Source organism: Rana temporaria, chromosome 9 (assembly GCF_905171775.1).
Source record: "Rana temporaria chromosome 9, aRanTem1.1, whole genome shotgun sequence".
In the NCBI taxonomy this organism is placed as follows: Eukaryota; Metazoa; Chordata; class Amphibia; order Anura; family Ranidae; genus Rana; species Rana temporaria.
In genome coordinates this window covers 21,038,245-21,110,333 of record NC_053497.1, presented here as the reverse complement: position 1 = coordinate 21,110,333, position 72,089 = coordinate 21,038,245, and the positions used below count along the sequence as shown (strand labels likewise).

General features: G+C 44.3%; 2 long non-coding RNA genes across 2 annotated transcripts; both read right to left on the bottom strand.

The window, feature by feature from the left end:
* Window positions 1–37,996: 37,996 nt before the first annotated feature.
* Window positions 37,997–39,597, bottom strand: LOC120914410. Its single transcript, XR_005743666.1, has 3 exons — window positions 39,061–39,597; window positions 38,292–38,492; window positions 37,997–38,208 (listed from the first exon to the last, which is right to left on the bottom strand). It is a non-coding gene; the product is annotated as an uncharacterized LOC120914410 (long non-coding RNA).
* Window positions 39,598–40,351: 754 nt separating this feature from the next.
* LOC120913167 lies at window positions 40,352–41,952 on the bottom strand. The gene is made up of 3 exons (XR_005743481.1): window positions 41,416–41,952; window positions 40,647–40,847; window positions 40,352–40,563 (listed from the first exon to the last, which is right to left on the bottom strand). It is a non-coding gene; the product is annotated as an uncharacterized LOC120913167 (long non-coding RNA).
* Window positions 41,953–72,089: the final 30,137 nt, after the last annotated feature.

The window sequence follows — 72,089 nt, the reverse complement described above, 5'->3', positions numbered from 1 at the left end:
GTGCCAAATGCTCTAGGTACGCCCCTGCCCAGATCTCCTTCAGGTAGTTTTGCACAATTAGCAGCTGACAGGCGACCAACATCCAGCCTGTCAGAACTTGGGTTGTCCCCCGCTGAATGGACAGGCCCCTCCTGGAACACCAGCCTCGTGCTTGGTATCCTTCGGACAGACTCCTCACCGGTCAGCTTCCTCCAAGTGGACGGACAGCTCGGGACCCCCTTTGGTTTGGGAACCCAGTCGATCACTGGGTTCACACAGTGGATCAATTGCTCCGTGCCAACGTGGTCCCGGAACCAGGAACACTGTTGCCCACGCACACCCCGGCCAGGAAGGCCATATGCGGGGGTGTAGTGGAATGGCTACCCCAATGGTGGGCGCCACGTGAGGAAGAACCTTGAGGTAATGGCGTCTGCCCCCTTTATACCCCTCCCCAGCATGCACATTGGGACGACCAACTCCACTGGCTGCCAAGGAGTGGCACTCAGTCACACTTGACCAAACTGCTGCCACCTGCCGTCCGGGGGTGACAGGAGTCCACAGCACAGCCAAGCTAGAGCAGAGACCCAAATTTAACCATCAAACCAACTCAGAGCCAACTACTTCTCTGAATTCTCCCCTAAATTTAACATAGCACCGGCCCTCAAAGTGGCCAGGCGCTACACACAATAACACCCCCCCCCCTCAAAAAAAAAAAGGTCGACACTGCCTCTAAATTCGAAAAAATAGGAAGAGCTCAGTAAAAGCAACATTTTTGTAAAATTGGTAAATTCAATGCTGAATCATTTTTGCTGAATTTGCTCATCCCTAATATAAAGTTTTGGCCTGTTAAATTTCTAGTAATATTTGACTTTCATCATTTGGTCATTATGCTCATTATTGTTTCCATTTTCATAGCATATGCTATTTTGTGACCATTTACTTTGTGAGCTCTCCATTGCTTTTTTTTTTTTTTAACCAGCAAGTCGTGACCCACCCATGGTACAGCTTGGATTGCTCCCTGCAGTTTAAAACCGGACATATTGAAAAGATTGACATTTAATTATGCGTATTCCTATTTGGAGAAAATTATAGGAATATTAATCTTCATTAGGATAATTAGTGTATTTTTGCAATCAGGCTGTCTGCCATCCCAGTTACACACTCTGCTGTCGAAGTGTGAAACCGAAATGATCGCTTGATTTTTATTTATTTTTTCTCATCATCCTTTTGTGCGTAAGGGATGGATTAAGTGCTGATTGCTACTGTGATTTGTGAGAAATAATCATCCAATTTTAACAACTGCAGATAACACCTTGCTGAATACATTTGTGTTCTGGCATTGTTTATTTGGTAGCAAGTTGGTCTATTTAAGTAGTTTATAGATTATAAAATGCTTAACCCTTTCACTGCCGGTGCTAATCTTATGCATAGAAGTGATCAGGCGGCAGTTTCACTACATGAAAGAGTACATCCATCACTGAAAATTCGGAATTACATTTTTTTTTTAATTTAATTGAAAATACTTTTTTTTCACCTTTTCCATCCTTTGTTTGACTGCTGAGTTCTTGTATCCCCCCTGCAGCCACACGCTCTCTCTCTCTTTGATCTTGTACCTGCCCACTGTTTAGCATTAGCTTTAGTTTGCATGTATACAGAGAATTCAAATGAGCATCAAGGGGTGTACCCAACATAGGGGGGTCCTGGCTGTACCTAACATAGGGGGGTCCTGGCTGTACCTAATATTGAGGGATCCTGGCTATACTTGCTGTCATTGAGAAATCTTGGCTGTACTTTGTGTTGGGGGTCCTTCCTGTACATACTATGGGGTACTGTCTGCACATGGTGTTGGGGGTCCTTCCTGTACATAATATGGGGTACTGTCTGCACATGGTGTTGGGGGTCCTTCCTGTACATAATATGGGGTACTGTCTGCACATTGTGTTGGTGGGTCCTTGCTGTACCATTATATTGGGGGATCCTAGCTGCACCTAATATGGGGAAGGGGGGGTGGTATGAAATACTGGGGTTTTCTGACTGTTCCTGGTTTTGGGTAGTCCTTGTTGTACCTCATATTGGGAAAACCTGGCTGTACCTAATATTGAGGGTCTTGGCTCTACTGAGTATTGAGAAATCTCGGGTGTACCCGGTGTTGGGGGTCCTTCCTGTATGTGATATTATGGGGTTTTGGCTGTACAATGATATTAGGGAATCCTAGCTGTACTTAATATGGGGGGGGGGGGTGATGCATGTATGAAATACTGGGGTTTCCTGACTGCTCCTGGTGTTGGGTGGTCCTTGATGTACCTTATATTGGGGGCCCTAGATGTAGCTGATATTGGGGGACCTTGCTGTTTGGAAAATGACTGCAAAGAGGCTGCAGGAGGTCAACAGTGCTGAGATCAAGCAAGGTGCGTGTGTACCTGATTGTGGGGTCTTTGCTGTAGCTGATATTGAGAAATCCTGGCTATACCTAATATTGAGGGGTCCTCCTACTTGATATTGGGAAATCTTGGTTGTATCTGGTGTTGGGGGTCCTTCCTATATGTGAATATTATACGCTCATGACTGTTCAAAGGTGTTGGTGGGTCCTGGTTGTACCATGACATTAGGAGATCCCAGCTGTACCTAATATTGGGGAGGGGGGGGGTCTGCATGTATGTAATACTGGGGTGTCCTGACTGTTCTTGGTATTGGGTGGTCCTTGATGTACCTTATATTGGAGGCCCTAGATGTACCTGATATTGAGAAATCCTGTCTGTACCTGATATTGAGAAAACCTGGCTGTATTTAATATTAAGAGGACCTTGTTGTACTTATATTAAAAGAACTTGGCTGTATCTGGTTTTGGGGGTCCTGGCTGTACTCAAAATTGGGGGATCTTGGCTGTACCTGATATTGGGAAATCTTGGCTGCACCTGATATTGAGAAATCTTGTCTATATCCGCTGTTGGGGGTCCTGGCTGAACTTGATATTGAGAAATCTTGTCTATATCTGGTTTTGGGGGTCCTGGTTGTACTCAATATTGGGGGATCTTGGCTGTACCCGATAGTGGGAAATCCTGGCTGCACCTGATATTGAGAAATCTTGGGCCAGATTCAGGTAGCCCTGCGTATTATTGTGCGTATTATACGTTACGCTGCCATAAATTAGGGCGCAAGTTCCGTATTCAGAAAGAACTTGCGCCCTAAGTTATGGCGGCGTAACGTATGTGGGCCGGCGTAAGCCCGCCTAATTCAAATGGCGCACCGGTTGTTATCCCTGGAAAGCCGACCGCCTGCTCTAAAAAAAAGGTACTGAGATGATGCCTGCAGCTGCGGGCATCATCCCAGTATAACCCCCTAAAGCCAAGGCTGCATATATGCGTACACTCGGCGGGAAGGGGTTAATTAATCCTAGTTATAGGATACAATTTAACAGATAAGGACATCTTCATGTATGGGGGCTCCCAAGCTTCCTGACACATTCGATAAGACAGAGTTGCACAAATCAATCTTTTTCTTTCTCAGAAAGTCCCTTTTACATTAACATTCATTTATCCGGCAGGAAACACGCCTTCCAGCGACCCTCTCTGTGAGCTGAAAATGTTTAATGCTCACTCCCTGCAGAGGTGATAGATTAAAAATGAGAAATGTTGAAGTGCGATTCTGAGTCGTTTCTGATTAGTTTCCTATCTTGAGATATGAAAGGAACTTATCAAACAAGAATATCATATTGGAAGTAACCTCCTCTCTGCCTATTGTCCTAGACACTTACTGAAACTTTCCATTTCATGGAAGGACTCTTGAACGCTTATTCAATGCCGAGCAAGAACTAAACAGTAAACAGCACAAGGGACTTACATCCTCTGCAGATAAATCGCTCTTTTATTATACGGCAAAGCTTGGCATTGTGACATTGACAGCAGGGTATCATTTTATCTGGAAGTTTATGCAAACCCAAGACCAAAAAAAAATGTATTCAGCTTTCACTGTAAATCCTTAGATGTGATGACTTTTTTTTATATATATCTATATATATATATATATAGAGAGATATACTGTATATAGATTAAATAAAGTGATTTGAGAGGATATAGGATTATTGCGGTGCCAATTATAAAAACCAGACGTATTGTTATATCAAAAATAGAAAAATTGTATTCAATTCATACAAAGTTAAAATCAGCTTTACAACATTCAATGGTGGGAGCTATATGTAGAGACAAATTTCTTGAGCAAGTCTACCCTACTAGTTTCGCCAGACACTGGCTTCCTCAGTGGTTTTAGGACTTGATCGTCTCAAGAGAGGGCTCTAGAATGAAACAAAACGGTTTCAACAATTCATCAAATAAACAACAGACTATTTATAATTAACAGTCAATATCAAACAGTAAAAAGTTTGGCTGGGATAAATGGCCGGGCGTCAGAAACCGTAGTCCCAAGAAGAGAAGGGCGCCAGAGCATGACCCAAGAATCCCCACTGACCCAAATACTGGACCGCCCTACAGAAAAAAGGGGGGAACATGGACATCCGTAGGGGTAGAAAACACCTACCCAAAGTACTGCATGCAACCTGGTGAGGTAACCCCTCAGGGGGATGATGGAGTATCCTGACCCCAATGTGGCAGCTAGGACAAAATATTAAATAAGTATATTAGTATTACCATCAGATAAGGTAGCGTAATAAACATATGATCATTAGTTTAGTGACAGAACCAATGAGTTGAAAAAAACATGGCAGCAAGAAATCCGCAAAAAATCTTTCAACAGCTGAGCCTACCTGAGAACCCGATGATGAGATCAAGTTCGGACCTAGGACAGCTGACAGTAGGTATAGAGACACTGAGTCATCAAAGTGTGTCTAGATAGAAAAATAGGAAAGGCTTATATATACAGCTACTAGATGGTATAAAAATACAATCTATCTGTATCAGCTGAGGAAAAAGTAGTAAACTTACACATACTGAGAGCTCCCTAAGGAGAGAGAGAGGAGAAAACGAGAAAGATATAAATTGGAGCATTACAACGGGTAGGCTCCCTTAGTCAGAGGTTACAGCCTCCGCACTTACCGTGTGCCCGTGGTCAGAGTTGTTGCAGTGTCCCTGGCAGTGACAGGTCTCAGAAACTAATGGCGCCGATTTATAGGCGATCGGCGCATTGGTGATGTCAATACGTCACTTGACGTCACTTGACGACGTGTAGTCGTAGCGCCTACAACCCCCATGGTGCTTAGTAGCCCAGAGGCCGCGTATATAGATATAGAAATGTTTTAATGTTTTTCAGATTGTATTTACTTGTATCTATTTGTAATTATTCCTCAGCAAATGCATTATACAGGGATATGGGAATAGTTAACTTTACCCCCCTCCTGACCAGAGCATTTTTTGCGATTCTGTACTGCGTCGCTTTAGCTGACGTTGTACCCAAACAAAATCGACATCCTTTTTTCCCCACAAATAGAGCTTTCTTTTCATGGTATAAGATCACCTCTGAGGTTTTTATTTTTTGCACTATAAAACAAAAAAGGAGCGACAATTTAAAAAAAATGAAAAAGCAATATTTTTTACTTTTTGCTGTAATGAATATCCCCCAAAAATAAGCGTATATTGATTTGCGCAAAAGTTATAGCGGCTACAAAATAGGTGATAGATTTATGGCATTTTTATTATTATAATTTTTTTTACTAGTAATGGCAGCGTTCTGCGATTTTTATCGGGACTGTGACATTATGGCGGACACATCGGAACACTTTTGGACACTATTTTGGGACCATTGTAATTTATACAGTGATCAGAGCTACAAATAGCCACTGATTACCGTATCAATGTCACTGGCAGGGACAGGGATAAACACTAGGGGGCAATCAAGGGGTTAAGTGTGTTCCCTGGATGTGTGTTCTAACTGAAGGGGGGATGGAACGGACTAGGGGAAGTGACAGATCAGTCATTTCTCCCCTGAGAGAATCAGGATCTGTGTGTTTATGCTTACAGATCCCGGTTCTCGCTGTCACGAGCAATCGCAGGTGCCCGGCAAAAAAAAAGAAAAAAAGAAATCGCAATAAGCGTATATTGATTGGTTTGCGCAAAAGTTATAGCGTCTACAAAATAGGGGATAGAATTTTGGCTTTTGGCATTTATTTTTTTAATAGTAATGGCGGCAATCTACATTTTTATTGTGACTGTGACATTGCGGCGGATATATCGGACACTTTTGAAACTATTTTGGGACCATTGACATTTATACAGCGATCAGTGCTATAAAGATGCACAGATTACTGTGTAAATGTCACTGGCAGGTAAGGGGGTTAAACACTAGGGGGCAATCAAGGGATTAAGTGTGTCCTAGGGAGGTGTTCTAACTGGGGGGGATGGGCTCACTACAACATGACAGATCACTGCTCCCGATGACAGGGAGCAGTAAATCCCTGTCATGTTGCTAGGCAGAACAGAGAAATGCCTTTTTTACATAGGCATCTCCCCATTCTACCTCTCCGTGTCACGATCGCGGGCCACCGGCGGACATAAAGATTGCGGGCCCCACGGGCACGCTCCCGCGGCGGGCACACGTGCTCCCCGCTAGGCAGCAAGTTCCAAGGGAGATACAGGAATGCCATTCTGCCAACGTAAATCAGTGTGCGGCGGTTGGTAAGTGGTTAAGAAATTAAGGGTCTATAAGTTTTATTATAGGTGTATTTTAAATTATAGAGACAGAATATCAACCAAAAATCCAGAAAAAAACGAATGTTATAAACTGAGTTGCAGTTCAATGAGTGAAATAAGTATTTGATCCCCTACCAACCAACAATAATTCTGGCTCCCACAGACTGGCTACAGTAGGTACTCATCTGGTACACAGATTAGTCCTGTCAATTTAAGAAGGTCCTCCTAATGACAACTCGTTATGTGTATAAAAGACACCTGTCCACAGAATCTCTTTCTTCCATTCAAACCTCACCATCATGGGCAAGACCAAAGAGCTGCCAAAGGATGTCGGGGACAAGATTGTAGACCTGCACAAGGCTGGAATGGGCTACAAGACCATCAGCAAGAAGCTTGGTGAGAAGGAGACAACTGTTGGAGCGATTATTCGCATATGGAAAAAAAAATTAAAAATAATCATCAATCGTCCTCAGTCTGGAGCTCCATACAAGATTTTGCCTCATGGGGTGAGGATGATCACGAGAAAAGTGAGGGATCAGCCCAGAACTACACAGGGGGAGATTGTGAATGATCTCAAGGCAGTTGGGACCACAGTCACTAAACAAACCATTGGTAACACAATACACCGCCATGGACTGAAATCCTGCAGCTCCCACAAGGTCCTCATCTTTAAGAAGGCACATGTACAGGCTCGTCTGAAGTTTGGCAACGAACATCTAAATGATTCAGAGAAAAATTGGGAGAAAGTGCTGTGGTCAGATGAGACCAAAATTGAGCTTTTTGGCATTAACTCAACTCACCGTGTTTGGAGGAAGAAAAATGCTGACTATGACTCTAAGAACACCATCGCTACAGTCAAGCATGGAGGTGGAAATATTATGCTTTGAGTTGTTTTTCTGCAAAAAGTAGGGTTTTCCCGATACCTCTTTTTTAGGACCGAGTACAAGTACCGATACTTTTTTTCATGTACTCGCCGATACCGATTACCGATACTTTTTTTAAAATGTGTCCCCACGAATGCAGGCATGTGTCCCCACAAATGCAGGCATGTGTCCCCACAAATGCAGGCATGTGTCCCCACAAATGCAACCATGTCCCCCCATAAATGCAGCCATGTCCCCCCATAAATGCAGCCATGTCCCCCCATAAATGCAGCCATGTCTCCCCATAAATGCAGCCATGTCCCCCCCATAAATGCAGCCATGTCTCCCCATAAATGCAGCCATGTCCCCCCATAAATGCAGCCATGTCTCCCCACAAATGCAGCCATGTCCCCCCACAAATGCAGCCATGACCCCCCATAAATGCAGCCATGTCCCCCCATAAATGCAGCCATGTCTCCCCACAAATGCAGCCATGTCCCCCCACAAATGCAGCCATGTCCCCCCACAAATGCAGCCATGTCCCCCCACAAATGCAGCCATGTCCCCCCATAAATGCAGCCATGTCTCCCCACAAATGCAGCCATGTCTCCCCACAAATGCAGCCATGTCTCCACATAAATGCAGCCATGTCTCCCCATAAATGCAGCCATGTCTCCCCATAAATGCAGCCATGTCTCCCCATAAATGCAGCCATGTCTCCACATAAATGCAGCCATGTCTCCCCATAAATGCAGCCATGTCTACCCATAAATGCAGCCATGTCTACCCATAAATGCAGCAATGTCTCCACATAAATGCAGCCATGTCTCCCCATAAATGCAGCCATGTCTCCCCATAAATGCAGCCATGTCTCCCCATAAATTTCCTTTAATGATATGAAGTTTGCCAGTACCGTATGCTGAAAAACAGCCCCACGCCATGATGTTCCCACCTCCAAACGTCACTGTTGGTATTGGGGGTGATGTGCCATTTAACCTTCAAACATGGTGTGTATTATGGCATCAAAGAGTTCAATTTTGGTCTCATCTGACCAGACTATATTCTTCCAGTATTTCACAGGATTGTCTAAATGTTGTACAGCAAACTTTAAAAGGAGCTTCAACATGCTTTTTCTTCAGCAATGAAGTCTTGCATGGTGAGCGATCATAAGGCCATGGCGGTTGAATACATTACCTATTGTTTTCTATGAAACAATTGTACCTGCTAATTCCGGGTCTTTCTGAAGCTCTCCACAAGTGGTCCTTGGCTCTTGGACAACTCTTCTGATAATTATTTTTACTCCTTTGTCAGAGATCTTGCAAGGAGCACTTGGATGTGGTTGGTTTATGGTGAAATGATGTTCTTTCCACCCCCTGGAATCATCAAGAAGGTGTTGCAGTTGCCAGCTGAACTTTTTTATGAGTCAGCCGGCTGCTCTCTGTCCTGATACATCTGATGTCCTTCCCACCCCCCCGGCCTGATCATCGGATGAGATGGTTCGGCAGCTCGGCTGTTCCGCCGCTCCTCTTCAGTGATTGGCTGCCTGCATGTGTACGTGTTGTGTAGATCCGGCCGATGCCGCCCACTCAGTGCAGTCAGTGACCAAGCCGCAGAGTTATACGCTGCCAGTGCCTACTCATCATCACATCACTGAAACCTGACCTGAAGTGAGTGGCATATACAGTTGCAAGCAACAGAAGAAGAACCACAGGTAACAGCATTTAGGAGGAGCATTTTGATTTATATATTGCTGGAAAAATAGACAGCTATTACTGGAAAGATATGTCTGTGTATGTTAAGAGATATTTCTTCTTCTTCACTTTGTACAGGCTGTTTTCATCAAGATCAAAATATGGCCACAACAGATGTATTGCATTACATTGCAATATAAAAAGATGTACATTCTCTAGGCTATATTTATATGGGCACGGTACGCCTGGCCTGAGTAACTTCCAATACAAGGTGAAGCTGAATTATCTCTTATATAACACATATATCTTGCCACTGGAAAGATATGTGTGTTATACAAGAGATAATTCAGCGTCACTTTGTATTGGAAATTGCTCAGGCCAGGCGTACCGTGCCCATATAAATATAGCCTAGAGAATGTACATCTTTTTATATTGCATGGGTGACCTTAAAATGATGCCCCTCCCTGAAAAAAGTTCTGCAGGCGCCCATGGCTGATTCATAGTACTTAGCATAAACGAAGATCAACCAGGTGTAGGGAGAAGGGAGGTGGGATGGAGAAGGGCGTAGGAAGGTATATTTACCTGTAAACAGTGAAATGACAAAAAAAGCCAGACCATGAAAAACACATGACAAAATGTCACCCCCGTGACAATGCAGCAAACTACAAATCCCTCAGGAGTGGAAGCAACACTTGTTAATTAAATGATCTCAGAAAATCAAACATTAGCAATAGTAATAGGCAAGGCTACCTGTCAGGGATAAGGGTGTTAAAGCTGGTCAGGAGCCCCCTAAGAGCATAGAGGTTTAGGGTAATGAGGTGTTGAAGGGGTCAGATAGATCAGGTCATTTAATTTTCCCCAAGAGTTGGTGAGTTCCCGTTTCAGGTACCAGTCAGTGTAGCGGAAAGTGATTATAACAGACGATAGTGTCTCCTGAGTAAACGTGAGTTCCATATATTTTCGCCATCTGGCAAAAAAGCTTTGCGTAGAGTGAGAGTTCAGCACGATGGTATCCAGCCTTTCTAGGTTGAAAAGTGACAATGTCGTTTTCCAGCCGGTAGGCAAGGTGGTGAGGACTTGATCCAATTGCACATAATCATGCTTTGAGCCACTAGTAGGCATATATGAGTCCGTTGTGTAAGATTAGATGATCCTGTTGATGAGGATGGGGAAGCTGGTACTTCACATCCGGATAAGCACAGTAAAGGATCTTTGGGAAGCTGAACATTGTTAACTTTAAAGATGTAAGTGAGCAGAGAGTCCCAGTAAGCATATATAGCCGAGCATTCCCATAAGTAGTGTAGGACGTGTAGTGAGCACCAAAGGCATTGGGTAGAGTCCGCCATGTTGGTGTATAAAGGGAAGTAAGCCCTGTGGATGATTTTAAACTGTTTCCCAGGTGTCTGACATCGTGAGTTTGTGAATGTAGCGGTAGTTTTTTGAATCTTTTCCAGGAGTTCAGTGTTGTTAAAGATGGAAGACCACTTCTGGAACGAAGGAAGATGATATTTATCCGTCTGAAGTGTAATAAGGTGAGAGTAAAGGCTGGAGATGTAGTGCTCCAGAGAGATATGATATCAAAGGATTTTTGAAGAGGATCAACTTGAGCGCTATAGCAAGTTCATAGGTAGCTGAGTAATTGATGATAATGGAAAAAGTGCGATGGCGGGAAGGAAAATTCTCGTGAGAGGACCTGGAAAGACTTGAACTCCCTAGGTTTGCCATGGTATAATGGAGTTGAGGAGTCCACATGTGCGCCAATAATCGAAGGCCTTCTAGATAGCGGATGGGTGGAACATAGGGTTACCCTGGATAGTTAGATGACAGGATATACTTGAGGGCAACCACATGAGCCTCTGCACTTCCCTCCAAGTAAAGACCATGTCTCTAATAAGAACATTTGATCTAAGGCAGTGGTTCTCAACCTGGGGGTCGGGACCCCCTCAGGGGTCAAATGATGGTTTGCCAGGGGTCACCAAATCCTGGGCTGTTCCTGGCTCGCCCAGCATTTTTTCGGCCGCCCAGCAGGGCTGTTCCCGGAGCCTGCAGAAGCCCACTCGGCCTCTTCACAGCCACCCATTGAGTTCATGGCAAGGCTGGGGGGCAGAGGTTAGAGGTCAGCTGACTGGTGAGGAATGTGAAGTGGGACGGGTTGGAGGAGACCCTATCTCCCGATTTTCGCATAGGTGTCACTGCTACGAGACACCACAAAGTCAGAAACACAGTGAAGCCGGAGACACAGTGAACAACACTACCTGTGATCATAGTTGCCAATAAAAGTCCCCGCTACAGTTCTCAGATCAGCACATGACCTTAATCAAGAGCACCTAAGTTGGCTGATCAGAACTCCCCCCAGCATTGCTACTCATCCCAACTCCCCTCACCAAGGAGTAAGAGATTGAAAAAATTGAGAATACATAGAAAAGAGAGGAAAAGAGGGGGAGGAACAAAGATAAAGGGAGGAAAAGAATAAGAGAAAGAACAAGAAAGATGGCTAGAGAGAGGGATTAGGGGAAACAAAAAATTAGCATAGAGAGCAATAAAAGGGAAAGAAAGAAGAACAAAGAGAAAGAATGGTACATCCTAAAACATACCATAATTGGTTTTAATATTGTACGAGATTAGAGGGACTCAGGGAGTGCTAAATGTCAATGGGTTAGGGGCGCAAATTACTTGTCTTGCCTTGGGTGCCGACAACCCACGCTACAAAAATAATTTTACTGTTTGGGGTCCTCACTACTTGGAAAATTTTATCAAGGGGTCACAGCACTAGCAAGGTTGAGAACCACTGCTCTAAGGTGAGATGCTAGTACCCTAAGATTAAAATGGAGGAAGAATTTCTTAATTTATTTACACCCTTCTTGGGGGCCTGCTACAAAAACAGTTATATTTAAGCTTTTAGATTCCTAAGGAGTCATTCAAACCAGCGGTCGCACGCTGTGTTGTAACACCTAGGTTACTGCACGCATTAACGTAATGCAAGGTAATATTAATGTGTTGGCATATCTCCCAACTTTGGAACTTAGGAAGGAGGGACACTTTGGAAAGCAGAAGGCATGCAGCACTGCATTGAGAATGGGTGTGGCTAAATGGTGCTGAATATTGGGCATGGCCTAAAGGAGCATGGTTTACTAAAGTATGACCCAAAATATTGTATTCACTCTATAAGGTCTGCAGCAGAGCTCAAGGAGCAGTAGTGGGCAACTTGAGCTCAGTAGTGTGTAACAGATTGAGGGGGTCAGTGGTGTGTAATGCAGGGGTCAGTAGTATGTAATCTACTTTTTAATATCTTTATAATTATAATTATATAGGCTCTGGGATTAAAAGTAACGTCCTTAGAGGATGTCTCCAATTTACAAGCCAACCTCAGTGCACTAATTGGGCAACTAAGTGGCAGAAGAGGTTTTATGTTGATAAATGTAAAGTTATACACTTGGGGGCTAAGAATATGCATGCATCATACATACTAGGAGGAGAACAACTGGGGAGATCCGTAGATCCGTAGTGGAGAAGGATCTGAGAGTTTTGGTAGATCATAAGCTCAATAATGGCATGCAAGGAGCTCAGCTGTGAGGAAAGATTAGAGGAACTGAATGTGTTTTTAATTAAGGGGATATGATCAACATGTACAAATATATAAGGGGTCCATATAGTGAACTTGGTGTTGAGTTATTCACTTTACGGTCATCACAGAGGACAGGCGGGCACTACATCTAGAGGAAAGGAGATTTCATCTCCAAATCCGGAAAGGTTTCTTCACAGTAAGAGCTGTGAAAATGTGGAATAGACTCCCTCCAGAGGTGGTTCTGGCCAGCTCAGTAGATTGCTCTAAGAAAGGTCTGGATTCTTTCCTAAATGTACATAATATAATTGGGTACTGGCATTTAGAGCCCATTCACACTGGGGCCGATCTGCGTTAGCGGTAAAGCACTGCTAGTTTGTGCCACTGCCAAAGCGCTTTTCAAGCGCTTCGGCAGTGCTGCCAATTGATTTTAATGGGCAGGGGTGGTGGAGGAGCAGTGTATACACCGCTCCTCCACTGCCCCAAAGATGCTGCTTGCAGGACTTTTTCTAATGTCACAGAGTCTCTAATGCTGACAGGTGACTAGGACCTTTTCCCAAAGAAGCAAAAACTGCACACAGTGAATAACGTCCAGCACCAGGGTCATTTACTCAGGCGGCCACGGGATCATCGGTTACCTCCTTCCAATATCCACCAGACACTCTCCAGTGAGGGAGACACAAAGTCACACTACCATAGGACAGCTGACATCTTTCCCCACCAACTTCCTTTTGGTACTCCAGGATAAAAATTTTGCAAATAGGCCCCCAAGCTGAAGCCTCAGTCGGGACCGCAATGTCTTCTAGATGGCAAACCCAGAAATCCTGCCCCAGGGGCCTCCTACAGCAAGACTGAATGAATGAATGAAAAAAAAAACTTGTATAGCGCTACATATGCGAACTGAATCACCTCAAGGCGCTTGGTATCCATTTCCTTCTAATTTTGGCCTTCAGAAAAGATGGGTCTTGAGTTTCTTTCTGAAGGCCTGGTGATTAATTTCCTTTGGATATCGGTTGGTAATGCGTTCCACAGTCGTGGTCCTTGGACTGCAAAGACTGGTCCCAGGAACTCAGCACATTCTGCCTCAGGTCCCAAACGATTTATGAGCTCTTCCACCACCTTCTGGGCACACCTCCCCAGGAATTGGCTGGATTCCCATAAATATTCAGGCTACTTACTCTGTTCTTCCTCCCACTTTAATTCTAGATTCCTCTAGAATACAGGGAGAAGTCATCAGAGCAGCACCCTGAGGAGCACTAAACCAGATTTGGCCCTCATGGTTTGTGTTTGACACATTTGCTGTAGGGTGAAGATATGGGTTCATGGCCTCTGATCTTCCCTATACATCAAATCCTCAAAATGCAAAAACTCGCTGTTAGATGGAAATTAAAGTGGAGGTTCACCCAAAAACTCAATTTTTAACATTAGATTGAGGCTCATTTTGGGCAGCAGAATCTGTTTTTTTTTTTAAATCGAAGCAGTACTTACCGTTTTAGAGAGCGATGTTGTCCGCCGCTTCCGGGTATGGGCTGCGGGACTGGGCGTTCCTATTTGATTGACAGGCTTCCGACGGTCGCATCCAGCGCGTCACAATTTTCCGAAAGTAGCCGAACGTCGGTGCGCAGGCGCCGTATAGAGCCGCACCGACGTTCTTTCGGATACTCGTGACGCGATGTATGCGACCGTCGGAAGCCTGTCGGAAGCCTGTCAAATAGGAACGCCCAGTCCCGAAGACCATACCCGGAAGCGGCGGAGAAGATCTATCTCTAAAACGGTAAGTACTGCTTCGATTAAAAAAAAAAACTCCCGCTTTAAATACTCTCAGGCCTCGTACACACGATAGGTTAAACAGAGGACAATGGTCTGATGGATCGTTTTCATCAGTCAAAACCGATCGTGTGTAAGCCCCATAGGTTATTTAACTACCGGTTAAAAAAAAAAACAACTTGCTTTAAATTTAATCGATGGATTCCTAACCGATGGGTCAAAACCGATCGTTAGTAGGAATCACCATCGTTTAAAAATCCATGCATGCTCAGAATCAAGTTGACGCATGCTTGGAAGCATTGAACTTCGTTTTTTTCAGCATGTCGTTGTGTTTTACTTCACCGCGTTCTGACACAATCGTTTTTTTAACCGATGGTGTGTAGGTGCGACGGACCATCAGTCAGCTTCATCGGTTAACCGATGAAAACGGTCCATCAGACCGTTCTCATCGGATGGACTGATCGCGTGTACGCGGCTTTAGATTTAGGGAGATCTGTGAAGACGGCAGTATCACCAACTGTTCCCAAAGCTTCAACTCCACAGTCTCCTGTTGAGTGCTAATGCTAGTAATAAATGCTGCTTAGCATACGATTGTAAAATAAATCGGCATGGGTACATTAATATACGTATATAGAATTCTTATGTTAAGACAAATAAAAATAAAAAACATGATTGTATTCCATTTGATGTTATTGCCTGCAGATACCAGTCACTCTCCTGTTTCAGCAATAACATATGGTCATATGTAAGTCCTGTAATATAAAAACAAAGAAGAGATAGAGCTGGTAGGTTTTAAGTGTGAAGTAACCTTGTAGTAAGTAAAGAGTTTATTATTGCAGCATTAGAGGAGGCAATATAGTCTCCCGGGCTCTCACTTATTATTTTCAGTGAGTTGCGGTAAAAGCCATAGAAAAAATAAGAAAACAAACAAGGTCAGCGCTATACACCAGAAGAGAAGCGGAAATTAAAAGCAATATACCTACTCAACCGTCAGTGGTAAAAAAAAAAACATATTTGTAGCGCTTATAAATCAACATTACCATAACAAGATGAATAAATAAAATAATGTGCCAAATTTGATAAAAAATAATTGAAAAAATATAGAAAATTATGTATATGCAGTGAAGGCCCAGATTCACAAAAGAGATACGACGGCGTATCTCCTGATACACCGTCGTATCTCTGTTTTAGGGTCTTCCTAACTATGCGACTGATTCATAGAATCAGTTACGCATAGTTAGCCCTAAGATCCGGCAGGTGTAATTGAATTACACTGTCGGATCTTAGGATGCAATACCTCGGCCGCCGCTGGGGGGAGTTCGCGTCGTAAACCAGCGTCGGGTATGCAAATTAGTAGTTACGGCGATCCACGACGGTTTTTCGCGTTCGCTACGTCGCTGCTAGTCTAGTTTTTGCTGCCCTAACTTTACACAGCCCACGTACTGTATGTGCTGTATAAAGTATGGCCGTCGTTCCCGCATCGAAATTTGAAATTTGTTTGTTCTTGCGTAAGACGTCCGGGAATACGAAAGTACGCTACGCACGTCGCCGTTCGAAAAAATGACGTCACTTCGTGCAAAGCACGGCGGGAATTTCAAAACGGAGCATGCGCAGTAGGTCCGGCGCGGGAGCGCGCCTAATTTAAATGGCACACGCCCCTTTGAATTACGCGGGCTTACGCCGGAGGCCGCCGGCGTAAGTTTTCATGCAAGTGCTTTGTGAATCAGGCACTTGCGATGAAAACTTGCGGCGTTACGATACGTTACGCCGCCGCGATTCTACGTGAATCTGGGCCATAGTTCATAAATTCATAAAGTGAGTGCTCGAAAGGATGATTCCTTAGGCCTCGTACACACGACCGGACATGTCCGCTGAAACTGGTTCGCGGACCAGTTTCAGGGGACAGATCCGATCGTGTGTACAGGCTAGCGGACAGATTTCCAATGGTCAAATGTTTCTTAGCATGTTAAGAAACATGTCCGCTGGAAAGCTGTCCGGCGAACATGTCCGCTGGTTAGTACACCTAACCAGCCGACAGATATCTCCCGCATGCGTCGAATGGATTCGACGAATGCGTGGAAGTATTTTACTTCCTGGTTTGGTGACGTGGCGGCGTCAACGTCACTGCCACGTCACCGCGCTGTCTGTCCGCGGGGATTTCGGTTTGATGGTGTGTACAGCCATCAGACCGAAATCTCCGAGCGGACATGTCCAATGAAAATGGTCCGCGGACCGTTTTCATCGGACATGTTCGATGGTGTGTACGAGGCCTTAGGAGAAACCATACAGTGTAAGGCCTCATGTACACTGCTGCTGGTAAACGGACGTTAAGGAGCAGTTGGGCATTTTTTTTCAACTTCCCCTGAACTTTCCTCTATGTTATCTCATCAGTACATGTACACAGGGTCGTTTATAGTAGTTTAGAGGCTTTTTCTTTGGAACGCAAAAAAATAGGTTCAGAAGCTAAGTTTAGAGGCATTTCAAGCGCCAAACGCTTCTACACGCAGCTAAACGCAGTAACTTGCGTTTAGCCGTGTTTTGTTTACAAGCGTTTTTCATCTTTGGCTATTTTTTTTTTTTTAAACTTCTAAACGCTTCCAAACGCAAATGTGGCTAAACGCGGCAAAACTGAGGTTTTAAATGTGGGTTACTATCTGTCAAGTTAAATCGTTCAGGAGAGGTTGTAAAAACGTCCCGTGTACATAAAGCCCAACACTGTTTGATTGTCAACCAAAAAGTAACGCCCGTGAGTTTAGTGCCACACTGTGCAAAGAAACAGTGACCAACCAATTAATAGCCTTCACCCACATGCAATGCACACTCAGGGCCAGATCCACGTAGCGTGGCGCTTCTTTACGTCCGGCGTAGTGTATCTCAGATACACTAAGCCGCCGTAACTTACAGCGTATTTCCCGTATCCACAAAGAATTTGCGCCGTTACGGTGGCGTAGTGTATCTGTGTAGGCGTAAGGGCGCGCAATTCATGCGCATGCGCCGTCCGTGGGGGTATCCCAGTGCGCATGCTCCAAATGAACCCGCAACAAGCCAATGCTTTTGACGTGAACGTCTTTCTATGCAAAGTCCTATTCGCGAACGTTTTACGCAAACAACGTACACAACGGAAAATTTGACGCTGGCCCAACGTCAATACTTAACATTGGCTACGCCTCATATAGCAGGGGTAACGTTACACCGAAAAAAGCATTACGGAAACTACGTAAAAAAATGCGCCGGACGTACGTTTGTGGATTCGTGTATCTAGCGAATTTGCATACTCAACGCGGAAATCGACGGAAGCGCCACCTAGCGGCCAGCGTAAATATGCACCTTAGATCCGACAGCGTACTAAGACGTACGCCAGTCGGATCTAGCCCAGCTTCAGGCGTATCTTGTTTTGTGGATACAAAACAAAGATATGCCGCCGGAGCAACCTAGCAGTTACGCGGCATATCAATAGATACGCCAGCGTAACTGCTTCGTGGATCTGGCCCTCAGTGTGTAGCAAATAGAGCTCAATGATGGCAAAATTATCCATGACTTCGGGGGGGGGGGGGGGGGGGTAATACTACCACTCGTTCAGATTCACCCAGGGCAGTAAGAACCATATAGTGTAGTACTATTTATTAAGAGCAGCAGCAAGAGTATATAAAGTACATATATTGCAGATGCACAGGGTAATTTTTTTTTAAAAAACTAGCCGCTGACACTTAGATCAATTGCCGCCACTCTGCCTCTGATGTGGCGGCATGACGCCACGCAATAAGCACCGTCCAACGCATTTCACATGCTAGTGGGGCCTCTAGTAATTGTGTCTGTGGCCAAGAGTATGTAGCCTACCACCTACCACCAAATGGGGTTGAGATTTCTCCTTGCTGCAGTGCTTTGTCTACCCCGATTCCTTTCACATGTGTGGTTTGGATGTGCTCAGCTATGCGCCTATGAGACAAATAAAAAACATGTCATACTTACCTGCTCTGTGCAGTTGGTTATGCACAAAGCAGCCCCAATCCTCCTCTTCTTAAGTCCCTCGCTAGCACTCCTGACCCCCCCCCCACCCCTCCCGCTGATTACTGTCCCAATTACAGATTTTGAAAATTTTGGATTGTTGTGGAAACATTTGTTACACTAAATGGCACCCTGCATTGGATTGCAATGCATGTCCATCAGAAAAGCGCCTTTGAAATCACTGCCACCACATTGCACCAATGCAATAGTGTGAATTAGAAATATGCACACTGAAATATTTTGTGTCGGAATTTTGTTTTCATCCGAAAAAAAATAAAATGTAGTTACTCCCGAAACTTCGTTTTTTAATTATTTTGTTACGTTATAAACGGCATTCGTCCAAAAATCCGAATGAATTAAGGTCGAATCTGTCAATTGAAGGCTTATGGTGTCTGTCGAATGTTCCAAGAAGATCCGATGAAGCAGCTAAACTGTACGACGCCGTAATCGTACATTTCCGGACGAATGCTCCGTCTACAAGCTATAGAAGAATTTGAATGTTGTACTAATGTTGTATGACTCTAGTAATAATTATATTTATGAATTATTATTACTAGTTAACCAACATTCAAATTCTTCTATAGCCTATAGCAGGGATATGCAATTAGCGGACCTCCAGCTGTTGCAGAACTACAAGTCCCATGAGGCAAAGCAAGACTGACAGCCACAAGCATGACACCCAGAGGCTGAGGCATGATGGGACTTGTAGTTTTGCAACATCTGGAAGTCCGCTAATTGCATATCTCTGGCCTATAGGCTGAGCATTTGACCGAAAATGTATGATTGAGGCGTCGTACAGTTTAGCTGCTTGTCAAATCTTCTTAGAACTTTCGACAGACAACATCTTCAATGACAGATTCAACGTTTGTATGTTTTTCGCTGCTTTGTTGAATCTTCTTCGTTCATGTCGAATAGTCTAACCCAACACTGTCTCTATAATCAAGGTATTCTATATATACCGTATTTATCGCAGTATAACGCGCTCCCGCGTATACCACGCACCCCTAAAGATGCCCCGAATCCTGTGGAAAAAAAGTTGTTTTGTACTTAGTTTTGGTGTCTTGCGCGGCGTCCATCGGCGGCCTCATCGGGTCTGGCGTCCTTCTGCGGCTTCGGGTGTCCTCTTCGGCGTGTCCGGCGTCCTTCTGCAGCTTCGGGTGTCCTTCTGCGGCTTCGGGTGTCCTTCTGCGGCGGGTCCAGTGTCCTCTTCGGCGGGTCCGGTGTCCTCTTCGGCGGATCCGGTGTTGTCTTCGGCTGATTTTGTATGCCCCAGTATTGGAGGGCCCAGTTCATTTGTTTGTGGTGATGTTGAATGGGGGGCCGTTTATCCAATTTATATACGGACAGAAATAGGGTGTTTTTTACATGTTTTATGTAATTGTTTTATGTATAAAAATTGTGTAATTTACTAGTATTTCTGATGTTCTTTTGTTTATGGTCTAACAGACCATCATGCTCCTGAAGAAGTGTTTCGATACGCGAAACATGTAGCGCAGAGCAAGAAAAATATTCTGCATACTTGACCCATGACTAAGGCTATACACTTCATATACATACTGTTTAATCATCATTATTTGTTGGATATGTATCTCCTGCAATTTGAGTATACTTATACTATTGTAATCTGTTGGAAGCGATATCATAAACTTTGGGCCATATACCGAGGATTACTATACTGTTATTTATGGATGTACTTTTATATAGATTTCTATAATGAAAACCCTTAGATTTTTATATTAACTACTTGTGTGCCGTTTAAAGTCCAATCTCCTAGTCCAAATTAGTGTTCACTGTCTCTATAATGCCGAATCTTTCCTCTCTATGTAGAATAATCTTGGACTAATAGAGTTAAGGTTAGGCACATTCGACCACAGACAGGGCCGGTGCTAGTGCAAGGCAACATGGGCACTTGCCTTACGGCGCCAGCGCTGCCCAGGGCAGAAAAATGACCGGGACAGTCGCCCGCCCGACACAGGCGTTGCTAGGTGGGTGTGGGGGGTTGCTGACCGCACCCGGGTGACATCCGCCAGAGGGGTGACACCCGTGGATAGTGGCACCGCTATCACCGCATGCTGCCCTGTTGATCTGACCTCGCTCTATTTCGGTGGAGCGGACTGAAGCCCGCCGGCGCCTCCTCCTCGCTCTTTACATACAATGAGGAGGAGGAGAAGCCAAGGCACACACACCGCTGTGTGTACTGTACACTTTATTACTCTATTATAAGTAGATGGACATGTGGGGGGGCGCTATGGGAGGGGAGCCCATGCTGATGGTGGGTCTGAACTAAGTGGGGTGTCTATACTGCGGGGGTCTGTACTAAGGGGGGGTGTCTATACTGATGGGGGTGTCTATACTGATGGGGGGAGTCTGCACTATGGGGGCCCGCTGGGCGAATTACATCGCGCACCGTCTCCTCCATAATAGTCATTGGCTGGGCCGGCCATCAGCTAGTGGAGGGGGGCGGACCGTGTGCAGAGTACGGCTTGAGCCGTACGTGCAGGCGCAGGCAGGGAGTTGACCTCACGTTAGATGACGTCAACTCCTTTCCGCGCTCTTGTGAGGAGCGATCAGTGCGGCGTGGTGGATGTGAGCGGGTGACTGGCCCTCCTAGGACGGTGCAGCAAAGTGAAAAATCAGTCATCGGACTTTGCTTTGGATCTGAAGTACAGATTCTGTACTAATGGTGAGTGATGTTTTGTTGCTATGGCTGCTCACAGACCGATATGTATATTCTATACTTCTCCTATCTATTTTCTGTGGTGTCTGTCCCTTGTCATGCTTTGTGCCCATTTTATCTTCTCTTTTTTTAGTTTCTGACATCATCAGCTGGTTTATGTAATTTTAGCAGAAAATGCACCAATATATTGCAAACCATAGCTGCTATGGTTTGCAATATATTGGTGCATTTTCTGCTAAAATTACATAAACCAGCTGATGATGTCAGAAACTAAAAAAAGAGAAGATAAAATGGGCACAAAGCATGACAAGGGACAGACACCACAGAAAATAGATAGAATAATGGATGTTATTCATCAGTCTGAGCAGTCCATGTGCAAGCTTGCAACAATAATCATACAATGAACATCTTCTTACTTTTCAAGACAAAACCGAGAAAATAAACATAAAAGGAAAATAAACAGGGCAAGTCTGCATGGCTGTCTGAAACGAGCCATGATAAATTGCAGAGTTCCTAATCTCTATAGGAGGAGACGCTGTGAGATGTCATTCCCCATCACCTCTCCATCCTTCTGGTGTAATACACAGGTGAGTCCATGCCATGTATATTACAATCCTGTGAGATGTCATTCCCCATCACCTCTCCATCCTTCTGGTGTAATACACAGGTACCATGCCTCAATCCTGTGAGATGTCAACGGTTAGGATTGTAATATACATGGCATGGACTCACCTGTGTATTACACCAGAAGGATGGAGAGGTGATGGGGAATGACATCTCACAGGATTGTAATATACATGGCATGGTACCTGTGTATTACACCAGAAGGATGAAGAGGTGATGGGGAATGACATCTCACAGCGTCTCCTCCTATAGAGATTAGGAACTCTGCAATTTATCATGACTCGTTTCAGACAGCCATGCAGACTTGCCCTGTTATTTTCCTTTTATGTTTATTTTCTCGGTTTTGTCTTGAAAAGTAGGAAGATGTTCATTGTATGATTATTGTTGCAAGCTTGCACATGGACTGCTCAGACTGATGAATAACATCCATTATTCTATCTATTTTCTGTGGTGTCTGTCCCTTGTCATGCTTTGTGCCCATTTTATCTTCTCTTTTTTTAGTTTCTGACATCATCAGCTGGTTTATGTAATTTTAGCAGCAACATCAAATGTTAGGTTTTGTCTAAGAGAGGGTTTGTAATATATATATATATATATATATATATATATATATATATTACTGCTGTACCGTATTGGGGTGTGTGGGTGTGTATATATACATACACACACATTTTTTTTTACTTTTTAATACTGTTATTATAATTTTTATAATTTATTTCATGTACATTTTGTACAACATTTTGTTCAATATCCTTTTGCACATTTTATTTATGTTCAGTAGCTCTTTCTACAGTAGCTCTTTTTCAGGGTACTTTCTAATGGTATTTTCATGTTCAGTATTGGGGGGGGGGGGGGAGCACCGGCGCCTAATAGAGTACCGGCACCTCTTTTGGCCCACTTAAAGCACTGCAAAAGATTCTTCCGCTAATGTACAGATGTGATAATTATGAGTCTCCTTTGCACTAAAAGAAATAAAAAGCAGCATTTTACAGTACATTATAGCAGATGCAGAAACGTGTTTGAAATTTAAAGCAGGTTTATATAATTAGTGTGTAAAGACAAATCCAAGATAACGGCTTTGTGTTCTGTTCTGTATAGCAGATGCGCCCGTGCTATGTGAGAAAATAAAAAATCTTACGCCTTAGTGACAGCTGCGTTGACATGCACACTTCAGCTCTTTTTAAATAGATAAATGAAGAAGGAAAAATGTAATTCAGTAAAAGCGCAGGGCGCTGTAAACAAACAGGAATATTTTTCCGATAGGCTCCTTTCATCACAATATAGCGTGGGTCTTGAAAGGACCCGTGTTTTTGTATAGCATATTATTTTTTGTTGTTTAGGGACTGGTATTTGATTTCCAATTAACCAGTTGAAGACCAGGACTTTTCTGGAACCTTTTGTTTAGATTTGTATTTTAGTTCTAGAAAATGACTTAATACTTATGAAAATTACTTGTATATTGTTTTTAGCAAAGACCCTTATGCCACGTACACATGACGAGAAAAATGCCATTTTATAACCACTTCAGCCGCCTAGCCGCCTGGGAAGGCAGGGACGTCATATGACGTCCACCCAGAGGGATGGAGGGTTCCCGCCGACGTCATTTTACAATGACTCGGTAGGGAAAGTGTTAATGTACAGTTGTGCTCAAAACTTGCATATCCTTGGAACTGGTAATATACAGAATTTATATCTCTTTTGGGATTTATACTCAGTAACTGTAGAAAATAACAGAATGGCACAATCATAAAACAAAACATGGCAACAAGCCAACCAATGAAATGCCCCCTGTTCAAAAGTCTCCATGCCCCGTACACATGATTGGAAATTCCGACAGCAAAAGTTCGATGTGAGCTTTTGAATGGAAATTCCAACCATGTGTAGGCTCCATCTGACTTTTGCTGTCGGAAATTTCCAATCGTGTGTACGGGGCTTGGAAGGATAAAAAATAATAATTGGTTTGTGTGATCACAGACAGATGTGCGCAGATGATCATGTACAGATGTGCGCAGATGATCACGGACATATGTTTGCAGATGATCACTGGGACATGTGATTTTACTGTTATATATGTGGGGACAGGTGTTTTTACTGTGTGGGGACATGTGTTTTAGGGACATTGTGTGCGGACGTTGTGTGTTTACATTGTGTGGGGACCCTAGGCTGATCAGTGTGTAAAAAGCTGTAAAAAACAGCTCATACTCACTGATCGCCGGCTGCAGCGAACCGCTCTTCTCTCCTCACTGACTACTTCTGTGTGAGGAGAGGAGAGCCGATCACCTAGCAACTGGCTCTGTATTTACATCACATGATGGCTGTGATTGGACACAGCTGGCATGTGATCAGGATGGCCAATCACAGAGCCCTCCTGCCGATCGGAGATGCGCAGTGTCCGGGTGACACAAGGGCATCAGGATCGTGGCGCTGCACGGGCACGCGCGTGCGATCCCCCTCCTATTGAGGGACATCCTGAACGTCCACTCAGGAGAGAGCGCCCACTCGGCCGTATATGTACAGTGGCCTGGTGGGATGTGGTTAAAAGCAAAAGATAAGAAAAAAAAAATGACGTCGCTGTTCTCTAAGGTCATCGAGGCGATCAAAGTGGATATACTCTTTGATCACCTGTGTGGCCAGATGGCGGCACCGGATGGTTTCTTGAGCGTACCGGCGGAAATGGTAAACCCGAAAAACTACGGTTTTGGGGAAAACCAAACATGAACTTACAGACCAGTTACAAACTAAAATAGATTTGTTTCAGGAAGAGATGCCTGAGGGCAAAGAGAAAACCAAAAATTGCAAGGAGCAGGACAGATTTTGAAGATGGTAAAGCCTACATATAGTATTATGCCGTGTACAGAACCGTGGATTTTTTTCCAACGGATGTTGGCTCAAACTTGTCTTGCATACACACGGTTGCACAAATGTTATTGGAAATTCCGAACGCCAAGAACGCGTGATGTACAACACGACGGCACTATTAACTACTTGCCGACCAGCCGCCGCAGTTAGGCAGCAGGTCGGCTCCCCTGCGCGAGAGCACGTAGCTCTACGACACCTCGCGAAGCGGCCACTAGGGGCGTGCGCACCCCCGACTCGTCCCTGATCCTGACGCGTGTGCCCGGCAGGTGCGATCACCGCCGGGCACCCGCAATCGCTCATTACAGAGCGAGAACCGGGAGCTGTGTGTGTAGTGAGTCCACCCCCCCCTACAGTTAGAACACACCCAGGGAACATACTTAACCCCTTCCCTGCCAGTGGCATTTTTATAGTAATTCAATGCGTTTTTATAGCACTATATTATCACTATAAAAATGCCAATGGTCCCAAAAATGTGTCAAAAGTGTCTGCCATAATGTCGCAGTACCGAAAAAAAAAATCGCTGATCGCCGCCATTACTAGTAAAAAATAAATATTAAGAAAAATGCCATAAAACTACCCCCTATTTAGTAAACGCTATAACTTTTGCACAAACCAATCAATAAACGTTTATTGTGATTTTTTTTACGAAAAATATGTAGAAGAATACGTATCGGCCTAAACTGAGGGAATTTTTTATTTTTTTTTATATATTTTTGGGGGATATTTATATATATATATTTATGGTCGTTACCCTCTGACCGAGAGAGATGTGGATCACATAAACACGCGACAAGACTTACAACATAAATAGACCTGAAGTGTGCCTTGGTGGTCTGGTCAGTATGCCAAGAAAAGGGGGCATACCCAAGGTAAGTAATGGGTAGTTAATTGAAGAAGGATATGCTGAGAAGTGCCCTGAAAAAGGGAAGGGCGGGAGGGTGTCGAATGCGATTGAATGCGCAGACTCACGGACATGAGGTGAGCTGGAAAGAGTCGGCCCAGTGACGTGTAGTACCGCACACTGAACCGACAAAGAGCATGTGTGAGTGGGCTGCTTAAATACCCTTCGGGCTCCTCCCATAAACTCAGGCCACCATACTGGCCTTCTTAGTTATGGTCGTTACCCTCTGACCGAGAGAGATGTGGATCACATAAACACGCGACAAGACTTACAACATAAATAGACCTGAAGTGTGCCTTGGTGGTCTGGTTAGTATGCCAAGAAAAGGGGGCAAAAAACTCAGATAGGGAAATAGTTTATATTGATTTCTTGTATTTATTGAGCCAGCTTGGTAAAGGCTTGTGCCATTCCTTCATGAGGATTTGGGATGTATGTGGCAAAACAAGGAGACTTCCATCAGCCTGGTATCTTGATTACGTAGTCTGGTACTCCCTGTTGGGAGGCAACTGAGGCTGCTCCAAAGAATGTCCAGAGAACTGACTGGGGTTTGAAGCCCAAGTTACTTAGGAGGATTCTGACATGCTTGACACACTGGCTGACACTCAGGGAGCTGGTTTAGAAAGGGTAGCAACGAGCTACCATCAGATTGGTTGGGTAGATGGAGCAGTAGTGGGTCGAGCACCGTCACTGGGCGTCAGGCGTTGTCAGTCTTTAACAGGTTGATGTCAACCCCAGGGGCTGGTTTGTTGCGTTTGCAGACTGTGAGAGTGTAGTGGTTCGAAAGCGAGTCGGGTGGCGTCGGAGCAGTGTGTGACTGCCAGAGCCGCTGACTAAATTCACTAGGTTGTAGGGAACCGTAGAAGGCCTGGTAGATGGCTGTTCGGGTGACTAGTCTGGGCAAAGCCCTAAACAGGGAACGAGTAAGGATTTTAGACATGTCCCTAAAGATGGGACTCTTGAAAGGTAGGCGCTTGCCACTGACTACAGGTTGGTGCTTCTTTATGCCCTGTAGGAGGGACTTGACTGCATGGGCTCGAGAATACTGACGGTTTACTGGGGTCCTGCAGGGACAGGAAATGCTGGATGCCATCTAGATATGGCGTGATAGTATTGAGAAATGGTCAGCTGCATGTGGCAATACGATATGAAGGCTAGGATGTGTCCAACTGCTGCTTCGGGGCAAGGGGCCAAAAATTTGCGATTAGTGTTCCAAGCAGTGCGATAGGCCTTCAGTGTGTTGCGTGCCAAGGAGTGGTTAATAAGTTGGATTGCGTTGGTGAGATGTGACTTCAGTCCATCGTCAGCAATGTCCATGGTGGGACAGGGATAGTTGTTGGGTCGGCTCCAGGCTCTTGCTGGAAAAAACATCCATTCCAAGGTTGGAATAGGAAAGCGCATCAGCTGCTTTTTGCATTTGCCTGGAAAAAGGTCTACATAAGATATTAACTGGTGACGGAGTGACAGCTGCGCGAGCCTGCGCAGGAAGTGATGGGGAGTGACTTAGATCTACCTTAATTGATGATTTCGGCTGTGGCCTGATTGTCTGTGGTGAAGAACAGTGTCTGTCCTGTTCAAGTGTGGTCCCAGACCTGGGCAGCTGCCACGATGGGGTGCAGCACGAGGTGTGATGAAGACTGGGTGAAAAAATTTAAGAGAATTTCTGGGGGCCAAGTTTTGGAGAACCAGTGGCGGCCTAAAAATGGCTGCAAAAGCCTTTGGTGGCCCGGCTGACACTGCCAGGATGAAGATTGAAATGCTGTTCTATCAGGTGGGGAAGTTGTCCCACATAGCTAAGTCTGCTACTGATGCTTGGTCTAGTTTGAGAACTTGGACTGGATCTTGCATTGATGTGAGAAAATCAAGACAATACACAGGTGCTCAACAAGACGATATACATGCACTCGCAGGCCAACGTGCACTCGCAGGCCAACATGCACTCGCTGGTGCTGGATGAAAACCTGAACTAACCGCAGGGAAAAAACACAGAGAAAAGATGAGTGGCCCGCGTGCCACTGAAGATGAATGGCCAACTGGGTGCCACTGTGTGTTTGTGTGGCTGATTGTTTGTCACTGAGGTGTGTTTGCAAGTTTAGTTTGTATTCGGGTTTGCACGTAGGTGCCTGCCGCAAAGTGTTTTATAGTACTGCAGACAATATTGTGCGGTTGCAAGGGTGTCAGTGAGTGTCAGGTTGCTGGGACGATGTTGTGTGGTTGCAGGGGCCTTGAGTATGAAGGTTTGTTTTGAGACGGCATTGCGTGGTTGCAAGGGTCTCAGTCTGGTTTGCTGAGACGATATTGCGTGGTTGCAAGGGTCTCAGTCTGGTTTGCTGAGACGATATTGCGTGGTTGCAAAAGGTCTCGATGATTATGAGGTTGTTTTGAGATGGCATTGTGTGGTTGCCACGACTTTGTATGGCTGCAAAGGTCTGAACGGGTGTCAGGTTGCTGAGATGAGATTGTGTGGTTGCAAAGGTCTAGACGGGTGTGAGGTAGCTGAGATGATATTACATTTAGCAAGGGTCTCAAATGAGTGTCAAGTTGCTGAGACAATATTCCCCTTTATTTTTATTTTTTTATGAAAACGACTGTGAATGAAACGCTGGTAAACATGAGTTACCGCATCTGGCAGTGTTTACAAGCTGTTACAGGCATTGGCGTTTCAAATGCGTTTCGAATGCCTCTGAACATCTGTCTGAACCCATTTTTTTTTTACCAACAGCAGTGTACATGAGGCCAAAGATGATTTGTCTGGCTGCAAGGGTCTCAATGAATGCCAGGTTGCTGGGGCGAGACTGCATGGTCACAAAGGTCTTTGACGAGTGGGAGGTTGCTCAAGACAGTATTGCGTGGTTGCAAGGGTCTCGATGAGTGTGGGGCTGCTGAGACGGTATTGCATTTGCAAGGGTCTGAACTATGGTGTGAGGCTGCTGAGACGGTATTGCGTGGTTGCAAGGGTCTCGATGAGTGTGGGGCTGCTGAGATGGTATTGCGTTTGCAAGGGTCTCAACAATGGTGTGAGGCTGCCGAGACGGTATTGCGTGGTTGCAAGGGTCTTGATGAGTGTAGGGCTGCTGAGATGGTATTGCATTTGCATGGGTCTCAACAATGGTGTGAGGCTACTGAGATGGTATTGCGTGGTTGCAAGAGTCTTGATGAGTGTAGGGCTGCTGAGACGGTATTGCGTTTGCAAGGGTCTCAACAATGGTGTGAGGCTGCTGAGACGATTTTGCATGGTTGCAATGGTCTCAACAGGTGTCAGGTTGCTGGGCCGAGATTGTGTGGTGACAATTTTTTTTTTTCTGCACTTTTTATATTTCTTTTTTTGTTTTTGTTTTTTTTTTTTTTTTTTGCGTTTTGTAAGGGTCATGTGTTGCAAGGGTCTTAACAAGGGTGTCAGGCTGCTGAGACAATTTTGTGTGCTTGCAAGAGTCTCCATGAGTGTGGGGCTGCTGAGACGGTATTGCGTTTGCAAGGGTCTCAACAAGGGTGTCAGGCTGCAGAGACGAATTTTGCGTGCTTTCCAAGAGTCTCCATGAGTGTGGGGCTGCTGAGACGGTATTGCGTTTGCAAGGGTCTTAACAAGGGTGTCAGGCTGCTGAGACAATTTTGTGTGCTTGCAAGAGTCTCCATGAGTGTGGGGCTGCTAAAACGGTATTGCGTTTGCAAGGGTCTCAACAAGGGTGTCAGGCTGCGGAGACAAATTTTGCGTCGTTGCAACGGTCTCAACAGGTGTCAGGTTGCGGGGCTGAGATTGTGTGGTGGCAATTTTTATTTTTTTTTGCACTTTTATATTTTTTTGCGTTTTTTTTTTTTTTTTTTGCGTTTTTTTTTAAGTTTTTTTTTTATATTTTTTTTTATTTATTTATTTATTTATTTATTTATTTGTAAGGGTCATGTGTTGCAAGGGTCTTAACAAGGGTGTCAGGCTGCTGAGACGATTTTGTGTGGTTGCAAGAGTCTCGATGAGTGTGGGGCTGCTGAGACGGTATTGCGTTTGCAAGGGTCTCAACAAGGGTGTCAGGCTGTGGAGACGAATTTTGCGTAGTTGCAACGGTCTCAACAGGTGTCAGGTTGCTGGGCTGAGATTACGTGGCGGCAATTTTTTTTTTGCATTTTGTAAGGGTCATGTGTTGCAAGGGTCTCAGCAAGGGTATCAGACTGCTGAGATGATTTGCATGGTTGCAAGGTCTCAATCAATAAGAATTGGGTTACTGAGAAAGGATAGAAACACCTGGTTTGTTTGTACCTTAAGCAAGCATTATAAGGTAGAAGGACAACGCCTGTTTGAATCGTAGGTTCCGCAGGGGCCACTAATGAACGATATGGGAAACAACGAATGGTAGCAAATTGATAAGACATAAAGAATGTGTAAATCTTACTTGCGACAGTGGGCCATGCGAGTGAGTTTGCGGCGGACTGTGGCTGGAGTGAAACATGTCGGGAACGTGTAGCGTGGTGCCGTGCATGGGGCAAAACAACGAGGTTTGGTGTAGAAAATAGAACACGAGAAGTACGTATCAATGCTTTGTAAGCTCCACTGCGGGAACCAAACATATGGTACAGGTGACACCATGAGTGGCCACGAATTTGACATGACAAACAAGCTAACGAATCCTACCTGGGACAGTAAAGTGCGACTGGGTTTGCTTTGGACTGGAGTGGATGTGCAACACATCCCAAGAGTGTGGTGTGGCGCCATGCATGACGCACAGGCAATAACTTTGGTAAATAAATGAGAGAGAAGAGCCGTGTACAAGCAATTCGTAAGTTCCGCTGTGGGAACTAAAACACACAACATGGGGGAAACAATGAATGGCAACGGTAGAAAGTATGCAATGTATCTGATACATAACGGTTGTAAAATGCATGAAATGAATCCGATACGAATTGATAGTAAGGAGTATTGAACGAATCTGATACGAATTGGTTGTAGAGTGTATGCTACCCCTTGCTTTGAAACCAAACACCTACCAACCACCCATCCCCCCAGGCTAATCAAGTGCAGACAAGGCACCATGTGAGTCCAATTACCACCTCAATCTGCCAAAGAACCCATACAAACACATGTCAATCTCCAAATGGATTTACAAATGAATCGTATTTTTGGCAGAATGAAGTTACAAATGTACTACGCCTGAGCCAAATGGTGTTGAAACATGAGCAAAAGTAACTCAGAGGCAGTTTTTTTTCCAAAAGGGATGCAGGATAGGAAGCATAACGAATTGCAAGATTGCACAAGATACGAAAAGGTTTGAATCCTACCTGCGACAGTAAGCGGGAACCGCCGGCGAAGACCATGAAGGGAGAAGCCGCAAAGCGCTTGCGATGTCGAATGCGATTGAATGCGCAGACTCACGGACATGAGGTGAGCTGGAAAGAGTCGGCCCAGTGACGTGTAGTACCGCACACTGAACCGACAAAGAGCATGTGTGAGTGGGCTGCTTAAATACCCTCCGGGCTCCTCCCATAAACTCAGGCCACCATACTGGCCTTCTTATATATATTTTCAAAATTGTCGCTCTATTTTTGTTTATAGCGCAAAAACTAAAAACCACAGAGGTGATCAAATACTACTAAAATAAAGCTCTATTTGTGGGAAAAAAAGGACGCCAATTTTGTTTGGGAGCCACGTCGCACGACCGCGCAATTGCCAGTTAAAGCGACGCAGTACCGAATCGCAAAAAGTGCTCTGGTCTTTGACCAGAAATATGGTCCGGGGGTTAAGTAGTTCAATACCAGTCGTGTTAGTAGAAGTTTGGTGAGAGACGATTCGCGCATTTCAGCCTTGTGCTTTTCAGTCCATTACAGCGCGACGAATGTGCTTTCTCCATTAAGAAAGCTAGTTTTACCAGACCGATCGCTTTCGTCTCATACTTGATTCAGAGCATGTGTGGAATTTTGTGAGTCGGAATTGTCCACACACGATCGGAATTTACGAGAATGGATTTTGTTGTCGCAAAATTTGAAAACCAGCTCTCAAATTCCGACAGCAAATGTCTGATGAAGCCTACACGTGGTCGGAATTTCCGACAACAAGCTCCAAACGAACATTTGTTGTCGGAAATTCTGACCGTGTGTACGCGGCATTACAGTGGTAGCACGTAAATTTGAAGGTCCTAAGAACTCATGACAGTAGGTCGAATGGATGCCGTGAGAAGTAATTTATCTTTAGAAACCAGTACAGAGGGAAGATGAACAGCAAGCAGAAGATAGCAAAGAGGATGAGAAAATGGGCTTTCTAACAAAGCCATCAAAAATCACCTACTGTGGGTTATATTGGAGTGTTCATGGTCTCAAGTTGCATTGTCACGGTTTGAACAAAGGCGCTCTATCAATCACAAATCCTTTTGATATATTAGATCTTAGCATAGACTTTCTTATCTTCAGGCAATTTATTTTAAAGAAAATCAGTATGTAGGCTATCAATGTGAATCTGTCCTTTTCCACCTACCTACCAATTGAATTTTTTTCGTAGAGATGTGGGGGGTTGCTACTTTTTTATTTTTTATTTGAGAAGCAGGGGGGTTGTACTGAATTTTTTGGAGGAGAGAGGGGCATCCGAAAACTACATTGCTGCATTGCTTTGAGACAATATCTAGTCTACATATAACATAGTGTGATATATATATACAGTATATGGAAATCTAGAACCTGATCATACAATACTCTTATACTTTGTATCACTGTCTAGTAAAGTTTGTATATTCAATTACCGGAGTGTGGTCGGCGTCTCCTCTGTGTGTCATGATGAGGGGCAGTCATGGCAAATGTTAGCGTCCGTGCGGTGCAGGAGATTCAGTTTGCTGTTCCCGGCTGGACTGAAAGGAAGTGAGCACTCAGTGTGTGCACTTCATATCAGTCTGGCCGTGAACAGGAAACTAAATCTCGTGTACCGCACGGTTACGGTACCCGGCCAGACTGCAGGAGGAAGCAAGAGGAGCTCGGCCACGCTACAGGCTGCAGCATTTATAGGTATCGGCGGTGGCGGCGGTCGCAGCAGCGGCGGCTGGGGCCCCAGGCCAGCTCGGGGCCCCAAGCAGTTACTTGCTTTGCCTGTCTTGTTCCGACGGGCCTGGCCCCACATTTAACAGTGTATGTCAGAGCAAAAATCAAGCCATGAAGTCCAATGAATTGTCTGTAGACCTTGGAGACAGGATTGTGTCCTTGAAGGTCCCCACAGTGGTCTCCATCATCTGTAAATAGAAGAAGTTTAAAACCACCAGGACTATTCCTAGAGTGGGCCGCCTAGCCAAAGTGAGGGATCAGGGGAGAAAAGCCTTAGTCAGGGAGATGACCAAGAACCTGATGGTCACTCTGACAGAGCGCCAGCGATTCTCTGTGGAGAGAGGAGAACCTTACAGAAGAACTCCAGAAGATCTCTGCAGCACTCCACCAATCAGGCCTGTATGGTAGAGTGGCCAGACAGAAGACACTCCTCGGTAAGAGAGACAACGGCCCGCCTGCAGTTTGCCAAAAGGCACCTGAAGGACTCTAAGGCTGGATTCACACCTATGCATTTTTAGTGCTTTTTGTATTTTGCAGATTTGCACTACAGAACGTGTTCCATAAGAAACCATGTTAAATGGACTGCCGTGCAAATCTGCAAAATTCAAACAGCATTAAAACTGCATAGGTGTGAATCCAGCCTCAGACCATGAGAAACAAAATTCTCTGGTCTGATGTAACAAAGATTTAACTCTATGGTCTGAATGACAAGTGTCATCTCTGAAGGAAACCAGTCATCATCACCTGGCCAATAACCATCCCTACAGTGAAGCATGGTGGTGGTAGCATCAGGCTGTGGGAATGTTTTTCAGGAACTGGGAGACAAGTCAGGATCAAGGGAAAGATGAATGCAGCAATGTACAGAGACATCCTTGATGAAAACCTGCTCCAGAGTGCTCAGGACCTCAGACTGGGGCAAAGGTTCATTTTCCAACAGGACAATGACTAAGCACACAGCCAAGATAACAAAGGTGTGGCTACGGGCCAATTCTCTGAATGTCCTTGAGTAGCCCAACCAGAGCCCAGACTTGAACCCGATTGAACATCTCTGGAGAGATCTGAAGATGGCTGCACCGTCGCTCCCCATTCAACCTGATCGAGCCTGAGAGGTCCTGTAAAGAAAAACGGGAGAAACTGACCAAAAATAGGCGTGCCAATCATGTAGCACCATACTCAAAGACTTGAGGCTGTAATTGGTGCCAAAAGAGCTTCAACATATTTTTGAGCAAAGGCTGTGAACACTTATGTACATGTGATTTTTTTTTGTTTGTTAATTTTAAAGTGTAAGAAAACCCTCCTATCGTTTTCAGCCAAGGAAGCGGTCTTTTTTGCCTCTGGTTATTCTACAACTGCCATGATGCTGCACATGTGATCAGTTATGACACCAGCCATTGGATGGTTTGACAGTTTGGTTGAGAGCACAAACAATGGAAGTGTTACATTTCTGGCAAGTGCCGGTGCATTGCCATGAAATGAGATTTGCCATGGAATGAGATGGTCCACCTCCATCTCATCCTATTGGCTCACTCATGTCACGTGACAAAACATCAGTCACAGCTAGGCTATCATAGGGAGTGGATCTCCTCTCCCTGTGATAGCCCGATAGCACTGTCAGCAGCGTGCCTCCCGCCAGCGCTAAGTACACCCCGCGCCCGCAGCTCTACTCCCCGTCCCCCGGAGCTCTACTCCCCGTCCCCCGTTAAGGCTCAGGGAACGGGGCGAGTCTACGCTATTAGCGTAGACCTAGCGTTGGCTACGTTAGTAGCGTAACGTAGCCAACGCTAGGTCTACGCTAATAGCGTAGACTCGCCCCAGAATGATGGCAGAGCTGGTGGTCTAATAGCGTAGACTCTCATAGCGTAGACTCGCCCCGTTCCCTGAGCCTTAACGGGGGACGGGGAGTAGAGCTGCGGGCGCGGGGTGCGGGGGACGGGGAGTAGAGCTGCGGGCGCGGGGTGTACTTAATCGGGGAGTAGAGCTGCGGGCGCGGGGTGTACTTAGCGCTGGCGGGAGGCACGCTGCTGACAGTGCTATCGGGCTATCACAGGGAGAGGAGATCCTCTCCCTATGATAGCCTAGCTGTGACTGATGTTTTGTCACGTGACATGAGTGAGCCAATAGGATGAGATGGAGGCGGACCATCTCATTCCATGGCAAATTTCATTTCATGGCAATGCACCGGAAATGAAAAGTTTTTTTGAAACTGGTAAATGGATGGATTTACTTCCGCTTTAATAAATTTGCAAAAATTTCCAGAATAGGGGCAAGGCAGCCCCAAATGGTACCAATCAGTCCAAATGATGATGTATAATAGCGTAAATAGGAACTACAGAGTACTCATATGGTGGTAACATGTAAAGGTTTTTAACATTAAACCATCACATAATACAAAAGTGTATAAGGAGTAATACCTGTATGTGGGAGAGGTTCTTCTGTCACCAGTCAGCGTACTCCATGCAGCACCTTATGGCCGCATGGAGTGCTGATTAAATACCTTACTGGGCCATCAATGAAGACCAATCCCCCTAATGGCGATGGTCTACAGCTGGCCAAATCAGTGAGGGCACTCGCTCAGTCCATGCCATGAAGAGCAGCGTCCATCAACAGTCCCCTGGCGCCCAACAGGTTGGGGCGTCATTGCACACACGGCCTTGGTCTGCGTTCCAACCTGGAACGCAAGTCGGAAGAGGGGATGAAGCTACCCAAGATGGAACAAGGGGCAATTTAGTGGTGATAATTTTACTGTGAGCATGTTTGTATGTTTACAGATCAAGTTTACATCCATCTGAAGTAAAACTTTCTAGAAAAGGCTTGAAATTAAAAGCCTCATTGAGGCCTGGTGGAGAGGTAGCCTTAAGCAGAAAAATCCACCTTGATTCTCTTTGTAATAAGAATTTATTGAAATTGCCCCCCCTAGAGATTCGGTGGATGTGATCTAGTGCTACAACCGAACTTTGGGAATGGATTCTCATGTACCAAGGCGCTATGTCTACCCATTGGTATTTCCGGGTCCTTTTTTGCTGATGATTGTTATAGGTCGATAAATTCTTCTCCATAATTCGAGTTTGGTATTCTCAACAAAGTAACACCTACATTCACATTGAGGCAGGTATACTATGCCAGGAGTCTTAAAGTTTACGTTGTGTTTTGGTTTTAGGGTTGAACCATTGGGTAGAGTAATATTTGTCCATGCATCCATAAATTGACAGTAATTACAACTTCCACATGGGAATGTACCTACTGTTTTACATTTATCACCTCTTTCTTTCTTAAATTCGCTATGCACTAGCTGGTCCTTTCAATGATGGAGCTTTTCTAAAAGTAATGGTGGGATGGTCAGACACAAAGGGATCTACAGAGAGATCCATGGTTAAAAGTTGCCAGTATTTGTTAAAAATGTGTCTCATTTGTTCATGTTGTCGAGAGTATTTTGTCATGATTCTAGTGACATTGTCATTTTTGGGTTCTCTGTGACCGAAGAGGAGTTTGGAGCGTGACTTGCTTTTTGCTGGTTTACAGTATATGCTTTCTTGAGGAAGGTATTAGAATATCCGCGTTGTGAGAGTATTTTTGTTTGTGATCGGGCCTCTTTCTCAAAAAGTGAGTCATTAGGGCAGTTGCATCTTGCCCCGATATTTTCCCCATAGGGAATAGAGGCTAACAAAGGTTTTGGATGGAAAGTTAAAGGCATCTAGTATTGTGTTACCGGCAGTGAATTTGGGAAAGTATTCGCTAGAGAGTTGACCGTTTTTCTATTTTGTGGATGAGGACATCCAAAAAAGTGATGTTATATTGGCTATAAGACATGGAAAATTTTAAATTGAATGAGTCGACAGTGATTTTAAGGCTTAGTTTAAAAAAAAAAAATAAGCATGTCATTCTTACCTCCACTGTGTAGTTTGTTTTGCAAAGTGGCCCCCGATCCTCGCATTTTGGGGTCCCCAGGCGGAGCTGGTAGCTCCTCCCCGCATTGTATAAGCCCCTAGGAGAAGCACTCTCCTGGGGGGTTACCTTGTGGGCATGCTCCCGAGTTCAGAATTTGCATCCGTAGATCCAGAATGCTGGACTCGGCCCCACCCCCAGCGCCCGCGTCGTTGGATTTGATTGACAGTAGCGAATGACTGCGCTGCTACCAATATATCCAATCAAGAGTCGAGACGACGGGCAGAGGGGAAGAGCGCGTCTCTGGCGTGGGAATTACAGGTGAGTAAAACAGGGGGGCTGGTCAGTGACAGAAGTTTTTTCACCTTAATGCACAGGATGCATTAAGGTTAAAACCATGAGGGTTTACAACCCCTTTAAGGAGGGTCTTAGGTCCCTCCCAGAGTAAAAAATATGTCACCAATGTAGCGTGGTCCACGTACATTGATGCCGAGTCATAAAAAAAAAATGCTCCCACTCACCCAGGTACAGGTCGGCATGCAATGGGGCACAACAGGTCCCCATTGCCACCCCCTGTATTTGGAGGTAGTGGGAGTCTAAAAGTAAAACAAGTTATGCGTAAGAATAAAATCCAAGCACAGTAAGCACAGTAAGACAAATTCATTAGGCTCACGTTTGTGTTGGTTACCCTGGGAGAGAACATGTCGAATTGCCAACAGTTCTTTGTCATGAGGAATAGAATTGTAGAGGGCCTCCATGTCATTGGCCACCAGCAGTGTCTGCTCAGTGACGTAGAGGCCCTCCAGTATTTGCAAGAAGTGGATGGTATTACGCGTAAATGGCGGTAAGCCAACGAATGGCTGTCGATGAATCAACTCAAGCTCTACGTAAGGCTGCCTCTCCCTGAAATAATGGGCCTGCCAGAGGGGTTCAAGGGTTTTTTATGTACTTTTAGGAGAGCATAAAATGTAGCTTCCCAAGGGAAGCTAGTCCTAATAAATTCCCAGATGATATTTTGTTACTGTAGTATGCTTCATCCACAAACAGGCAAAAATCTTGTGTATTTTTCTATTAACGACTTTACGATACCAGTCTGAGTTGGATACGATTGTTTTGCACATCTGAATATATTTAGTTGTCCAAAATTACAATGCTACTCCCTTTATCAGAGGGTTTCATTGTGATGGAATTAAGCCTCGTACACACGATCAGTCCATCCGATGAGAACGGTCTGATGGACCGTTGTCATAGGTTAACCAATGAAGCTGACTGATGGTCCGTCGTGCCTACACACCATCGGTTAAAAAAACGATCGTGTCAGAACGCGGTGACGTAAAACACAACGACGTGCTGAAAAAAACGAAGATCAATGCTTCCAAGCATGCGTCGACTTGATTCTGAGCATGCGTGGATTGTTAACCGATGGTTGTGCCTACTAACGATCGTTTTTTTCCCATCGGTTAGGAATCCATAGGTTAAATTTAGAAAAAGAAATTTACCCCACGGGGCTTTGGACAGCAAAGGTATAAAAGTGTAACAAATGTAATATAATAAAGCATGGTTTATTTTATGGTTGTCAATAACATACATTTTAAATGCAATAACAAATTGAAAGAAAACCCTTTACGGATCTGGTGATACAATACATATTCCACAATATTGGACAAATGTATACAACATTGCTTTATGCTGTGTGATGTGCGTTCCCCGACGCGTTTCGACCTCTAAGTGGTCTCTTCAGGGGGATGGTTGATTCTACAAAAATATACATAACATAAATTTGCGATCAAAAAAGTATAAATATAAATCACATAAATTGACCCAAGAATAAGGTTTACCGTTAACGAATGAAGTGGGTTTTGTAATAACCAGAGATGTGCAGAGCCGTTAGAAAATCCGAAGGGAGCGCCACCCACAACCCCATGGGGGAGAGAGGGAAACCGAAACAGACCCCAGGGGGGTTGCAAGGAGCCGCACAGTGGACGCCCTCCGAAGATCAGGGGAGCCGGTGCCTGCAGAGTGCCCCCAATGGGTTAGCCCTGTGTAATTGAAGAGAATTAGAAATATTAAGTCATAGCATATTGTGCTAAAGTGTAGGATTATCTGTGGGTAAGGCATGTATATAAAAAAAGAGGGACTGGCAGCAGGTTTGTAATTTTATCTGAAAAAAACAAAAAAAAGGCAAAAAAAAATATATTTTTTCCTTTTTTCTTCTTTATTGAATTAGATCTACTCATTGATGACCCGAAGGGGTAACTAGTCAATAAATAATGGTCAGGAATTGATGTGTATATTAAGGTACTTAATATAAAAATAGTATAAGAGTGCTCCAATGGCAGACAAAAGTGATTAAGAGACTTTATTAGTCTGGTAAAAGGTGCGTGTACAAGGGTGGGGATGTGTGAGACACATTACAATGTGTATGTTACGTGGACCATCAAAGAATATGTGGATACATATGGTGATAGTAAAAATGTTGGAAATATATGAAAAAAATAAATAAATAAATAAAAAAAAAAAAAAAAAATAAACAAGAAAACAAAAAGAAGGGGGGAGTGAAAGTTGAAAAATCAACATAGGAGTGTAATAATAAAAGGGTGCTGTTACCTGATAGGGGATTAAATGGATAGGAGTAGGTAAAGTGTGGGCTTGTAGAGCTTGTTGTTGAGTATTCAGATCTAGGCTGCAGACAGTGCAGGGAAGACCCAGGCTTCCAATGTTGGAGGAGATGAAAGGAATGAACTGCTGTCCATGCTCAGCTGCCTGGAATCAAGACTTGACTCACAGGCAGACTGTCTTTTATATGCCAGTGGGCGTGGCCATGAATGGGGGCTTAACACTGCTGTCCATGCTCAGCTGCCTGGAATCAAGACTTGACTCATAGGCAGACTATCTTTTTTATGCCAGTGGGCGTGGCCATAGGTGGGGGCTAAACACATGCTGGCTCCAGGCTTCCCCATAGATCACGGAGATGACGTAAGGGCCGCTACACGAGCAGCCCTGGTGCGGCTCCCTCGGCGCTCCGGAAGGTCAGGAGACCCCGACCACTGTCGTCACCCCCGTCGCAAGCTGCATGACGTCGTGGCGAGCCGCGCACGCCGGCGCCTCATGCGCGCGCAGCCCGCCACGGCCATACGGGGATGATCGCAGAACGCCGCCGGCAAGGCAAAGCTCAGTGGGCGGTCGAGAACCCCCAGCCGCACCTGAGCAAAAAAGGGGGGGTGGGAATGTGGAACACTCCACCGCCCCCCACCACCTTGCCGGGAACCCCCATGGGACCGCGGAAACCCCCCCCCCCCCACCCGGGGGCACAGAGGGGCCTCCCCGGATGACCGGCTACAATAAAAAATGGTTGCAAACATGGCAAAATGCACATGATGGTGTAAAACGGTGTCATAAAATGCATGTGAACTATGCATCAAAAATATTTACATGAGCTGTGTGCTAATTCCATATCATGAAAACCCATGCGTGTGTGATCCCCAGCAGATACCCCTATGGGTGTCTGAGCAGAAATGCAATTCAGAAGTACGTGGTAGATGCTTACTGATGCGTGGGGAGAAGAGAGAAGAAAGGAATCATTCACTCTGGTCGCACAACTAATGGGTGTCTTATCTATGGTGAGAAACACCCATAAGTAATCCTTGAATAAATGTCAAGGTGCAAGTGGGGATGCAGGGGTTTAATGACAGGACGGAAAAAACGCACAGTTCAAGTCAAGTCTCAATGTGTCAAGGGGAACGGGTGTTTATCCACCCAAAAAAAAATTTTTGTTGGCTGAGGAAAGACACATAAGCGAAGAGACAAGAATGCTGCGAACCCCAAGATTGAATCGTGTAGAAAAAGAAATTTACCCCACGGGGCTTTGGACAGCAAAGGTATAAAAGTGTAACAAATGTAATATAATAAAGCATGGTTTATTTTATGGTTGTCAATAACATACATTTTAAATGCAATAACAAATTGAAAGAAAACCCTTTACGGATCTGGTGATACAATACATATTCCACAATATTGGACAAATGTATACAACATTGCTTTATGCTGTGTGATGTGCGTTCCCCGACGCGTTTCGACCTCTAAGTGGTCTCTTCAGGGGGATGGTTGATTCTACAAAAATATACATAACATAAATTTGCGATCAAAAAAGTATAAATATAAATCACATAAATTGACCCAAGAATAAGGTTTACCGTTAACGAATGAAGTGGGTTTTGTAATAACCAGAGATGTGCAGAGCCGTTAGAAAATCCGAAGGGAGCGCCACCCACAACCCCATGGGGGAGAGAGGGAAACCGAAACAGACCCCAGGGGGGTTGCAAGGAGCCGCACAGTGGACGCCCTCCGAAGATCAGGGGAGCCGGTGCCTGCAGAGTGCCCCCAATGGGTTAGCCCTGTGTAATTGAAGAGAATTAGAAATATTAAGTCATAGCATATTGTGCTAAAGTGTAGGATTATCTGTGGGTAAGGCATGTATATAAAAAAAGAGGGACTGGCAGCAGGTTTGTAATTTTATCTGAAAAAAACAAAAAAAAGGCAAAAAAATATATATTTTTTCCTTTTTTCTTCTTTATTGAATTAGATCTACTCATTGATGACCCGAAGGGGTAACTAGTCAATAAATAATGGTCAGGAATTGATGTGTATATTAAGGTACTTAATATAAAAATAGTATAAGAGTGCTCCAATGGCAGACAAAAGTGATTAAGAGACTTTATTAGTCTGGTAAAAGGTGCGTGTACAAGGGTGGGGATGTGTGAGACACATTACAATGTGTATGTTACGTGGACCATCAAAGAATATGTGGATACATATGGTGATAGTAAAAATGTTGGAAATATATGAAAAAAATAAATAAATAAATAAAAATAAAAAAAATAAATAAACAAGAAAACAAAAAGAAGGGGGGAGTGAAAGTTGAAAAATCAACATAGGAGTGTAATAATAAAAGGGTGCTGTTACCTGATAGGGGATTAAATGGATAGGAGTAGGTAAAGTGTGGGCTTGTAGAGCTTGTTGTTGAGTATTCAGATCTAGGCTGCAGACAGTGCAGGGAAGACCCAGGCTTCCAATGTTGGAGGAGATGAAAGGAATGAACTGCTGTCCATGCTCAGCTGCCTGGAATCAAGACTTGACTCACAGGCAGACTGTCTTTTATATGCCAGTGGGCGTGGCCATGAATGGGGGCTTAACACTGCTGTCCATGCTCAGCTGCCTGGAATCAAGACTTGACTCATAGGCAGACTATCTTTTTTATGCCAGTGGGCGTGGCCATAGGTGGGGGCTAAACACATGCTGGCTCCAGGCTTCCCCATAGATCACGGAGATGACGTAAGGGCCGCTACACGAGCAGCCCTGGTGCGGCTCCCTCGGCGCTCCGGAAGGTCAGGAGACCCCGACCACTGTCGTCACCCCCGTCGCAAGCTGCATGACGTCGTGGCGAGCCGCGCACGCCGGCGCCTCATGCGCGCGCAGCCCGCCACGGCCATACGGGGATGATCGCAGAACGCCGCCGGCAAGGCAAAGCTCAGTGGGCGGTCGAGAACCCCCAGCCGCACCTGAGCATAGGTTAAATTTAAAGCAAGTTGGCTTTTTTTTAACCTATGGTTAAATAACCTATGGGGCCCACACACGATTGGTTTGGACCGATGAAAACGGTCCATCAGACCGTTGTCCTCTGGTTAACCTATCGTGTGTACAAGGCCTTATTGTGTGCCAGGGAATGTAGTGCCTGTGTTTCCCTTCTATTTAGGTTATTGTAGGAATCATGGGAAATTTTTAATGCCTTCATTTCTTTGGAGACAAGTTTCAAAATGGCCCGCCATTGAATTTGAGCTGGGTGAAGAATATAATGTCAAAATTAGTTTTAAATAATAAATTACGTATAAACAAGTGCATGTTTTTAATCGCTTCAAATTTATCAAACTGGAAAACAGGGCAAAATGTGAGGCCTTTCGTAAGCACTCGCATCTTGTCCTGTGTGAGATGATAATTGGATACATTAATATTTAACAAGGTTTGTGTGGGTGAGAATTCTGTGTCTTCCGAGTGTATGCATTTATGCTTTCCTAATGTGTTTACATTTTGCCTTGCATCTTGTCTAAAAAAATACCTTGTGTGGGGAAATATGATTGGCTGGTGCCAGTGTTCTGAAGTGCTCTTGTACATGAATATGGGGCCTGGGTAATTGTCATACTCCCCCTAGTGTACCGTGTGCATTGATACATGGTGAAGGGGAATTCTACGTATTGGAGGAGTTGTCCTGTGATGCATAGCTGTGATGACAATGTTTTTGACACCTTCATTCATTGTGTTGTACAGGGAGCGACTGAGAAGAAATGGATGACATAGATAAATGTTTAGAAACTCCAGAATTATGAGTGCATTCTAATACCCCAAATATATTAAACTATTTTTTTTTATATTCTGACCATTGTGCCATTTGTACGCCTTTCCTTTTTGGAAGGCTTTTTTGTCACGTTGGAATTTCTTGTCTTTGTTATATTTTTCCAAGGGGTTTTTTAACCTCTTTTCTGTCCCCGTAAATAATGTGTGTTACTTGAGGTTAGTCTAGAACAGGGGTCTCCAAACTATGGCACTCCAGTTGTTCAGGAACTACCATACAATTCCCATCATACCTAGTCATGTTCGTGAATGTCAGAGTTTTACAATGCCTCATGGGATGTGTAGTTCTGCAACAGCTGGAGGGCCGTAGTTTGGAGATCCCTGGTCTAGAGTATCAGTTTTACGCCCCCTCAGCTCCCAGCAGGGATATCTCCCATCTTTCCGCAACCATCAGGCTTTAGCATTCCAAGACCATTTTTAGAGCTGACAAATATGAATTCTGCATTTGCTTCTGAAGAAGTGGAACCTAATCCACGAAACGCTTCAAGCTTTTGCAGTTTTTTTATTCAATCATGTTTGTATATTATACTGTTTCTTTTGATTGTATTTATCATGTGCAATAATGGAATTTTTACATAGTCTATTATATGACCATCAGATCATCATATCTGCTATGTACCATGTCCCATGTATATTTATATGAATAAACATCTCTTGATCGTGTAATTAATTTGTTGTTTTTTTTCTAACACGCATCTCATCTAGTCCCAAATTCCCCCATTTTTATTAAAGAGTATCAATTTTCTTGTTCAGATCAGAAATTCTTTTAAGATATTCTTGGATTAAAAGGGTCATCAAACCATCAGAATATTGTTTTATGATATTTTCCCATGCCTTTTTGAAATTGGGCTCAATGGGCCAGATCCACAGCCAGCCGCCGTAACTTATCTTTTCCCATTTAAGTTACACTGCCGGAAAATTTCTACCTAAGTGCCCAATCCACAAAGCACTTACCTAGAAATTTTCGAGTATGTAACTTAAATTCCGCCGGCGCAAGGCGTTCCTATTCAAATGGCGGCGAGTCCCATTTAAATTAGGCGCGCTCCCGCGCCGGACGTACTGCGCATGCTCGTGATGTCATTTTCCCGACGGGGATAGCGCGGTTTTACGTTACGCGAGTTTTGTGAATCGCGCCGGGTAAAAAAATTGCGTCGGGGAAAAAAAAAGATACGGCGGAAAAAAATAAAAATAAAATAACAGCGTCGCGGGTAAGAAGGGTCTACTTTTACAAGGTGTAAACAGTTTACACTTTGTAAAAGCAGCCCTAAAGTTACGCAGGCAAACTAATACTTACGGAGAAAAAGCGAAGCAGAAAAGCTTTGTGGATCTCCGTAAGTGCTAATTTGCATACCCGAAGCGGCATTTCGACTCGAAATGCCCCCAGCGGAGGATGCGGTACTGCATCCTAAGATCCGGCAGTGTAAGTCTCTTACACATGCCGGATCTTCTGCCTATCTTTTGGAAACTGATTCTGTGGATCAGTTCCAAAGATAGAAACAGGGATACGACGGCGTATCAGTAGATACGCCGGCGTATCCCTTTTGAGGATCTGGCCCAATGTTCTCAAATGATGGAAAAAATTTGAACTTGTAAATATAAAGGGGGGGAACTAAAGCGCTAGCCAATACTAACAATGTGAGGAGAGAAAATTGTGAACAACAATAGTGAAAGAAAAATTAATGCGGCTCAAATCTATAATGTACTAACGACAAAAAAATTGATTGAATAATGTTGGATGATGAGCGCAAAAATTAATGAATAGTGCATACACAAACAGTATATATATATAAATATGATCCCCTATAGGGGAATAAACCAAACAATAATATAAATTATGATTCTAAATGAATTCCATAGCCACTCCAGGACGCTATGGCAGTGATGCAAACAAAAATGAACAAAATTGTCCTGTGTTGCAAAAAATGAATAAAATAAAATAGTGTCCCAAAATTATCAGCAGTGAAACTTGTGCATCCAAATGTAAATGTGAGGAATAATCACGGAGCGCTTACCTTCCTGATGTATAAAAACAGCATGTGGATCCTCAGATGGAGACTCAACAGCCTTCTCCCCGCTCGGACGAGCTGCTGCAATCCTCTGGGTTCTTGCCTGCAGAGCGTCTAACTTCACTGTGTGTAGTGCAGGGCTACACCAAAATGGAGGCTCCGTGCCCAGAGCGTTCACAGGCAATCCCCAAGATGAAGAAAAGGGAAAAAAGGGGCTCCAAATGGTGAAGTAATTCACGGCAAAAATCGTTTATTGGTCCAAAATATAAAATGCTCAGCATAAACTTTAAAATATCAAGCGTAAAACAACAAGTCACGGATGTGCGGACGGGATGTCACGTCACTTCCGGTCACGTCTAATCAGGGCCTTACGCGTTGCGTAACGACACGTGACTTCATCAGAGGCTGGGGATTGGCTAGACGGATTCTCTTTATATACGCCAATAGGCGGAAGTAAGTAGCGGCCATTTTTAAAAATGGAATGCCCATCGGATCTGTCGCGGCCATCTTGCATGTGGGAAACACATCGACGGCTGGCATTCAGATCAACTAAACAAGTGTTGGCAAACGAAATAAATAGTGTAGAGCCATCTTGTAATTCATATTAAAACAACTACATATGTGAACAATGCATCCTAATTAAAATATATATAAAATCCATTAATGAGTATATAGGAAATATATATAGGATTATAAAAATATTTATACAATATATATATATTGTGGATATTATGTTAAAAGGGGTTTATACCTTCCTTTTTATAATCCTCAAAGGATTTAATGTGCTTGAAGTTTGAGTTACGTTGAAAAACGTACAGGAGATGTTATACTCAACAGATTTCTTAGCTACAAAGTCCTGTTGTAAATTGGACATGAAAATGTCCCATTCAACAACCTGGTATGACGCCATTGAAGAAGAAAAAAGGGGGGACGGGAAGGAAAAGGGAGAAAAAAGAAATTGAGTAAGCTTATGAAAGAAGAAATATGCCCAGTAATGCACAGATTAATAGTGTACACTCCTCTGTCTAAAAACGAGGGGATTGGGTATTTGCTACCCAAATATAAATCTGACCTTCAATTCTACGGGAGGGTGGAGTGTACCAGGAAAAAGGCTGCCAATGTCCACCATATAAATCGTACAAAATAAGGTGCATATAATGCACATTGAACCCCTCATGGACTATAAGGTAGACTCATATGGCAAGTAAAAATATATCTTTATTTCGACATTTATATTAAAATTGTGACATAAAATTAGCAAAGTAAGCTTGTTCATACAACATGATCAAACATTGGTATGTTACAACATAAAATACTCATATATGGTTGCTCTCGTGACGAGTTGTGATGAAACCTGGCATGTTTCGGACTAATTACAGTCCTTCGTCAGGGGTTGTACATTGGGTATTATATTTCTAAATTGTAAATGTCTAAACAATACAACCGATAAGGATGTAGTACGACTACAACCATTGCTTAGCATTTAATAGACGTGCAGTTTTGTTCCGAATAAATATTTGGACATATTTTTCATTATTCAGATATATCTGAATATCCGTATTACAGCATAAACAACGTTTATCAAATGCTCCAAATAACGAAACAAAATTTCTGAAATTCAAATCTAATTTTACATCGAATTCGAACTGTAAACATGCTCTGGAAATCAAAGACTATGGGGCAGATCCACAAAGCACTTACGCCGGCGTATCTCGAGATGCGCGGCGTAAGTGTAAATATGTGCCGGCGTATCTATGCGCCGTATCCCCAAAACGAGATACGCCTGAAAACCAGATTTTTCCGACCGACGTAAAAAGATTACACCGGCGCATCGTGAGCGCAAAAATACGCGAGACGCATCATTGTTTTGCTATGCAAATGAGGGAGATACGGCGATCCACAAAAGTACACTTGTCCGGCGCAGGCTACGCGCTGTGCGCATCAGCTGTACGTCCGGTCTAAAGTTACCCCTCATAAAAGCAGCTTTAACTTTGCACCAGACGTGTGCAGGTCAGCTAAAGCAACACCGTTAGGGACGAGCTGAGCAGCCACACTTGCAGGACAACAATCTGTATGCCAACATGCCAGGGGCATCCATGGTCATAGCTATACTACTGGCTTTAGATGCGCGCAGAAGGAGGAGGGAACGGAGGAGGAGGAGGAGGGCACGGGAGAGAATATACCGCACACGCATAGACGTCTTTGGCATGTGTGATTCTGAGGTGTATCGCATCTTCATATTCACCCCTACTGCCATCATGGAATTAACCACAACCCTGCAGGATGACATCACCAGCCCAACACACCGCTCACATGCAGTGCAGCCACTGGTCAAGGTACTGGCAACACTCCATTTCCTTGCCAGTGGCTCTTTTCAGCATACAAGTGGCTGGGATGGCACAATCCTCCATTAGCAGATGTGTGCACCAGGTTATCCCTGCAATCCTCAGACACATGGCCAACCAAATCATCAGACCCACCCAGGAGGACCTGCGGGTGAAGGCAATGCGTGATTTCTACAGAATTGCAGAATTCCCACGCACTGTGGGGGCCATTAATTGCACACATGTGGCACTACAGCCCCCCCGTGAGACAGAGCACCTTTACCGCAATCAGAAGCACTGGCACTCCATCAACGTACAGGTGATAGTCGATGCTCAATGCCTCATATGGCACGTCCGTGCCAAACACCCAGGATCCAGCCATGACAGCTACATATACCGTCAGAGCCCCATCCCAATGGAATTCGAACAGAACATGTATGGGGATAGCTGGCTGGTTGGTGAGTGACATGGGTGTCAGGCATGACTGTCCCCCCCCTGATGCAGACATCACGAGGGGCACATGCATGACTAACATCCTCCTGTCTTTTCTCTTCCAGGTGACGCAGCATATGCACTTGGACCCCATCTCATGACTCCATTCTGGAATCCCCAAACCCCAGGAGAGAGAAGATACAATGAAGCACACGCACGTACCCGTGGAGTGGTGGAACGCACCTTTGGGCTCCTGAAGTCCCGTTTCCGATGCCTGGATAAGTCTGGGGGTACCCTGTTTTTTTCCCCAAACTTTGTGTGCCAGATCCTCGGTGCATGTTGCATGCTACACAACTTCGCCGTGAGAAGGGGCCTGGAGATTGACATACGTGAAGACCTGGCCACGGCCACGGCTCCTCAGGGGAGACTCATGGGGGGGGGTAATCAGGGGAAGGAGGAGCATCCCCTGGTCTCTGTCCACCTGGCGGCCTGCCCTCCAAGGCCACGGCTATCCTGGTGAGGCCCACATTGAGGGCTGTCGTGTTGGCCTGGACAGCCTGGGACAGGGCACGCACATCCTGACCAACGCCTGCTGTGGCAGTCTGCAGGTCGTTGAGACATGTTATGAGAGCCAGTGAGTTACAACTCATGTCCACAACTGACTCCTTGATGGAGGCCAGGCTCTCCTCCATCTGGCCCAAAGTCTGGGTGACCTCACCCAGATGGCGGGTCTGACAGGCCTGGTCCCTTCTTAGGTCTGCAGGCAGAACCTCTGCCACCACCCTGGTCTTGCGGGTCGCCTTCCTGCCTCCAGATGAGGCTTGTGGCCTGGGAGAAGGGGAGACCCCTGGGGGGAAGCCCTGTTGGGGGAGGAGTGGGAGGGGCTACCCCTGATGGAGGCCTGACTGCTGCCAGCCCTAGGGGGAGCCTCCTCCAAATGAAGCGTGACATCATTCCCTGACATCACCGCCTCCTCCTCAACCTCCTCCTCCTCCTCAACCTCCTCAGAGGACTCTGGGCTTGCCTGGGGGTCTTCCTCAGAATCATGTCCGGTGGAGGCTGCGGACTGGCCAGATGGCCCAGCACCCTCCTGCACATCTGTGGATGACACAAAACATACACAGGTTGGAGGATCCACACACTTGTCACATATTCCCTCCCCCCCCCCACACATGCTACTCACCAGATAGGAAAAAAAAAAAAAAAAAAACTTACCTGTCCTCACGGCCTCCTCAATGGAGTCAAAGCCAGGCAGCCCCTCCACTTGCTGCCTGTGGAAGCACTGGGCCACCGCACGCTCCTCAGCAGTCAGCCTAATAGTGCATGGTTGTCCCCCTCCAGTGCCCCTGGCATGAGCGACCATCTTGGCCAGCTTCCCATGGACCACACGCCTGAGATCATTTATCTTTTTTTGGATCCCATTGCAGGTCCGGGTCTCACCCCCCAACGCATTGACATCTGTGATGTCCTTCAGTATCTGCCTCCTCCTGGCCGGGGTGGTATTCAGACTCTCAGGGCCATGCAGCAAACGACCAAAGCGGGTAATGGCCCTCACAATGATCTCCTTCTCCCGCGAGGAGTAGTTCAGCTTCCTCTTCCTCTCAGTCATATTTCCAAAACACACGATCCAAAACACTCTCCAAAACACTCTCCAAAAACCACAACGACACGACACGACACAAACCAACAAACAGCCACAGACAACGAAACAAAAGCACCTTGATTCAGGAAGGGAAACAAATGGATGTACTTTTGCAATGGAAGGGCGTAGGTCTGGGCCTATTTATGCACTAGGCGTATCTCACTAAGTACGCCGGGCCTAGTTCCTATCTGACTGATTGCGCTGGGCCGAGTTCTGAGCATGCGCAGAGAGGCTCTGACCATAGTCGCCGTCATGCGCATGCGCAGTCCGGCCGGCCCTTCATTTGCATGGGGTCACGGCTCATTTCAATGGAACACGCCCACATCCTTGCCACTTTGAATTACGCCGGCTTACGCATCGGAATTTACGTCGCGCCGGCGCAAATTTGGGCGCAAATACTATGAGGATACGGTACTTACGTCTCTAAGTTGAGCCGGGGTAACGTAAATGAGATGCGCCACGCTGGTCTATATATGCGCCGATGTACGTGGATCTGGCCCTGTGTGTGTGTTTTATTAGTGTACCTTTTAATTTTCAAATAATGGTGTTTTAGTTAAGGCAAAGGTGATTTAAAGAATCATTGTAATAATTTAATGAAGATATTTATTTTGTTTGTTCATTTTACCATATTCGAAACTAATTCAAAAGTTTTGAATTGAAAAAAAAACTGGTGAATTTGAAGAAAATTTGAAAAAGACATAATACAAATTCCAAATACGAATTGAACGAATCAACCAAATTTAACAAAACAGAATTACTATATTAACAAATCTAAACGAAAACAAAACTATTTTTTTTTCCTCATGCACATATCTAGAATTTAATCCTCCAAAAATAAATAAAATTAAATAAAAAATAACCCAATTATAATTTTTTTCACACAAGATTCACAAAACTTTTACCCCAGATTTACACATTCACCCAAATTAATTCAATTTTAAAAATGTATGAATCTTGGGTGAAAACCTATTGTGAATAGACATAGAATATATAGAATAGAATAGATTTTTGAAAAATATTTTTGCTAATTAATTCTGTACTTCTTCACTATTGCTCATATGTGAATGTTGACTTCATCACAATAATAGTCTCTAAATAAAGAATTTCTAAGGCTTTTGAATAACCTTAGGAACTTTTTTTCATAATGTAGATACACATTCAATACAAAGAGATAATGGCTGTTTATTGTTTTGTACCCTTTAATATTGCATTGCTTTGACAACCTCTAAAAGAACATAAAAGGCAACAATGGTTCCATTATACTCATTTGTCCGAATCTCTGATTGCCTTGAGTAGGCTGAAGCATTTGTTTGAAGCTAAGCTTTTTTTATAATACATTGTACACTTTATATTTGCAATAAACTAAGAAAGAAAGAGAAGGAAATTAGTGTAATAGGCAATTATTTAGTGGCTATTCATGGAGTATTTTTCGTAGAGCCATAGGTATCAAAAGATTTCCTCCATTATTTTGTCATTTAGCATTGTTTCATCTTTTGATGTGCTGTTACTTTGTCATAGGATTAAAGGGGATCTTCACCCTAAAAACAATGTTCCCTCCTCTCCACCCCTCAGCTCTTTTTAGAAATATCTGGCTGTCCCCCCCCCCCCCCCCCCCATGCACATCACACGCCTAGGCAAATGATATGCACTGTGCTCCCTGTACCTCCTGAGTATATCTCAGGAGGCATAATCCTTCATTCACAATGGAGGAAGGGGGCAGGCCTAGTGGCTCACCATCGGGAAGCCTCCCAATGAGGTCACACAAGATGGCGGTGTGGGACTTGAGTAATGGCAGCAGAGAAGAGGATCTCAGAAGAACAACACGGATCTTAACTGTGATGAACCATCAAATCATTAAGCAGAGGTTAAAAAAAAATTGTGGGAGTCTTAACAAGGGGGCTCCCAGATCCCGCCCCCCCATGTGAATGAGTAGGAGTACATAGTACACATTCACCCAAAAAGTGTAAAAAGTTAATAAAAACACAAAACAAGTAAAAAAAAAAAAAAAAAGGCCCCAGGTGTAGATCCATTACAAATCATAATGTCCGCTGCACCCACAGAAAAAATAAACCTCCAGTCCCAACGAAGGCTCTGTCGCCTGACAGTTCTTAAATAAATAATTGACGGAGGCCACCCTTACGTCACTGGGTGCCCCCGCCCCCTTGTGATGTTATCATCACCAATTGATCCAGGGTTGCACCGATCGCCGTTAAGGGGTCAGGAAGGAATTTTTTCCCCCGATCGCTGCAGATTGGCACAGCACGCCTGGGGTTTTTTCGCCTTCCTCTGGACCAATCTGGGAGAGAAGACTCAACGAGTGACGGCTCACTTGACAGTCTTCCACCCATCACGTCCGGGGTCTCGCGGCTCTTCCCGCATCCGCGCCAGACCAGGCCTCATTCGCGGCCGCCGCAATTAGGAAAGACTGACGACAATGTGACTGGCGACAATGGCTAATCTGCGATACTCTGCGGACTCTATTCGGGGTCTGAGACAATTCGCAACAGCATTACCAGCCGTCACCAAAAAGGCCTTAAAAATAGAGCAACTTTTGAGATTCGATCGACGATCGACCATCAAAAATTTTAACTATTTAACCCAGCTCGAGCACATATCATGTGCTTTGATCAACACAAGATCGGCAGTAAAACACCGATTAGAAATCCACGATTTCTTACTACAAAACGATCTAGACTGCCTCTTTATTACAGAAAGCTGGCTCTCAGACGACTGCAACACCATTCTCGGAGAATTGGTGCCAGAAAACTATTGCATTATAACGGAAAACAGAATAGGGCAAAGAGGAGGAGGCCTGGCGGTGATCCACAAGAATCACATTGCAATAACTAAGCCAGCCCTTCAAAATCCTCTTCCATTCATGGAAACCCTTACTCTTCAACTTCAAACTTCCCCCCAGGAGACTGTTCACATTCTCCTCTGCTATAGGCCACCTGGGCCAAAATCGCAGTTTTTGCCATCATTAACGGAGTTTATATCCACTTATACCCTTAACAGCAAACACCTTTTGCTGCTCGGGGACTTTAATCTGTGGGCCAACTCCGCACAGGATCCCATTGCGGACGCCTGCATTGATCACCTGGAGGGATTAGGGCTACAGCAACTTATATGCGGGCCAACACATGCTTCAGGTCACACACTCGACCTAATTTTCAGACAAAATCTGAAAATAAGCATTTTAGAAAATGAACCATTGCCATGGACAGACCACCATGCAATTAATTTCATAATCTCCAAAATTCCCCCAGTGACAAAAGCACCCAAGCCGGTGACAATACACTGGGCTAGATCTCAGAAGAAGCTCCATTCGGAACTCTTCAAATCTACCTTGGGAAACAGAATCAAAACAATCCATCCACATCAAACAGCCGCAGATACACTGGATGCCATAAACGCAGCCCTGCTACAGTCAGCCGATTTAGTAGCACCGAAACGCAAAGCCTGCATCCGAAAAAGAAAGTCCGGCTGGTTCAACAACCAGCTGTCGCTTCTGAAGCAAGAACGCAGAAGGGCGGAAGCCGCCTGGAAAAGAAGTCCTGCAGAGGATAACCTCATCATCTACAAGGCAATAACAACACGATATCATAAAGAAATCTTCAAAGCCAAGAAACACCATTTTTCTATGGCGATTAACAGCGCCCTAAACCGCCCCCGCGAACTCTTCAAGATGGTCACCTAGACCATGAATCCAGGATGTCTTGAAGTCCCCAACTCAGACACCCAAGAGTTCTGCAATGAACTATCGGATTTCTTCATCAACAAAATTGAAAGAATCCGGGAAAGCATCATGCAAAACAATACCCCCCTCAACCCCACCGTCAATCAACCACAAAACACCCACAGAAACGCTCTACAATCAACAAAGTTCACTCTGGAACCGATCTCCATCGATACCACAAAAAATATCATTGGTGCTTTGCGGAACAGCACATCGCCCAATGATATCATCCCCACCAAACTGCTGAAGGAATGTGCCGACATCCTGGCACCACCCATCACACAGCTTATAAACCAGTCATTTAAGGAAGGCACAGTGCCATCCCTGTTGAAAGAGGGCACAATCCAGCCCATCTTGAAAAAACCTAACCTGGATCCCAAGGACCCAACTCACCGCCGTCCCATAACAGGCCTAAATGTTCTCTCCAAGATAATGGAGAAAGTAGTGGTACAACAGCTGCAACAGCATCTAGATACCCACAATCTACTGGATCCATTACAATCAGGCTTCCGTCCCGGACACGGGACAGAAACGGCCTTAATCAAAATATGGGACGATGCCCTCGAGGCCGCAGACGAAGGAGAATCTTGTCTCCTGGTTCTGCTGGACCTAAGCGCAGCCTTTGACACGGTAGACCACAAACTGTTACTGATGCGACTAGCCAAGGTAGCAGAAGTCGCAGAAGGTGACTTACCATGGTTTTCTTCCTTTCTTGAAAACCGATCACAAACAGTTAAATTGGGTTGTTTCACGTCGGAAAAGCGCACGGTGTCATGTGGAGTCCCCCAAGGATTCCCCCTGTCACCGGTGCTTTTCAACATCTATCTTCGCCCTCTCTTTGATATTATCAGTAGCCAAGAACTACTCTATCACTCTTATGCAGACGATACGCAACTGTATTTTCGCATCTGCAACAAAAAGGATCATCATCTCAGTTTAGAGAAATGTCTCTCTTTGATAGAAAACTGGATGACTAAGAGTTATCTTAAACTCAACAGTTCAAAAACAGAAATCCTTATGTTTCACGCCAGCCGAAAGAGTCAACTGGCAACAACCTGGACACCCCCGCCCATTCTGGGCCAAATCATCACCCCTAGCTCCAAAGTCAAAAGTCTCGGGGTCATCTTCGACACCTTCATGACAATGGACGCACAAATAGGGTCAGTAGTCAGCGGAGCGCACCATCTGTTGCGCCTACTACGCAGACTTATTCCATTTATCCCCAAAGAAGACGTAGCAGTCGTGGTGGGAACAATCGTGAATTCCAGACTGGACTATGCTAACGCCCTGTACCTCGGACTCCCAAAGTACCAAATCTCCCGTCTGCAAGTCGTTCAGAATACGGCCGCCAGACTGGTGACTGGGAAAAAAAAATGGGAATCAATCTCACCTTCGTTGAGAACCCTTCACTGGCTGCCAGTAAAAGACAGAATTGCATTTAAAGCACTCTGCCTGACACATAAGTGCATCCATGGGAAGGCTCCGCAATATCTTTGCGACAAGATAGAACCTCACAATTCGAATCGCGTTCTGCGATCCACCGACCAAAATCTGGTCAAGGTGCCAAAAACCAAATACAAGTCCAAAGGAGAAAGAAGGTTTGCTTTTCAGGGTCCTAGACTATGGAACGCTTTGCCAACCAGCATTCGGTTGGAGGAAAACCATCTGACTTTCAGAAGATGGATCAAAACTCTGCTCTTTTGATGTCATGAGACACGAACAACTAGCGCCCAGAAGCGATTCAGTTCGCATGCGCCGCGCTTTATACGTTTTTCATTCATTCATTCATTCAAGACATGCTGGGTCGATGATGTCACAAGGGGTAGGGCATCGTGATTGACATTGGGCTGCATGCTTGGATAAAAGTCAGGTATGGATTTTGGGGGGGGGGCACTCAGATTCTTTAATTTTGGCATGGGGTTCCCTTTGAAATCCATACCATTGCTGGCATTCTTTTGTTTACATTTCAGCTGTCAGTGGGGAGGCCCGCTGACAGCTGATGAGTAATCGATTGTTAAAGATGGGGTGGGCGACTTCCTGGCCCGCTCCTCATCAACCAGCTATTCTTCACATAGAATTTGAATCAGTCCAGAATTTTTTAACCGATCCAAAATTGAATTTGGACTTTGTTAGATAATGAATTAACGAAACAGAATAAAAAAAAAAAATCAAAAGGAATCAACTAAACAAAATTAGTACCATAACGAATCTCTCCAAAACTAAACAAATGTTTCCATTCTGCATATGTCTAGTCTGTGCCTTATCTTGCTGGATAACCACTGTTTTAAGGGACTTGACACAGGGGTTGTTAGGCCGCGTACACACGATCAAAAACCGATGAAAACGGACTGAAGGACCTTTTCATCGGTCCAAACCGATCGTGTGTGGGCCCCATCGGTCAGTTAACCTTCGGTCCAAAAATGTTGAACTTGCTTTAAAATTGAACCGATGGACGCCTAACCGATAGGTCAAAACCGATGGTTAGTATGCAAAAACATCGGTTAAAAATCCACACATGCTCAGAATCAAGTCGACGCATGCTTGGAAGCATTGAACTTTGTTTTTTTCCAGCACGTCGTTGTGTTTTACGTCACCGCGTTCTGACACGATCGTTTTTTTTAACCTATGGTGTGTAGGTACATCAGACCATCAGTCAGCTTCACCGGTTAACCGATGACAACGGTCCGTGTGTACGCGGCCTTACTCTTTTTGGCTGTACAGTTTTATATAATTTTTTCATGTCTCTCAAAAGTTTAACCTGTTACTGTGCTTTTGTTTTATCAATAAACAATTTAAACAAGAAAAAAAATTGGTTCCTTAATTGTGGGCAAGCCGCCTGTGGAATTATTATTATTATACAGGATTTATATAGCACTGACAGTTTATGTAATGCTTGTTCAATTTGAATGTATCAAACAAACATCAAACGGGTCCCACTTGACTGTGCAATCAGATAAATCAATGAAGATGATGATGAGTTTCTAGTATACATGAACCAAAATGGTAATAAATTACAATACATGCTTGAAAATGTAAAAAAAAAACGTTTTTCAGGTATTTGATGTCACATCCCAATCATCGCTGAGATAAATATATTCTATCTTTTCATGTGACAGCACTCAACAAATTACACTTCGCTACAATGTAAAGTAGTGAGTGCACAGCTTGTATAACAGTGTCAATTTGCTTTCCCCCTCAAAATAACTCAACACACAGCCATTAATGTCTAAACCGCTGGCAACAAAAGTGAGTACACCCCTAAGTGAAAATTTCCAAATTGGGCCCAATTAGCCATTTTCCCTCCCCGGTGTCATGTGACTTGTTAGTGTTACAAGGTCTCAGGTGTGAATGGGGAGCAGGTGTGTTAAATTTAGTGTTATTGCTCTCACTCTCTCATACTGGTCACTGGAAGTTCAACATGGCACCTCATGGCAAAGAACTCACTGAGGATCTGAAAAAAATAATTGTTGCTCTACATAAAGATGATCTAGGCTATAAGAAGATTGGCAAGACCCTGAAACTGAGCTGCAGCACGGTGGCCAAGACTAGACATGTGCAATTCGGTTCATAACAAATGGATTTTCGTACGAATTTGTTGGTATTCGTACATTTGGATCAATTCGAACATCCGAATAGCTGAAAGAACCAAAATACGAAAATTACGAAATTACAAATAAGCAAAATAATGAACATGCAAGACTTACGAATGGACAAACGTACGAAAATACGAGACACCGAAACAGTAAAAGAACGAAAATTACATCTATAACGAATGATTTGCATTCCGTATTTTTAATCCTTTGTCTGTTTGTAATTTAGTATGTTCATATTACATTTGTGTGATCCTAAATTTGTTTCTTTATCTGTTCGTAATTTTGTGTTCTCGAATTGTTCTTTCGAATGGGCAGTGTAGTGAGTTATGTATCTTACTTAATATCTTAGCCAATCAGCTTATCTCTTTTGTGTCTGAGTCACAATGCATTCCTGAATCTTTTTAAATTCAGTTGAGGAGGAGACAGCCAGGTCTCGTGACTGAGGAAGTGGACTGGGAGTAAGTACAGGACTTATTAGAAGCCGCATGTTGAAAACGAAACTAAAATACGAGATTGCAAATGACCGCAATGTATTTACGAACATACAAATCCATTCTTTATTAATTATTATCTAACAAAATTACGAATTTCGAATAAAAAATAAATAAATTAGACAGAATTACGAATCATTCGGTATCAACGAAAATAAAACTGTGTTTACGAATCTATGGAAATGAGACGAAACAAAACATTTTTTTTTGTTGTGCACATGTCTAGCCAAGACCATACAGCGGTTTAACAGGACATATTCCACCTCGAACAGGCCTCGCCATGGTCGACCAAAAAAGTTGAGTGCACGTGCTCAGCATCATATCCAGAGGTTGTCTTTGGGAAATAGACGTATGACTGCTGCCAGCATTGCTGCAGAGATAGGGGGTCAACTTGTCAGTGGTCAGACCATTTGCTGCACACTGCATCAAATTGGATGGCATGGCTGTCGTCCCAGAAGGAAGCCTCTTCTAAAGATAATGCACATTAAAGCCCACAACAGTTTGCTGAAGACAAGCAGACTAAGTACCTGGATTACTGGAACCATGTCCTGTGGTCCGAGGAGACCAAGATAAACGTATTTGGTTCAGATGGTGTCAAGTGTGTGTGGCGGCAATCAGGTGAGGAGTACAAAGACAAGTGTGTCTTGCCTACAGTCAAGCATGGTGGTGGGAGTGTCATGGTCTGGAGCTGCATGAGTGCTGCGGAGCTACAGTTCATTGAGGGAACCATGAATGCCAACACGTACTGTGACATACTGAAGCAGAGCATGATCCCCTCCCTTCGGAGACTGGGCCTCAGGGTGGAATTTCAACATAACGACCCCAAACACACCTCCAAGATGACCACTGCCTTGTTAAAGAAGCTGAGGGTAAAGGTGATGGACTGGCCAAGCATGTCTCCAGGCCTAAACCCTATTGAGCATCTGTGGGGCATCACGCGCGTCGGCACCAGGGGCGGGCAGGGGGCTTCCGGCGGCGCGCACGTGCCCTTAATGGCTGGAATGCGAAATTACGTATAGCTACGTGATTTCGCACAGCCGAGCCGACCTGCCGCCGTATAACTGTATAACTATAACGGCGGCTGGTCAGCTAGTGGTTAATTGACAAACAAGAGAAAAAAAAACCTTTGAACTGAACCTTGGTTCAATCAATCATTTTCCCTGAAAGTACATCACAGGAACAAAAGGTTATTTTGAAACAAGCACGACAGCTGAAAGGCATGATGGCCATTATTTCTTTTTTAACAAACTAAGGGATGATATCTTCTGCAGATAATTGTCCTATTCACAATGCCCTGACTTCTGAGCCTAAATTATTGTGTCTGCTTCCATTCGTTTAAGTGAGGTTGATGATGTGTTGTGTTCAAACAGCGCAGCAGTGAGGTTAGGGGTGACTAAATGCATGCTGATAGTCCTTTCTGTAATGCTTTTCCTTGGCTCTCTGAGCCTTCAACAGCTATTTTTAGGTGTGAAGTGGAAAAAGATTGTTTTGTTATCAAATGGTTTAAAATCTTTAGGCTTTCTCATCTTGACCCATACTCTCTAAAGACAAACACAAGCATTCTCTTGTACTGCTATACTGATCTAAAGTTTACTCCATACTTCCAAGTATCTATAAACCCAACACTATGACAACCAGGGGTCAAGTCCTGGGGAAAAAAGTGTGGGAACTCCCACTCAAGATCCACTCCCCCACCAAAAAAAAAAAAAAAAATTATAGCTCATATGCATAATTACTAAACCGCATGTTTTTTTTTTCTTCGATAGTGTACGGGTATTCCGTCACTTCCTTGATGCCGCAATGTCTCCTGGGAGCTTTTGTCATTGTTCCCAGGAGACATTGCGGAGGTCTGCCGCGAGTTATCGCGGGATTTAGAAAGAAGCAAGTTTTTTCTAAATCCCGCGATAACTCGCGGCAGACCTCTGCAATGTCTCCTGGGAACAATGACAAAAGCTCCCAGGAGACAATGCGGCATCGAGGAAGTGACGGAATACCCGCACACTACCCGATGAATCCATATACAGGAAGCTGCCAGTAACAAAGGATTACTAAGGTTCCCCTGCCCCTGACAGTGACTCGAGTTGGGCATCGCCGCTTAGTGAAGGATTGGCTCGGGCGGCTCCGCTGCTCTCGGCTGCTCTAGTCCTGCAAAGGGAACTGCGTTCCTGCTGTGAAAAAAGTGCAGGAACTCCGTTCCCACGCGTTCCCGCAGGACTTGAGCCCTGATGACAACAATTATGTTACATTTATCTAGGCACCACATCTCTAAAAAAACGAGAAAACCTTATCTAGTAGTAGTTGGGCACACTCAATTGGACTTGTTCTATAATGTAGAAACGTTTCATATCTTATCCAGGCAATATCTTGATTTCTAAGGAGTGTCGGGAAGATACCCCAAGCTCCAGATAGAGTCCAGATAGGTAGCACTAGGAATGGGATTATGTAGCTAGAACAGGATGGCTATACAACAATCAGATCTTCCTGTCTGTTCTTGGACAATAGCATCGGTCTTTCCATGGTGATTAGATTAGGGTAACCATTCTCAACCAGAGGTCCATTGAACCCTAGGGTTTTTCCTGAGGTTGCTTGGGCTTCCTTGAGCTGTGGCCGATTGATTTCCTAGCATAATGCCGAAGCTGTCACTTGACATTGACAATTGCATGATGCCAATGAATGGCTTTCTGACCACCACTCAAAAGGGGGCAGTTTTCCCACTGGCCACCAAAAACATGGGCATTTTTTTCCCACTATCCCCAAATGAACTTGTTTTTAGCAGGGGTTCCCCAAAACCTTGAAAATATTTCAAGGGTCCCTCTGAAATAATATATTTGAGAAAGGCTTTATTAAGATGTCTCTCCTGCACTGCCTGTGCTGAGGCGTTCCCTTGTGTCTGAGGTGTTCTGTGCTGTTCGCGCAGTTCAGAAAGACAATCCCAGTGCTAGAGGCCAAAACTAAGCCGGGGCTACAGGAAAATGACAGCCGGCCGCCTCAGGAAAAAGTGTGCGAGCTACAAGAAAATGGCCGCCCGCTGCTTCAGCATTACAACTAGCACGACTACAAGAAAATGGTGCCGGCTGCGCCAAAATGGCCGCCGATCATTTCTGAGGGAAAAGAGCAGAGGCCCCCACATGGCAGCCACGGCTCACTGTGACTTGGACAGCAGTAGCCTGGTCATATGTGTGTCATCTGTATAAGGAGCATCACGAGTTGCCGAAAGAAGCCGATCTGCGAGTCGGCTCTATACGGCGCCTGCGCACCGATGTTCGGCATCTTTCGGCAACTCGTGATGCTCCTTATGCGACGGGGGGTAGTTTTTGTCATCACGTCAATCACTTACCTGCTGCATAGGAACGCCCAGTCCCGCAGGAGCCACTACCCGGAAGCCGGGGGGGGGGGGGTCGGGGGGGAATAGCTATACGACAGTATGTACAGCAAAAAAAAAAATGCATACTGTCAATGTTGCAAGTGAGCACAATGTAATGTTAGAAAAATGTTTTAGGGTGAACCTCCGCTTTAAGGAAATCAACTAAATTACTTGATACTTTGGGCCAGATCCACGAAGAGCGGCGCTTCTTTCCGTCCGGCTGTAACTTACAGCGTATTTTCTGTATCCTGAAAGAATTTGCGCCGTATGTTACGGCGGCGTAGTGTAACTTTGGCGGCGTAACGGCGCACAATTCAAATGTATGAGATGGGGGCGTGTTTTATGTTAAGGCCTCGTACACACGACCGAACATGTCTGCTGAAACTGGTCCGCGGACCAGTTTCCGCGGACATGTTCGGTCGTGTGTAGGGCCGACCGGACAATTTTCCGGCCTAGCGGACAGGTTTCCAGCGGACAAATGTTTCTTAGCATGCTAAGAAACTTGTCCGCTGGAAGCCTGTCCGTCGGACATGTCCGATGGTCAGTACGACTCATCGGACATGTCCCCTGGCCCGAGAACCCGCGCATGGCGTCTAAGTGATTCGACGCATGCGTGGAAGCATTGAACTTCCAGGTTTGCAGACGTGGCGGATGTGCGCATGCTCGAAATTAACCCGCAACAAGCCGATGCTTACGACGTGAACGTCATTCTACGCAAAGCCCTATTCGCGAACGACTTACGCAAACGACGTAAATTTGTGGATTCGCGTATTTAGCTAATTTGCATACTCGACACAGAAATCGACGAAAACACCACCTAGCGGCCAGAGTAAAAATGCACCTTAGATCCGACGGCGTACTAAGATGTACGCCAGTCGGATCTAGCACAGCTTCAGGTGTATCTTGTTTTGTGGATACAAAACAAAGATACGCCGGAGCAAAATAGAAGTTACGCGGCGTATCAATAGATACGCCAGCGTAACTTCTTTGAGGATCTGGCCCTTTGTCTTTAACAGAAAAAATAGGCAGTGAAAAAAGTAACATAAAAAATGTAAAGTCATAGCATATAAATAATACAAATATTAAAATATACACAAAAAAAAGACAACACACAAAACATAATCCCTTCCTCCCAAAAAACCCTCTAGTAAACAGAAAAATAGCTCTTCCGGCTGAACAAAAGAAATGGAGCCATTTATAAGCTTTAAAACTCATCCACTTGCAGGTCAGGTATGATTGGCGGAGTTGCAAATTTTCCATCTTATTATTGTTATGCCTTAAATTGTATGAAATAATGCTCTGCTAGATCTACTTTTTACAAAAAACATCTGATTGCAGATGTAGAAATAAGGGATAATTTAGAAAACAGCGATCACACCGTAATTACAATCTGCTTTAATCATAGGAAAAGAAGGCACAAGGGTACAGGAAGAACACAGAATTTCAAAAGAGCCAACTTTTCTAAACTGCGCTCCATACTACAAGATATTAAATTGGATCAAATTCTAGAAATATTGAACACTGAGGAAAAATGGGAGCGCTTCAGAGCAAGGTTTCTCAGCTCTAGTCCTCAAGGACCCCCAACAGGTCATGTTTTCAGGCTTCCCATTATTTTGCACAGGTAATTTGATCAGTTTCACTGCCTAATGCCGCATACAGACGGTCGTTTTTTGCGATGAAAAAAAAACGACGTTTGATGTGATGAAAAAAACGACGTTTTTGAAACTTCATTTTCAAAAACGACGTAGCATACAGACCATCGTTTTTTGAAAAATCTCTAGCAATGCGCGCTGACGTCCATCACGTACGACGGGACTATAAAGGGTAATTTCCATGCGGAAGACGGCCTCTTTTGCTGATATCGTGTTGCTGCATGTTAGTAAAAGTTTGGTGAAAGACGATTCGCGCTTTTCAGTGTTTGTGCTTAAAATTTCGTTTTCTGTTGTACAGTTTGTGTATTTGTAGTCGGATCTGTGATACAGTGCTTGTATTCAGGACGTATTTGTTTTGCAAGTGCGTTCTTGTGTGCACGTTGCTGTTTTGCAGGTCGTTCTTCAGAGGCCTTTCTGTACTTCAGGGCGTAATTTGGAGTCCGATCTGATTTGACGACCGTTTTCTAGCCATGTTGTGGGTACGTTCTCGTCGCCGAGATCGTGCTGTGCATGTTGTTATGATGTGTGCTGCATCCCGGCTCCGTTCCTTGAGGAGGGCGAGAAGGACTTTGTGGGCCAAGAACTGGTTCTCTCATATGCCTCTGCTGCGGGAGAGCCAAGAAAATAACCCTGATGATTTCAGGAATTTTCTTCGGATGTCTGACCCCGTATTCCAGCAGCTTTTGGCTTTGGTGTCGCCATATATCACCAGGCAGGACACCAATATGCGGGAAGCCATAACTGCTGAGCAGCGGCTAGTTGCTACGTTGCGATACCTTGCAACAGGGAGAAGTCTTCAGGACTTGAAGTTCTCTACGGGCATCTCCCCCCAGTCTCTGGGCGTCATAATCCCGGAGACGTGTTCTGCCATAATCCAGGTTTTGCAGGAGGACTATATTAAGGTTAGTTCTGTCCTTTAAATGCATAAACTATGTTTCTTATTTTGTTTTTTTAACAGTCCCTAATTAACCTTTTTTTAATAATATGCTGGTAATGTTACCTTTGTCTCCATGCATGCTTTTTTTTTGGTCCTACATGCATCTTTTATCTAGCCCACATGTCCATTTTGGGTTATTTTGTTAGTGGCAAACCCACCTAGCTTAGTCCCTATATCCCCCTTGATTTTTTCCCTCCATTGTAGTGCACGACCAACCCCCCCCCCAATGTTATTTTTGTAACTGTCTATTTGTATTAATTTGATGTTAAACCAGCATTTTTTGGAGGTCACAAACTGATCTTGGGGGGGGGGGCCCCATCACACTTTTATGTTAATTTTTCTTACCATGAGAGGGTGTGATTAATCTGCTTAGTGATCCCTTAATATTGTTGTTTTTACAATAATACCTGAACTAATTTTTTTTTTTTTTAGGATCCAATAATCTTTGGTGATATTCTGTTAGTAATGTACTATCTTACATTTTTTTTTCTGCTTTATTTACAGTTCCCCACAACACCACAGGAATGGCAGACTGTGGCAGCGGACTTCTCTCAGCGATGGAATTTTCCAAACTGTGGAGGAGCTATTGATGGCAAGCACGTCCGCATCGTGCCACCACCCCATTCTGGATCCCATTATTTCAACTACAAAGGGTTCCACAGTGTCGTACTGATGGGGGTGGTGTCTGCCAATTATGACTTTCTCTATGTTGATGTGGGGAAAAATGGGCGGATGTCAGACGGCGGGGTCTTTGCCGAGACCGAGTTTGCCCAACGGCTTCAGGCGGAGGACCTTGCATTGCCACGTGCGGAGGATAATGAAGAGGGGCTGCCCTTCGTTTTTATTGGTGATGAGGCGTTTGCCTTGGGTCCCCACCTCATGAGGCCATTTCCCCAACGTGCCCTCACCCATGAGAAGAGGGTCTTTAATTATAGGCTGGCCAGAGCCAGAAGAGTGGTTGAAAATGTGTTTGGCATTATGGTCAGTCGATTTCGCTTGTTTTTAACCGCCATAAACATGGCAGAATATAAGTGGAACAATATTATTTTATGTTGTTGTATATTACATAACTTTCTACGAAGACATTCTTCCAATTATTTGTCATTATTGCCTGATGAGGCAGTTGATGTCCCAGAGGCGGCCCATGAGGCAGGCCATCCAGGCTTGGCCCCCCGAAACGCACGTGCAGTGCGCCAGGCATATGTTGACTATTTTATGGGTAGGGGGGCCATTCCAATGCCTGATCTTTGGTGAATGAACATAATAAATATTTTATGCAAGAAACATTGTAATTTTTTTTCTTATTGTTTTGAATGTTTGTGTATTTTCTTTGTCTCCTAGGTTATCATAGTTGCATGTGTTTTGGATGGACTAAATATCCTTCCTCGTTCTATGTTCCCAGCATAAATTTCACATTTTTTTAGGTTTAATGTCAGCATTGATCTAAAATAACAAGCCACAAATATATTGATCTGCATGATTTTTATTTTACAAATTTTGTGAAACCAATTGTTCATTCTCACATATCTACATGTATTTTTTGGTTGGTCGAACAAGTAAAATCACATTTTTTAATTTTTTTTTGATCAATAAACATATAAAATCAGACTTTTTTTTTTTTTTTTTTAATCAATAAACATATAAAATCAGATTTTTTTTTTTGGTTTTTTTTTATTCAATAAACATATAAAATCTGATTTTGTAATGTTTTTGTTTTTTTTTATCAATAAACATATAAAATCAGATTTTTTAATTTTTTTGTTTTTTTTTTAATCAATAAACATATAAAATCTGATTTTTTAATTTTTTTTTTTTTTATTCAATAAACATATAAAATCTGATTTTGTAAATTTTTTTTTTTTTTTCAATAAACATATAAAATCAGATTTTTTAATTTTTTTGTTTTTTTTTTATTCAATAAACATATAAAATCTGATTTTTTAATTTTTTTGTTTTTTTTTATTCAATAAACATAAAATCAGATTTTTTTTTTTTTTTTTTTTTATTCAATAAACATATAAAATCAGATTTTTTATTTTTTTTTCATTTTTATTCAATAAACATATAAAATCTGATTTTTTAATTTTTTTTTTTATTCAATAAACATATAAAATCTGATTTTTTAATTTTTTTGTTTTTTTTTTGTATTCAAGAATGAGATGAAATCATTTTTTTTTTTGTTTTTTTTCACACCCTACCCAAAACATCCAGTAGATTTTTCAACTGGACCTCAACACTTTTTGCATTTTTTATTATTTTCCGGGCTGCTATCTGCAGGTCTTCATTCTTTTCCCGGCAGGACCAAATTTCTGCAATGAGGAGCTGGGCAGTGTCCCTGTCAATTGAAGAGCCAGCACGAGTTGCTCCTGAAATGTGCAAGCAAACCATGTATTACAAATATGTTTCTCCTACATCTACATTACCTGTGTATCTTTTGAATATGATACTTTACCAGATGTGGTGGCAGCTTCCCCTTCATCAAGATCCCTCGGGGGTGTGGCTTGCGAACTTGCGTCCTGCCTTGATGCTTCCTTTCGCCTTACGAGATTGAAGAAAGGGAAAACACAATGGTAAAATTTTAGAGGGATGAAACTTTAAATCACAATTTTCCAACAAATAAATCCCTATGTGTATAATCCTCTGCTGAGTATACTGTCCTTTTTGTGCATATTTTATATCTAAATTATTAAGATCTAATTAGGTAAACATGTACATAAATGTTTACAAATTGATGTCACATTAAACCCAATAAATTTATGGAAACTGGAATATTTGGCAACACAGGAAATGGTCGTATGAGTCGTCGTTCGTTATAACATAAATCAGACAAATACGTTTTTATTTGTGGCTGATACAGTGATTGCACTACAATTTGTCCATGTGAAATAGGCATGTTGCAAATTATCGGGAATATCGTCGTTTAATATTAGTTAAATTAACGAATGAACGACAACACATACAACAAATTTTTGTGCCCACACAAATACATTTCAACCTGAATGAAAAAGCACATGGCACAAAGAACAAACACCTAAAATTAGGGAACATAAAATTAACTTACTTTTTGCTCGAATCAATCTTTTTATTGCCCGAAGTTGCTCTGGCTCTCTTTTTTTCAGGTCTGACCACCTCTTTCTTATTTGTTCTTTTGACCTGCGTTCACCAAATTTCTGCCGGAGCCTTCTGATTACTTTATCCGTAATGTCCGCCTTCACCTTATTGGGGTGCAGGTAAGGCCCGTGCTTCCCATCATAATCATCATTAGTGAAGATGGTGACCATCTCTACCATCTCCTGGAATGCCATGTTTTTGGCCTTGTACCTCCGCCTGGATCTTCCTGTTGTCTGGGCCTGGCCTACCTCATGTCTTGAGCCTGACATTTTTTGCTGCTTGTCTTCCACCACCATAAATCACACCCACAAAAAAAGAACGAGAAAGGGGCGTGTAAAGGACGAGACGGAACGTCAGGGGCGGGGTATCGTGCGTTGCGTCACACGTGCGCAGTGTTTAAAGGGATCCGACGTCATTGAAAGCGACGTACACAGTCTGTGGAAAAAGGCGGAAGTAAACGATCGTGAAATACGACGGTACGTAACTCTATTTTTGACATTTCTATTACTGAAGAGTGGATCAGTTTGTGGGCTAGATGATATGGTGTAAAACAGGGAAATGCAATTCTCGGACCTCCAGCTGGTGCGGAACTACAAGTCCCATGATGCATAGCGAAACTGACAGCCACAAGCATGACACCCAGAGGCAGAGGCATGATGGGACTTGTAGTTTTGCAACAGCTGTAGGTCCACTAATTGCAGATCCCTGGGGTAAAAGCTTGTTGTAGTAGTAGTGGCTTTACTGACACTTTGTTTTTTATGTAATTTTTACATACAGAAATAATGGACCCCTTCAAGGAGCCAGAATTTTTCACGGAGTTTATACAACGCTGGAAAGAACTTCCTGTGCTCTGGCAAACAAAAAGCAAAATAAATAAAAGCAAAGATGCCAGGAAGCAAGCACTGGAGACCCTGCTTGCATTTGTTAGCCCAAGGCTCCCACACGCAACAACTGACACTGTCAAAAACAAAATTAATTTGATTAGGGGCACCTACAGGACCCAACGGTCACTAGTCCTGGCCTCTATGAGATCTGGAGCTGCAGCTGACAGCATCTACAAACCCAACCTGTGGTACTATGGTCAGATGCAGTTCATTGATGACCAGCTCGAAACACGGGCATCCGTGTCTACCCTTCCCCCAAGGAATCAGTCCAGTCTTCCCGGCAGCCAAGAGCAGGCTACATCTGATGAAGATCAAGACTTCATGGAGGACACAGATTGTGACCCATCGAGCCAGGTATTGCATTTTAATACTAATTAATGAAATGCAAAGTATAATAATGCTTAGAAATGTAGGTTACAAGTGGTGTAAAATTTAGCTGAGTTGGCAAAACATTGGTAAAATATCAATAGCCAATACGGGCAAAACAGAATGGGGACAAGATACATAAATGCAGAGGTCATAATGATTGTGGGTAATTTTATGTTACGCCATTAGGGGGGTAAACGCTAGACACCTGGAAGGGGTCACAGATATCTAACAAACTTTGTGTTCATTAACATTTTAACAATTTTTTTTTACAAAACAGACATTCCTAGTTTTGAGAAAGGCACCCTACTTAGCAGGTTCAGTCAGCATCAAACCCCCCCCCCCCACACAACTCCAGGGGGCAAATATCTTAAGCTGGGTAAGGGGCAACATAATTAGGGATGGCGGGCCTCATTTAAATCTATTTCCGCATTCACTTCGCATATGTCATGATTTGTAAAATGTGTGTGATTAATGAAGCCAAAAAATTAAATAAGATCCTTTTTTTTTAGCCACACACAGAGCAAAGCCAGGAGGAGGCAGGCCCCACAGGGAGCCAGGGTGAGGCAGAGGCCACTCGGAGCCAGGAGGTGGCAGGCCCAACAAGGAGACAGGATGAGGCAGAGGCCACTCGGAGCCAGGAGGTGGCAGGCCCAACAAGGAGACAGGGTGAGGCAGAGGCCACTCGGAGCCAGGAGGTGGCAGGCCCCAGTGGGATACAGGAGTCACGCAGGCGGGATTGCATCTCCCAGAACAAGGAGACTGATGCAAATGGAGGAGGAGACCCAGGCCATTCTCCGTCAAGCAGCTGCGGCCATCAGAGAACAACCATCTGAGGAAGAGGGATTCGCAGCGCTCATCGCAGCCAAGCTACAAAATCTAGAGCGGGCCCAGCGTGTGCGCTGCGAATACATCATATTCAAGGCCATAAGCATGGCCTCACTGGGCAACCTACATGAGAATATAGATCTTGGGCTGATTCCCACTCCTGTGCTTTCTGCTCTTCCTGCTCCTTCTCCTGCTCCTGATCCTTCTACTCCTGCTCCTTCTCCTGCTCCTGATCCTTCTCCTACTCCTGCTCCTTCTCCTGCTCCTGATCCTTCTCCTCCTCTTCCTGAGCCTGCTCTGGTTCCTGCCACAAACTTGGCTCATGAAACCCAGCCCCCGAGGAGGCAGACTGCAGGGAAGGCTGCAGGGAAGCCTACAGGGAAGCCTCAACCAAAGAGGAAGAAGTGAGGAGATGGTGCCCCTAATCCCAAAACATTGGCATTGCCAGCCTGGATTATTTGCTTGCTGGACCCTTGCCTTGCAAAATCCAAGCAGGGTCTCCTTTACTTTATTCCTGGCTTTTTTTTTGATTTTTTTATATGTTTTTGTTTGACAGATGTGTTTAAGTTTATTTTATTTATTTTATACATGAATAAATGTATTTGTTGGTTTTGGAAAAAATTTCACATGTGTATTTTTTAAACATATATAGAGATCATTAGTGAGGAGGCAAACACATTTCACAAAAAAAAAAAAAAAAAATATTAACAAGGGACAACAACCTCCTTGTGGGTAATTTGCCTAAAAAGATATTATGTTGTTGTGGTGACTTCACACACTCCAAAATAACAAACATTAAACATGGTATTCATTTGCTCAAATACATTAAACAACCCAAAAAAAAGGGGGCATGGAGATGTGCATAAACAAAAAAAAAAAAAAAAAAGAATAATTCTAAATCAAAAAAGGTTGTCAGAACTATGTAACAAGATGAGCCACAACAAACTAGGGTTTTAGTGTAGCATTTAAATGCATTGTGTCAAATGCTGCGCAGTCTTTTCTTCATTACTATTAAAACGAACGAATGTGCTGAAGCCATTCTGGACAGTAGTTTTACCACAACAAGCGCTCCCGTATCAGAAATTGCTTCTGAGCAGGCGCGGGTTTTCAACGTCGTTTTGCCCACACACTATTATTTTAATTGACACAGAAAACAACGTTTTGAAAAACGACACAAAAAATTCGAGCATGTTCGAATTTTTTTTTTGTCGTTTTTCTCAAGACATAAAACGACGTTTTCCCCACACACGGTCATTTGAAATGACGTTTTTCAAAACGTCGTTTTTTTTCATCGCAAAAAACGACCGTCTGTACGCGGCATAAGTAATTACTACAGCCGTTTCATCTGAGGGAAATCCTAAAAACATGACCTGTTGGGTGTACTTGAGGACTGGAGTTGAAGTATGCAGGGGGTTGTGTGTTATACAAGGGTCTGTGTACTATGCAGGGGGCTGTGTGTTATACAAGGGTCTGTGTACTATGCAGGGGGCTGTGTGTTATACAAGGGTCTGTGTACTATGCAGGGGGTTGTGTGTTATACAAGGGTCTGTGTACTATGCAGTACCAGATATCCGCACTTACCACCACGCAATTCACCTAAGTAGACTGGCTGATTGGTGCTGTAATCAGGAAAACAAGCTTTGGGCACAGATGGAACAAGACCAGAGCGAGATCCCCCTCAATAGAGCGCCTTGGTGTTTCTCAAACCTACCGGTGGACTCTAAACGCCACCCACTGATTGGCAATACACTACGTGTCTGCGCCAGACTCATTTCGCAGGCACTTGTATCCTCAACCGACTCACCATTGTATCCCATACTGGGGAACCCCAGATTTGCGCCGGGCGTGCAGGATGCGGCCTTTCGGAGGCTGAGCGAGGTGGGTCTCTATCAGGCCTCCCATTTTTGCGTGGGGGGCCGCTGGAACACTGTTGCGGAGCTCTCTGATCCCGCAGACCCGTTTCGCTTGGACTTCCTGATCAGCTGGGTCACTTTCTTCGCTCTCTAAGGCCTCCGGCTGCCAATGCCCAACCTCTCACAACACTAGAGGAACGCTGCAACACCCCAGGTATCAAGTCACATACGCTCTCCCTGGCCTATAGCCTTTTAAACACACCGCGTCCGGATTTTGTACCCCCGGGTATACTTAAATGGGAGGAGGAACTACACTGTCATTTCGATTCGGCCAAACGACAGCACATCCTGAGGTTTACGCACAAGTCCTCCATCTGTGCCAAAGCCCAGGAGACCAGCTATAAAATTTTGTCACAATGGTATAGAACCCCAGAGCTCCTTCACAAGTTCTTCCCGGCGACGTCTGATCTTGGTTGGCGTAGCCGGGCCGACAAGGGGACACTCCTGCACATTTTCTGGTCATGCCCTGCTCTGAGCCTCTTCCAGCGAGTGGTTCGTGATGTAGTTCAGAAATTTACAGACCGCCTGCATTCCTCTCCTGCATTCCTCTCCTCTCCTCTCACTGGAAGGCTACACTGCCGCTGCAATCTGACACTGGCCGCTAGGTGGCGTTCCCGTAGTGGTCAGCGTAGAGTATGCAAATTGCATACTCACGCCGATTCACAAACGTACGCGCGCCCGGCGTTCGAGTTTTACGTCGTTTGCGTACGTCGCTTCCGTCGTAAGGCTGCTCCTGCTATTAGGAGGCGCAGCCAATGGTAAGTATGGACGTCGTTCCCGCGTCGCGATTTTCGAAATTTGCGTCGTTTGCGTAAGTGGATCGTGAATGGCGAAGCAAATGACGTCCTTGCGACCTCATTTGCTGCAATGCACGTCGGTGAAATTTTCCCGACGGAGCATGCGCAGTACGTTCGGCGCGGGAACGCGCCTAATTTAAATGATCCACGCCCCCTACGGGATCACTTAAATTACGCCCGCTTACGCCTGCCCCTTTTACGAAACGCCGCCGCAAATTACGGAGCAAATGCTTCGTGAATGAAGCGTAGCTCCAGTAATTTACGGAGGCGTAGCGTAAAAACGGTACGCTGCGCCGCCGTACCAGTGCGCGCCCCTACCTGAATCTGGGCCAGTGTGTTTTAAACAGGAAAAAAAATAAAAACTTGCACTATTATGGGGTTACAAACACATTTATTTTTTATACATTTTTAAATCGCATTTAATTGATTTATTATTTATTGAATTTTTGTGTAAATATGAGATCTGAGGTATTTTTTTACCCCAGATCTCATATTTAAAGCGGAGGTTCACCCATAGCGAACACATTTTCACCTTAGCTTCATGCTCGTTTTGTCTAGGGGAATCGGCTATTTGTTTTAAAATATGATCCGTACTTACCCGTTTACGAGATGCATCTTCTCCGCCGCTTCCGGGTATGGGCTGCGGGAATGGGCGTTCCTTCTTGATTGACAGTCTTCCGAGAGGCTTCCGACGGTCGCATCCATCGCGTCACGATTTTCCGAAAGAAGCCGAACGTCGGTGCGCAGGCGCAGTATAGAGCCGCACCGACGTTCGGCTTCTTTCGGCTACGAGTGACGCGATGGATGCGACCGTCGGAAGCCTCTCGGAAGACTGTCAATCAAGAAGGAACGCCCAGTCCCGAAGACCCATACCCGGAAGCGACGGAAGAAGATGCATCTCGAAAACGGGTAAGTACGGATCATATTTTAAAACAAATAGCCGATTCCCCTAGACACAACGAGCAGGAATCTAAGGGGAAAATAGAAAAAGAAAAGGAATTGGGTGAACTCCCGCTTTAAGAGGTCCTGTCATGCTTTTTTTTATTACAAGGGATATTACATTCCTTGCAATAGGAATAAAAGTGACATTTTTTTTTTAAATAAACGGCATAAAAATAAACGGCATAAAAAGTAAAATAAGTAAGAAAAAATTAA